At 39.4% G+C, this 72,089-nt stretch overlaps 1 protein-coding gene and 1 long non-coding RNA gene across 2 annotated transcripts in view; one reads left to right on the top strand and one right to left on the bottom strand.

Moving 5' to 3' along the window:
* Nucleotides 1–35,383: 35,383 nt before the first annotated feature.
* On the top strand, nucleotides 35,384–47,452 carry LOC307131345 (uncharacterized protein). The gene is made up of 3 exons (XM_079824944.1): nucleotides 35,384–35,456; nucleotides 38,634–38,853; nucleotides 44,659–47,452. Exons 2-3 carry the CDS (start codon nucleotides 38,691–38,693, stop codon nucleotides 45,405–45,407), a joined length of 912 nt encoding a protein of 303 aa, XP_079681070.1. The 5' UTR covers nucleotides 35,384–35,456; nucleotides 38,634–38,690; the 3' UTR covers nucleotides 45,408–47,452.
* Nucleotides 47,453–66,656: 19,204 nt separating this feature from the next.
* The window catches only part of LOC307124350, an 11,355-nt gene continuing 5,922 nt past the window's right edge, over nucleotides 66,657–72,089 (bottom strand). The window contains exons 3-4 of the long non-coding RNA XR_013816256.1: nucleotides 68,327–69,008; nucleotides 66,657–68,159 (exon numbers count right to left, since the gene is read on the bottom strand). This is a non-coding gene — a long non-coding RNA (uncharacterized lncRNA). The remainder of the gene's footprint in view (nucleotides 68,160–68,326; nucleotides 69,009–72,089) is intronic.

Below are 72,089 nucleotides of genomic sequence, written 5' to 3'. Positions count from 1 at the left end.
CCTGTCTGATACCTCTTCTTACATTAATAGGGATACTTAACCCACCACCCATTTTAATCATACATGTTGCTTTGGTATAAAGAAGTTTGATCATTGAAATAAAATTTTTCCCAAAACCAAAAGCATTAAGGGTATCAAACAAAAAAACATGATCAACCCTATCAAAAGCCTTTTCTTGATCTAAAGACAAAAGACCCAGATTAAGATCATTACAATTGGCATAATCAAAAACATCTCTAATTAAATGAAGATTATCTGTAATTAACCGATTTTTTACACAATATGACTGATCTTTATGTACAATTTCATGCAAAACTTTGTTTAACCTATTTGCTAAAACCTTTGAAAATATTTTATAATCTGTACACAAGATTGCAACAGGTCTCCAATTCTTTAGGAGTGTTAAATCACCCTTTTTCGGGAGCAAAGACAAAACCGCTCTTTGACAGCTGGTTGGAAGAAGTCCTTCATGACAACATTTCTGAAACACTTTAAAAAAGTCCTGACCTACAATTGGCCAAAAAGTCTTGTAAAACTCCGCTGGTAGTCCATCCATTCCCGGACAACGGCCTGAAGATAGACCCATCACAGCTCGAGAGACTTCCTCAAAAGTGATATCATTCTCTAAAGACAGCTTTTTTTCTTCAGATAAAACAGGTAAATCTCTTAACAGTTCAGTCCTGGAATATTCATCTGAGCTTTCAGCAGTGTACAATTTAGAATAAAAATCAACAGCAATTCTTCGCATCTCCAGTGGTTCTGATGTGACATGTCCATTATTGTCCTTCAGTAAAATCATTTGTTTCTGTTGACCCACTTTACGCTCTAGGTTAAAAAAAAAAGAAGTGGGAGCGTCCATGTCCTTCAAATGTACATAGCGGCTTCTTATAAGAGCCCCTTTAACTTTTTCATCCAGTATTGAACTTAAAACATTTTTCTTTTCAGTCCACAAGTCTTTTAAATTAGCATCATCATTAACAGTCATATTTGTTTCAATGACAGCAATTTCTGATTCCAGCTGTTTTAATGTATTTTTCAACCGTACAGAGGAGTGTGCAGTATATTTTTGAGAGAAGTCTCTTATATGGGCTTTGCCAACCTCCCACCACTGAATAATATCTTCAAAATTACTCTGTTCTATTTTCCATTTCTCCCAAAAAACCTCAAAATCTTCAAAAAAAGACTTATCTTCTAAGAGTTTAGTATTCAGATGCCAATAATAGCTCTTAGGTACACTTTTAGACAAGATAAACCCGACAGTAATAAGCTTATGATCAGAAAGAATATTGGGGATAATTTCTGTGTTAGCAACTCTATTTTTCAGGTTAGAAGATATATAAAAACGGTCCAAACGTGCAGCATGAATCCTCTCATTATTTACTTTCACCCATGTATATTGTTTTATAGAAGGGTTATTCACTCTCCACACATCTGAGAGACTGAGCTTTTTTAAAACACTAGCCAAACAGGAGGCTGACTGTGCGTGTGGTTCTTCCCCATTTCTGTCTAGAACAAAATCTATGGTGCAGTTCCAGTCCCCTCCCACGACAATAAAAAAATCATCACTTTCCTCTTTGATTATGCTTTCTAATTTGGCAAAGAATAACTTTCTTTCCGCTCCAACAGTAGAAGCATAAATATTTACAAAAAGAAAATTTAAATGACTGATTTCAGCCTTAACAATTAAAAACCTTCCTGGTACTACTTCTTGTTTTGATAAAATTTTTACATTAAAAGTAGGAGAAAAAAGGACAGCTACACCAGCACTTAAATTAGTACCATGGCTAAGAATATAGTCTCCCTTCCACCATAGGCCCCATTCAACTTCATTCTTGCAATTGCTATGAGTTTCTTGCAAAAAAGTAACACTCAAGCCTTTCAATCTAATCATTTCTGAAAGTAGTTCATTCTTTTTTCCATCCCTCATCCCATTAATATTAAGAGATCCCACCCTCAGAGTCTCCATAGAGAGAAGAGAAGAAAAGAAAAAACAAAAGAAAAGTAAGGAAACCTTTACAGCCATAGTGATTATCTAAATTTTCCCCTCGCTTTTCCTAGCTTTTTCCCTAAGTTTGTTACATGCTTTTTAAGGCGGTATCTTTTTTGCATAGAAAGTTCCTCATAACTGCTAACCTTCCTTGCCCTCATTGCAGAAACTATGAATTTCTCCGTGTCCGGGAAGTAATCACTTATCTCAACCCCTGTTTTACCTTTTGTTTGATCTAAAAAGGAACTGATTTGTTCAACACTGTACAAATTCTCCTCAGCCTCCTTAGTCATCTCAGACCACTCATCATCTTTCATCCCATCGTCAGTGCACTGTGATAAACACTCAAACTCATCATCCATTTGCTCCTGAGAGCCAGCTACCTGTACAACTTCACTGCTCATACCTTTATCCTCAGCATCACCCACATTGTCAACACTAGCGCTCACATCTTTATCAGGTAAATGACTACCTCCAGGTTGTTCCACACATCCAGCATTATTAACATTAGAATCACTCACCTCTTGCTGTCCCTCCACTTCCTCTGTAGTACCATTATCTTGTTCTTCATATCTCGGAGTTTCGACGATATCTACATGATGTTCTCTGTTATTACCGTCAGCGCGCGATGTGGAAGCGCGCACTTCCGGTTTTTTCGGACATGAAAAACGCTTATGGCCCAAGTCTCCACACTCAAAGCATCTCAAACTCTCCGAGCTAGCATAAACCATGAAAGAGCTCTCTCCGTGAGTTACACGGAAAGAAGCCTCCAGTGTCCTCTCCGGAGAGCTAAGAAACATATAAACCATACGTCTAAAGGAAAGCACGTGCTTTAAAGCGGCGTCTTTACATCCCAGAGGTACCGCTTTAATAGGGCTCGCAATCTTACCGAATCTTAACAGTTCTTTAACAATGGCTTCGTTTGAAATGAACGGAGGTGCGTTAGAGACTATAACTTTAGTTGCTGGAGCGGATAGCGGGGTTACTGGTACAAACGTCTCTTTAACCCATATTCCACTCACAGTCAACTCGTTAACAAGTGCTTCTGTTTTTAAAAACACAACCACCGCTTTATTCATCCTTGAGGCCGAAACGATGTTATCAAACCCTAGTTTATCACCAATAATCAACTATATTTCCTCCACGGTCACCCCGGGCTCAGGCACACACCTGCAGCCATTCCTGAGGGACAGGTTAGACGTGCCCTGCGTGTTGGCAGTCGCCATGCCAGCGGCTACCAACCACGCACGCACACAGAAAAAACTTTCTGCCTCCCTACCCTATAGCGGACAAATCTAGCAAGGGGAAAAGAAAAAAGAGAAAAAAAAAAAAGAAAAAAAAAAACAGAAAGAAAAATAATAATAATAATTGAAACAGAAAAAAAAAAAAAAAAATAAGAAAAGCAAATGCTCTCAACAACAGCGCTCAACTCGCTCCACACGATCACCCCCAACAACCACACCGAGAGAGAGAGAGAGAGAGAGAGAGAGAGAGAGAGAGAGAGAGAGAGAGAGAGAGAGAGAGAGAGAGAGGTCTTAGCCATTAGTTGATTTACTTGTTTTTGTGTAGGTAAAACGTTGTCAAATATGTTTAAACTTAAATAGACACCTATATAAGTAGTTATGTCTCTTTGTATTCATTTGTCCTGTTATTGACGTAATGCGCGTCATTGATAAAATGGGCAACCAGATGTTCGAATATTCATGCTTTTTTTAGAGGGAATATTCAAACGTCATTTTTGAGCAATTTTGACAGCCCTAGTGACTAGTGACTGTGTTGCACGCCACAGCTGAAATAACTTGTTCGTTCGTCTTTGGCTCAAGCTTCACGTTATTATTTCCCAGATGTAGTGTTGGTATTGAGGTAAAAGTCCACTTGCCTTGCGTTCGCAAATCTTCGCAGATTTGAAGTGTTTCCCCCTATTACAGCATTTTTCATCCGGCATGTTCTGCAGACAGGGTAACCAGAGCATCTTCGATTAAGTTTCCCTCAGGACTTTTGTAAAAGCCAAAATATGACCACACCTCAGATTTGGTCCTTTTAGAGGCTGAACAATCTCCCGGCGCTGTCACTGCCTTCTGCCATTTCTTCTCATTCAAAAAACAGCGTTGCGTACTGCGTCTGCACCAGACTGACGCTGACTGGACAGAATTTACCGCGAGTTTTCAAAATCGTGATAATCACACACGGTTTTAATGATAATTAAATTTTAAGCGATATTACTAACCGTCAGTACATTTTATCATGAAACCGGTAATCGTTTAATGCCTAGTTTTGAATGAGAGGAAATGTCAGAAGGCAGTGACAGTGCCGGGAGATTTCTCAGCCGTCTAAAAGGACCAAATCTGAGGTGTGGTCATATTTTGGCTTTTACAAAAGTACTGAGGGAAACTTAATCGAAGATGGCCACCCTGTCTGCAGAACATGCCAGAAGAAAGTCGCTGTAAAAGGGGGAAACGCTTCAAATCTGCGAACGCAAGGCAAGTGGACTTTGACCTCAATACTAAAACTATGCGTGAAGCTTGAGCCAAAGACGAACAAACAAGTTCAGACAAGACTAGGGTGACATTTAAGGGATAATAATGTATATTCATTGAACACTTATTACACAGATTTTCTTTACCACATAAATAATTACGGGGACAAATCGAATTGAGATTAATCTTTTAAATCTTACCTGTTTATAATCCATTTTGTGTAGTGTACATAATCTTCCAGACAAGATGATCACAAGAAGTTATAGTAATAATTATAGTACTATTAATAGTAAAGTCCTGATTTAATTTCAAATATAATCAAAAACAGAGACGCAAGTAGCATTTGAATGAAACGAGAGAGCGCTTTGCATTGTGATGCAGGGATGTGCGCTGTTATAATGCGTTGCTATTGACGACGGTCAGTATAAGGAAGGAAATTCCACAGAATAGAATCTTCCTTAAAGTGCCAAGAGCTGCTTGATTTATTTGTTGATCAAATATAAGACTTGTGTAATTGGTTTCAGTGTGTGCATCTGTTCTTTTTGAACACATTCATCTCATTTGAACAAAACCATGATAATATTGATAATCGTGATAATTTGAGTCATTATAATCGTGATATGAAATTTTTATACCGTTTCATCCCTAATGGCATTATTAAGGAATGAAATTATCTAGGAATATACAAATAGGATTGCTGTGAATTAATAAATGAAATATGAAATGTCCTTTTTCAAAAACATTTTACACACTTGTTGACACTGATTAACAATAATTAATTTCTGCAGAGATCTATGTTTTCTATATAATCCATACATCGTGATTTTCATCTCATTCATTCATCTCATTTGAACAAAACCATGATAATATTGATAATCGTGATAATTTGAGTCATTATAATCGTGATATGAAATTTTCATACCGTTTCATCCCTAATGGCATTATTAAGGAATTAAATTATCTAGGAATATACAAATAGGATTGCTGTGAAATAATAAATGAAATATGAAATGTCATTTTTCAAAAACATTTTACACACTTGTTGACACTTATTAACAATAATTAATTTCTGCAGAGATCTATGTTTTCTATATAATCCATACATCGTGATTTCAGGGCAGACAATCATGAAACTATTGTGTTGAAAATGTCTGTGGTGGAATGAAATCTCACCTGAGTGGGAATCCAAAGCGCTCCACAGATTCTGAGAAAAAGGCCAAAGTGGTGGCTGACAGGTTATTTGATGCAGCTCCCAGGTACATTATCTACATCAACAATAGACATCAGTACAACATCAAAACCAAGGGATATCATCCGACATAATTGTGAACAACAATAGGTTGTAAATAATAGGCTGCTATTTGCAGAAGACCATTAAATATATTTTAATGTGTACAAAAATATATAATTTCCCTGACAGGGCTTGTGTAGGCCTACTCCTATTCCCAATATTATACAAAAGTTGAATGGTTTTATGACACACTGTTAGCTTTGTGATCTGGTCATCAGGCTAAGATGCACAGACTCAGACCAACATGGAAACTATACCGTGCAAATAGTGATGTATATTAAATGTCTACCTTTCGAGAAAAGCCATCAATCCCTCCAAAGATGACAATGTTGTACCTGCGGATAAAACCATTTATTATATTCCAAATAAATGGTAACAGGTCCACTATATCTTTCACAAGTTCATACATAATTGCACTTACATAGTTACAATAACCGTTATATGTACACATTTATTCCAAGAAAAATCACTAGTAAAATAAGACGTACCGGATAAGATTGTGGTTTGTGTCTATGTGGACCAGGTACCTGGGACAGGGCACAGAGTAGGTCCGTCTAACAACACAGCCCAACTGCGTCATCCGAGACAACACCCCCATCGTATCCACACGGTGCATAGATGCCCTCACCCGGTTCCACTGCACCCGATGTCCCTCTGCTAACAAAGTCCCTTTGACTATACGGTAACCGGCATGAGGCATCCTTGATTTAATCTCAGACACCATTTCATCCAGTGCTTCATCCGTCAATGTACTGTACAGTCCTCTCACAGAAATAGAGTTTTCTTGCATCCTTCTGCACACTGTTCTACGGGACACCCCCGCTAGCTTGGCGATGCATGGAACTGGCAATCCAATTTCAATCAGATGAATGAGAAACTCTTCTGATAAAAGAAGTTTTGGACGGCCAGCAAAAGGTCCTTTTACCACCTGTACCACTCTTGGCGGCTGTTGATGATCTTGTTGGTGCATCCCTATCAGGTCGCTAAGCTCCGTCAACACATTCATTAACTCCTGGGCCATTTCAATGTGCCTAGATAGGGCACTGATGAAAACCATTTCTTGGGTGCAGATGAAATCTAGGTAGTCCATGTCCAGCGGTCTCTGTTCTAAGACATGCGTAAGGCGTGAATGCAGACGCTCGAAGATGTGTTGCTTTAACAGTTGCTGTAGAAAAGAAACACATGTTGATCTAGGCCTTTGATATGACATGTGCTATGTTTTAATTGGTGTCAGACAAAACAGTTGATTTCTGTCTTTAACCACAATAAAAAATAATACCAATGCACACATTAGTAGGGATGTCCTGATCCGATAAACAATTCTGATCAAGGCCGATCAAGGCCTTGGTTTTAACTGAGCATAAACATAAGCCTGATCTTGTGTGTTGCTTTAGATTTCATACAAGTCTCAGAAACGGAGAGCAATTTCTGGCCAGATGCAGCTAAAATGTCTGCAGTGTGGAAATATTTTTAAGTTGAAAAACAAAAGCAGTCCAACAGCTTTTTGTAATGTCTGCAATACAAGCATTTTGCAAGCAGTAAAAACATATTGAAATTATTTTTGGTGACAAATCCACATGTATCGCGGCTTTTCACAGTGCGTGTGTAGAGGAATGTGCAAAGCACAGGTCTGCTGTTAGCCAAAGGAGTTGCTCTGATATTACTTATTATCTGACTGTCCTGTTCTATTTTTCTTTCTTTCACTAACGGTACCTCATTTCAACTTCCAGTTTTTTTTTGTATAAAATTTCATATTTCAAATTATTAGCAATGTATTTAATTTACCATAGGCATAATTTACGGGTGGGACATGTCCCCACCACTTTTTGCCAGGCTCGATATTGTCCCCACCACTTTTTAAAAGTAATTGAAAAATAGATTGCGGAAGGTGTGTATTAAAGCAAAAGCACAATCTACAAATCGTAATTCATTCATTTAACACATTTTTCCGCCGGTCAGAAGCTTTTTTTTTCCATTACAGATTTGCACAAAACTTTTGGCATATTTCCTAGTCGATAAAAAAAATATTGCGAAATGACAGCGTTTCCATTAACTGATGTTATTCGACTAAAACAATTTTTTTCCTCACGTGATAAGTCATTCCAAATATTATGCCACGTATGTTGTTAGGTTTACGTGTATCCCAGCCACCGCACGCCATTATTATTAATGGAAGGAGAAGCGTGTGTTATTCAAGCACTGATGGCAAGGAAAGCACCTTATACTTGAGCGGCATGAGGTGTTTCTGGGTGTTTCTCTCTCTTATCTGCTTCAAGGTCTTGATAAATTGTGGCATTTTATATTCTATTGTTTTTTATGAGTTTAATAAAGAACTCGTCTTCTGTCCAAACATACCGCGCCATCTGTAAAGAATGATCGACTGTTACATACGCAGGTTATTGTGACGCATTGCTGCCAGCCTGCCACATACAGAGACGAGCGAAATGTTTGAATTTGCATGGTGGTAACTCAAAGTTTTACCACTTCGTTACGAGTAACAGGTGCCATGGACCGCTCATGTTAACATCAGTGGCATAACTTTAACTTAGAAATTACGGACCCCGGTGCACAAATATCATAACAGGCCTACTGTAATGTATGCTATACTGTAATACATATATTCTAGAAATGTATTAAAAACAAAGACGCTTTCAGCATTAGGCTACTCAAAGGCTGCGGAAACAGGCCAGTGGGTTTGTTTAGCACGTCAATCTATTCCCGGCGTTCTTATTTTGCTAATGTATTAAATATAGTACGGGCAATTCGTTTATGAAACCTTGATCAAAATTAAAATACAATTTATAGAAAACGAAATTCACTTTAAAGAAATGATTTCTGCAAAACAACACTCAATAGAAATCATGTCTGACCCCACTCCATGTCTCCAGACATATTGCGCGTCTTATAGCCTATACTCATGCCGACGAAAGCGCCTGCGAATTCTTTAATATTTTTCATTTTTCCTGGGGTTTTTTTACCACTTCTTATTTTGGCTCGGAATTTCGTTTGTTGGAAATATGAACTGAATTTAGGAATTAAATTTGAAATTAAAAACTTTGCGTTTGATAAAAAAAATATATTTTTGAAGCGTTTGGAGTGGAGAAGGCTACATGCAAAACGTAACCTATTTAGATTCATAGTTAGGCTATATGTTTAAATATTAGCCTATTATATTATTGTTTTAATTTTTATATGTTGATGATGAAAAGTGAATTGTATTTTAATTTTGATCAAGGTTTCATAAACGAATTGCCTGTATATTTAATTCATCGGAAGCAAAATAAGAACGCCGGGAATGGATTGAACCCATGGCCTGTTTCCGTGGCCGTTGAGTAAGGCTGAAAGCTTCTTTCTTTTTAATACATAGAATGCAGGCCCGGATTGGCCATTGGGAGAATCGGGAGAATTCCCGGTGGGCCGCTCTGTCAGCTCATAAATTGGGCCGGCAGACTCGGCTGCTTTCTCTTTGTTTTCTTGCCAATATTATAATTTTATTTATCAAATTGATACGGATATATAAATAAAAATTATAGTGCAAAAATTATATTTCTTACTGCAATACTGCATTTTTGTTTGAATGCAAACCATTTTTTAGGTTGGTCTTGGGCATAGACTCCCGGGCTGTTGTGGTGCCCTACGCAGCGCGTGATGCGCATAATGGGAGCGGCGGCACTGTCCCCACCACTTTTCAAAGCAAAGTTACACCACTGGGTGAGTATTTATTGTTTCCCACATTAATTGCACACATGTCTAGTACAATTATGTGGTTTTGTTTCATTAATACAGTGTATACTTTTTTCTTGATTTACCCCGAAAGAATGGAAGTGAAATGTGACAACATGCCCCCTAGGTGGGGTACATTGTAACATGACCAAATAACAGCTTAAAATGTTACCTGATATAATCAAAAAAATATACAAGACAAACTAATTTAATTTAAATCCAACATGCACATTATATTGTTGGGGTAACAGCTTAGGACCCAGGACCAGTAGTGAAAAATGAAGACCAGGAGTCAGGAGTCAGATTAATTAAAGAAAATTTTACTGAAGAATAGTTTGCAGTTTCATCAGCAGAAGCCAGCTCAAGAGGAGTTCGTAGGCCGCACTCCCTCTAACAGTCTCCCCGCCTCCGTCTAACGTACATACAATTTTCTGAACAGTTATACTGTTTTCAAGGTCTAGACACGTCATTACTGCCATGTGGAATGATTCTGATTGGTTCTAACAACATGCAATGTAAGCAACTTTCCACACGTAGACAGATAGGAGCATATATCACTAAAAATGCGTAGACTTGATGTCGCCCAGGTCCAGATTAGTCCCTAGTGACCTCGGAGGTCATAGAAAAGACGCCTCCAAGTCTAGAATCGTCTGCCGAAAGGACCATCTCCAATACTGGATCTGCACAGAATCATGAGACGCACACACAAAGTTTCCCAGAAAAACAGTTTCCATCAAGGTCGGGACATCTTAACTAACTATCAACAAAGCTTCTCCAAAACATGCTGATACTACATTTAGAACAGAAGTGACTTTATTCTATAAAGAAAGAAAAGTATCAGAGAGGTACATTTCTCCCCAAAAGAGTCCCCAAAGAATCCCATAGATGTTTCAGGGATGACCCCGGGGGGTCACCTCAGGAAGACATATAGTTAACATATGCTGATCTCGTTTGACTCCCTGGAGTGTTATTACTACACCAAGGACATTTGCCTGCCAGCACGTCTTGACACAGACATCAGAGCTGGATTCAAAAGCACAGAGCAACTAAAACACTACAATATTCAAAATCACTCCTTGAATATAGAGAACTGATTTATCAAATGTAGGGAATGGTTATAACTTGATTATCATTCATTCTTATTTTAATATTGAACATAAAATCATTCTTGAAGGATATGTGTCTGATGAAGAGACAAGTGATGTTTGGCTTGACCCTTGACCCTTCATTCCCCCCTTTTAGACCATATGTGGGGGTCCCATACCGCCACGTCTGGTCTACAAGTGAGGTCACTACGGAAGGTCAAGTGGTGACGCATGTTCCCCGTTAGGGTCACAATTGTCTCTTCACCTCATCCCGGACATGCTGGCCACTAAAAAGACCAGTCCCCGTTTTGAGGCTCTTTACCCCTTCCACTCACAAACAGGGCCCCAATGTTCTTCTTTTCTCAAAACTCCTGATCAACAAACTGATAACGTGCTTTCTCTCATTGAGAGGGGAACAGACAATATAGTACAATAGTTTTCATACAATTCTTGAGGGTTTCAGTAAAAGGAAATATAAAATAAAATAAAATAAAATGAAAGACAAATCCATATTTAATCTCTGGAAGCCGGGCTAAATGAGCAATCTCTGTTGCTGCATTCCCATCAAGTTAGAGGTGTGTGATGCTTCTAAAATCTGAACACATGACTGAAATTTGCAAGGTTAAAGTGACCAGAATGATCTCAGCTGACCCTTGAATGCCAATCTTTAAGGTGTTTCCTTGCTCTCAATTATGCGGTATTTGGTGAGCTGTATAGAGGGGCCAATATTAGGGCAGGGGCTGCCGTGTCCAGTCTTGACCTTGGCCCCTACGAAACACAGCTCCCCCCCCCAACAAAGATGCTGCTGGCCTCACAGACATCTGCCTCACCTCTCATACACACCTCACATAAAACCCCCTCCTCCATTTTTTATTTTTTATTTTTTCAGGGGGGTCCGAGATGACTTATCGTGATTTCCCTGGCTTGGGTTGCTCCCCGTCAGGCCGTAGGAAGTCTTACCCGTCATCGGGAACAACCACATCATGCTCAACCTCTCATCGCTTTGAGATCTTTGACCCTAAACAGGATCCGATATTTTCTGGAGCCTTTTGGAAAGTGCATTCAAGAGTCAGCAGAGCCCCGGGTCTGCTTTCAAATGAGTAAAAACATGGAGACAGGTTAATAATAGTTCCTGATCACACAGTTTTCCTGAATGCAGTGTTCTCGTGAGACATCACACACGCCTAGGACAGACCCTTAGTCACCACTCAGAGAGCAAATACAAACTTTAGAAAATATAAAGGAAGAAACAAAATCATACCTAGGGAGGATAATTCAATTCATGATAATAATATAGAAAGATAAATATTGACTAAGTCTCAATAGTGGCCTGAAATAAAAAATAAAAAGTAAATAAATAAAAATAAACAACATAATAGTCCATCCAATTGCATTCAGTCTCATATAGCATGCCCCACCTCAAAAGAATAGAAAATAAAATAAAACATTCATATCATCCATCTCATTATTTCCACTTAAAACATAAACTTGTTCCTAATTTTTACTCAAGAACCCTTTTGCTAAATTTACTTTTTCCAACAGACTCATTTTCTCCCCTCATAGCCCACATAACTGTTGATGGACTTATCCATAAAAAGAAAATCGTTAATGTTAAAACCTTTTCATCAAAATGACTTAATTATCAATTCGCATTCCATTCAATAAGTTTGTTCACTCATCTTTATCTTGTTGACATTATGCTTAATCATACTAAATACCAAATTATTAGTCACCATGTTATTAGTAAAACATTTAAGATCATTCATCAGGGTTTTCCTTAAAGTACCCTTTTTTAATTTTCTTTTATTCTCAATGTCTTGTCCATTAAAACTCTTCAGGTGTAAGCTCCAAATGACCAAAATATTAAACCTCTTAATTCATGTCACTTGGTAGTGATACTTCATCAAATCCTCACTAGCCTTATCTTGCCACTTACACCCAAACGTGTCATAACTTTACAAAGAACTTACAGATTTCATAATTTCCCATATTACTTTAAATTTGGACTATAAGTCATCATCAATTTCTTTAAAGCTGTTTTTCCATTTAACTTTACGGGTGTTCCTAAATTCTATTTCACAACATTAATCTTTGGGCTATTTCTCATTATTGTTCTATCAATCTGCAGATGCCACACAATATGATCATTATGGTTTCTTATCTCTACTGCTCTGCAGAAACCAAAATATTATATTCCTCTTATCTCAATCCCAGTCACACAGAAAGACTTAAAGTCACTTGCTTCTTTAACATTAATTGTGGTTCTCTATATAAATCAAAATATTATAAAAAAAAATAAAAATAAAGTAAAAATAAAACTTTTCATTTTTATAAGTTAACTCTTTGGTCGCCCTCCGGCCTTTCAGAATTTTGAGGGGGTCTCTGGATAATTTAGATAGTGACTTCAGCCAATTTGTCACTTTGTCTCTGCCGTCAAGTCTATAACATTTACGCCTACCATTTTTAATCAATTGACATTATTAAATTTAAGCCCTCAGTTGAATTTAGACAATGGTTTTTAACCCATGATGGACGGCAATCTTTAACTTTATAATTCCACTTGAACTAATCCAGAGAGTAATTCAAATCAACATCATAAATGACAAAAGTCGTCATAACAGACAGAGCTGGATAACAATCCATTTAAAGCTCGTCCCGTGTTCTGGATCATCTTTTCACCAGATTCCTTCAAAATTATCAGTTTCTCTAAAGGTTGTCGTTTACCTTAACCCATCTGTAATGGTCAAACACTCATTCCAGAGGTTAATGACACCCAATTAGGACAGAACAGTTCTAGGAACACATACAACACATACAAAACATAAAGAGCAGTCACACCCACACACACATTAAACATGAATTGCTCATTCGCAAATTCTACTTTTAGTGTTTACTCAAATTATTATTTAAACTGAGCTTTTACGTCTGCTTATTATTAATTTGTCTCTACAAAAGTCAGCTGGATTGTTTTGGTTCTGATATCATTTCTTTGTTTTGTTTCAGCTTTAGCAGGGCGATAACAGATTGCACCATCCCTGTTCCCACAAGCAGTCTCTCTCTCTCTCCCTCTCTGATAACCTTTTCAAAAGTCGTCTAAGACTTTAACTTTAATGTTAAATTCATTCTCATTTAAGGTCTATGTGTAAAAACATCTCATACCTTTTTAAACACTATGTTTTCCCTAAAACATGTCTTATTATTTTCAAGTGATGCCCTGTGCTTTTACTCTGTGGCACAGGCTCAGATATCAGCCTTGAGCTGGTTTCGAAAGAGAGAGAGACTTCTATGCATTCTTTTAACTTGTCACTCTAGCACAGCATAAGACTTGGCTAGAGATCACATTTATCTTCCAATAAACATCAGACTTCACACTAGCTCAGCGTAAGACCTGGCTAGAAATTAAAATTGTTTTCAAATAAGCGACAGACATTTTCCTTTTAACTCTATCTTTTGCCAGAATTGACGGTTCCAAATAACCATTTTATATTTGTCTTTTGTCCAAACAATAAATTTAAACTTCAAACATCCAAATTGAGTCTTAGTTACTCTTCCAATTTTAGCCACAGCACCAGAAATGACATGGTGGGGCAGATTCAGATAAGCGAATTGTTTTATTACAGCTCTGCATGAGCTTATCTTTTGAAAACAAAACATCAGCTTCTAGGGTTTTTAGCTTTTAACACTATTTACACATTTAACACAATTCTCCTACAGTGTTTTTACCAACATCCAGTCAAATAAACTTTATCAGAATTTTTCACGAATCATTTTAACATTTTTATCATTTAAACTCTCTATGTCTCTAATTATATAGTTATGTCGTTATTCTTTTAACCATAATTTATTTTAAAATGATCATAGATCTTTCCTTTTAAAAGGAATTCCTTAAGGCTTCAATTTATTGAACTTATTCCTTATTTCCTTATTTTCAATCTGTGCACTCTGTTTAATATCCCTCCGTGACTATATCTGCTTTTTCCTTTTCCTTTTCAAAAACAACTTCAAGTCCTTTTACTCAGACTACACAGACCAAATCCTACGTAATTTTCAGTGATTTCTGCCAATTTATCTCACAAACAGTTAGGAATTAAAATTTTTCCAGTCTTTTAGCTTTTAGCCAGTCAAGTTTCTGATTAACTTTTCCAATTAGAATTAAAACTTTTGCTGCCCATTTACTTGATAATTCTTTCAAATTTCTTTGACGTCAGGGCTTTAGAGCAGCGCTGCTTACAGCGTTTGCTGTCTTTCATCTCAAAATCTTTATCTGGACTGATCATGTCACTCAAATTTTTAGCCATCATTTTAGTCAAAGTTCATACTCACCTGAAATTATACCAGCAGAGATGGAGGCGGCGATCTTTAACCAACACAGCTGTGGCTTCTGCGTGATGAAACTGCAAAGTACACTTATACGAAAAAGTCACTTACTGGTCCATTCCAATTTGGGTCATACCTTAAATTTTTACTCGGGATCGTTCCTGATGCATCCCTGGCAAACAACCCTGAATCTATTTTTATTTTGTTTAACTAATAACTTAATCCCTAACTGTCAATAGTCCTAAATTCGGGGATCCCCTATCTGAGTTGGAAGAGACGGAGAAGGTTTGCGGTGATGCACTGGCCCCCTTTGTCCAGTGCCGCATGCCCCTTTTAGGAGTGGTATCCTTACCTTAGCCCTTAATCAGCTCTCTCCCCTTTAAGCATGCCTACGTTGCACCCCGTTTCCAAATTATTGGCCTACTGGAGCGACTTCTTATACCCCTTGTGTGTTTCTCAAAAAGCTCTCGACTTACTCAGAGTAGCCGAAACACAATCCTTAGTATAATTATTCCCTATTTCCCATTGAAATAAAGCTCTCCCGTTCCCCTAACCCAGTCTCTTCCAGTCAGACAAGTCTAATAATAAAAATATACTACCTTATCTACTTGTTTGCCAGAGGTGTACCAAGGAATGATTGCTCGCCAAATCTCCACCATAAACTGTTGGGGTAACAGCTTAGGACCCAGGACCAGTAGTGAAAAATGAAGACCAGGAGTCAGGAGTCAGATTAATTAAAGAAAATTTTACTGAAGAATAGTTTGCAGTTTCATCAGCAGAAGCCAGCTCAAGAGGAGTTCGTAGGCCACACTCCCTCTAACAGTCTCCCCGCCTCCGTCTAACGTACATACAATTTTCTGAACAGTTATACTGTTTTCAAGGTCTAGACACGTCATTACTGCCATGTGGAATGATTCTGATTGGTTCTAACAACATGCAATGTAAGCAACTTTCCACACGTAGACAGATAGGAGCATATATCACTAAAAATGCGTAGACTTGATGTCGCCCAGGCCCAGATTAGTCCCTAGTGACCTCGGAGGTCATAGAAAAGACGCCTCCAAGTCTAGAATCGTCTGCCGAAAGGACCATCTCCAATACTGGATCTGCACAGAATCATGAGACACACACACAAAGTTCCCCAGAAAAACAGTTTCCATCAAGGTCGGGACATCTTAACTAACTATCAACAAAGCTTCTCCAAAACATGCTGATACTACATTTAGTACAGAAGTGACTTTATTCTATAAAGAAAGAAAAGTATCAGAGAGGTACATTTCTCCCCAAAAGAGTCCCCAAAGAATCCCATAGATGTTTCAGGGATGACCCCGGGGGGTCACCTCAGGAAGACATATAGTTAACATATGCTGATCTCGTTTGACTCCCTGGAGTGTTATTACTACACCAAGGACATTTGCCTGCCAGCACGTCTTGACACAGACATCAGAGCTGGATTCAAAAGCACAGAGCAACTAAAACACTACAATATTCAAAATCACTCCTTGAATATAGAGAACTGATTTATCAAATGTAGGGAATGGCTATAACTTGATTATCATTCATTCTTATTTTAATATTGAACATAAAATCATTCTTGAAGGATATGTGTCTGATGAAGAGACAAGTGATGTTTGGCTTGACCCTTGACCCTTCAATATAAAAATATTTTTTTTTTTTTTTTTATAAAATAATGGCATTTTTTAATCATTAAAAATATAAGCATTTTTGAGTTTGACTACAAACACATCGCTAAATACAGCTAAACAGCATAGTTCAAAACATAATAATAATTAATAATTTCTGAATATTAACTCAGTCATTATTCACCCTTTTCTCATGGTTTTTCAAAAGAATTCATAAAAATATAGAATATAATGTCATATTTCTAATAGGGGCTCATTGTAATGCAGTGTTACAACACACCCCATCTGCGCAACTGGGATTTAAATCGTGGCTCGTGTCTTCTGCTGTCAGATCAGCATTAAAGAACCATCTCAACTGTTAAATAACAGATATAAGATTAAAATAATATCGGATTTGTCTTATTTTAAATAAACACAAAAAAACAGAGATTAAAACTAAACTTAAGTAAGAAATTTACTTTTGCTATGGTTAAATACATGTTCAGTAATATCTTCCAGAGATTTTTAAATTTTTGGCGCTATTTTTTCTCTAAATAATGTTGATATGGCAACTAGTAAATACACCAAGTTTCGTCATTCTGGCATGTGCAGAAAGGGTTAAAACTAACCCCGCGTTAGGTTGTGGCCCGCGCTCCCCTAGTTAAGGTGATTGAGTGCTTTATTTCAGTGTTTTACTTCTTTGTGTATATATATTTTAATAAAGACCCTGTTATTCTAAGTCCTTCATATAGCCCGTGAGTTTTTTTTTTTTAGGGTGGGGAGTTGGTAGGGGAGTGCCCTTTTTTTAGGTCAGAGCAACTGCCCCTCAAAATTCCTGTGCACGTCCCTGTTCTAAAGGGCCCCAAAACAGCTCAGACTCCTAGGGGTTAACAAGATACAAAGGTCCAAGTGTCCAGGGTTGTAGATCATGAGGTCATTGAACAATGTTCTTCCAGTGAAACTCACAGATAAGGGTATAGCTTGCACCTGTGTCGGCAATGGCTTTCCCCTTCCATGAGACAACACTGAGAGGCACAATTACCTGTTGAGGCACGCTGACAGGATTGGTAGGAGTGGATGATGCACTTCTAGGTGGCGGCAGTGGCTCAGTGGTTCATGTAGGTTGTCTACAAACCGGAAGGTTGGTGGTTCGATCCCCGGTTCCACCTGACCAAGTGCCGAGGTGTCCATGAGCAAGACACCTAACCCCAGCTGCTCCCGACGAGCTGGATGGCGCCTTGCATGGCTGACACCGCCGTCGGTGTGTGAATGAGTGTATGAATGGGTGAATGTGAGGCAAAATGTAAAGCGCTTTGGATGGCCGTAGGTCTGTTAAAAGCGCTATATAAATGCAGTCCATTCTAGCTGTAAGGGTAGAAATTGGTTTACTTGGGGGTGTTAGAGAATTCTTAGTTGCAGAAGACATTGAATTGTTGGAGGGTTGGCCAGGCGGCTTGGGTAAGTGGAAATTCTGTTTGTTACTAGCTGGCTGATAACCTGAAGACTGGGGTGATTGAGCTGGAGAAGTAAAGTGAGGACATGTACCTGGTGCGTGAAGTCCTCTACATCGCCAACATTGTACAGAAGGTTGGCTAGGAGTATTTCCTCTGGGTGATGCTACAAGAGTTTTGGAACCAGCTTTGCTATCACATTGCTTCTGTTGTTCATGGTCTTTCTCCAGTTGGTGACCCAGTCGAACCAACTCTTCCACGGTAGTTACATGGCTACGAAGATGACTAGTGAGGTAAGGTTTGAAGATTAAGATTGCAAGTTGTTTTGTTTTTCAACCACGATATGTGTATTCAATAATGTTTTTTTCTCTTCCTCTTTTGTTTTATGAAAAGTTTGGCATGTATGTGGACACACGAATCTGCCAATGTGGACACCCAGTTACAGTTGAGTCCTATCAGCTGGGATTTCGCCTGTAGTGTTATTTGATGTGAACTGTGATTATTGAACTGTTACATTAAGATCTATAAATATATATAATTTTTATTAATTGTTTTTTTATTATTATTTGAATTAAACAACTACCCTTTTTGAATATATTTATGGACAAAGAAATAAATTCCATTGAAATTGAAGCTTGTTTGGTAATCTTTATTTTTTGTGTAATCAGTGGTTTTCTTTGCTATCCGGGGTTGTTACATTTTTGTCAGTTTAAAAAAACTGTCTGGTGCCCGAAGTTTGCATAAAAGAGAACTTATTTAATTTAAGGGCAGCTACCACCACTGTTACACCAGGTTCTTGGTCATAAAACTAGATTTCACAGTTGAGGGAACAGAATCTGCTCCGGTTTCAAAAATGAACATGTCCTCCAAAGTAGCATCTAGCTCGTTATCTATATAAACAGAAAAATAAAAATGTTACATTAACCTAATCTTGATTAAACACCATATTGCAACATTTGCATAATGCATTTTACACAAATGATTACTTACTTTCAATTGACATCAATCACCACTCCCAAAGAAAGATGGTGTCCTCCTCCTGATCTCTTTTGTTGCTGCCTTGCGGACTCCATTTAATGTCGAAGTTCTTGCATATCATTCCTTGAGAGGTTTTTAGTTGGATGTGTGAATAGTGGTGCAAAGATTTCCCAGTTTCTCTGGACAACTTGCCACATCTGGCCACAAGCTCGCTGGAAACCCTAAAATGAAAACAATGAAAGGTGTTGGTATTTCATTGCATTTCAAACATCTTTTGACTTTCCTGTAACTCAAACAGTAGAGTGTGGCGCTAGCAACGCCAAGTTCATAGGTTCGATTCCCAGGGAAAGCAAGAACTGACAAAATGTAAAATGTGTACCTTGAATGCAACGTAGGTCACTTTGGATAAAAGTGTCTGCCAAATGCATAGAATCAGAATCAGAATCAGAAAGAGCTTTATTGCCAAGTGTGCTTTCACACACAAGGAATTTTTCTTGGTGCTGAAGCTTCCAGTGCACATAAACACTGCCAAATGCATAGATGTAAATGTAAATCTTTTTGTGATCATACCTGAATATGTATGTGCTTATAAAATTGTGTTATGGTTAAAATTAAATGATTAATGACATTTGAAGAACTCTTGCCAGTGACCAGAAGTTTTCAAAATGCTAAACTGGTACTTGTTAATACTTGTTACAAAAGGATATGTACGTTATTAACATTTTAAAATTTCACATTTAAAGAAATCTAGTTTGATCATATCTAAATATTTATTAAAATGCAAAAATGCAATACTTTTTTGAGCAAATAGATTAGATACATGTATATTGATTATAGAGCCATAAAGGCCTATAGTGGGTAATGGCATTACAAATGGAAATTATTATTTTTCGAGCCACAAAATGACTCTAATTTGCCTCTTTGAATAAGAATTCTCTAATTTAACCTTAATTACTATACTAATTGTAATATAAAAAAAAATTAGAAGAAAAATATTTTAAGTGGTCATTAATGGACCATAATTATTGCACAAATAGTATTTAGTACCAAAATATCTCAAAATATTCAATAAATATTATTGAACTAAAATATAGAACATTTATTCAATTGAAAAATAGTTAATGTGGATGGTCACATTTGACAATCAATGAATATAAATGTGACCAATTAGTAAGGAATACCTGAGGGCTAAATACAAGAAAAAACATTACCATTAATGTTAACAATGTTGCATCTCCATCACTCTCCATTATAAAACGATCCTGTATGGTTGATGTAATAATCAATGCACACTATGCTGTACTGTTTACCAAAACTTGCTGCAAATACCTGTAAAGTGGAGCTGTTGTGTATCAAGCCATTCAAATGTATTGACACAGCGCTAGAAGTATTGAGAGCTGATTAGTTTCCATGCATGTCGCAACTCCGTTTTTCAACACTCTGGCTTTAACTGTTATGCCATATTAGCGCCAAAACGCTATTTATTGTTTGAATTTCGCATTAAAACTTAAAAAAAATGTAAAAAGCTTAGACTTTGTTTAATATCAAAAGCAGGTTTGGCAATTTGGCGTGAGATTAAGTTGGGCAGCGTGAGAGCGTGAGACAGAGCCTGAAAACGTGAGTATCACGCCAAATGCGTGAGAGTTGGCAACCCTGTAAGATGATGGAGGTAAACAGTGTTTATTGATGAAACCAGGTAGAGAGCGGATCAGGTGAGTCTCAGCTGAGAGAGTTCAGATGATGGAAGATGATAACTGGCTAATACAATACTCTTGTTTACAGATGATGATGGCGTTTAGGCAGAAGGAGCGATGATGGAGACAGGAGACAGGACGAGGAGACACACTGGAGACTTAGTAAGTAACAGGTAAGTATCATAGAGGAGTAAGCAGTAGCATAAGCTTGTGGCGAACAAGACCGGACAGTGAATGGCTGTGAGCGTGGTGCTTAAGTGCAGGCAGTGATTACGGTGATGATGATGCGCATGTGCGTGTGATCAGTACTCTGGTGATGGAGTGCGCTGTGACTGGGAGAGGGTGGAGCCTGGCGTGCTTGTGACAATACTTAGCCAATCATATATTTTGTTTATTTAGGCCAGAAATGGACAATTACAATTTACGAATTCCCAAGAATCTCCGTTCACACGTTTTCTCAGAAATTATAAAGGAGTGTTAAAATTGATGAATACAAGTGAACTATGTATGGCTGATTTGCTAACAGAACGATGCAGAAGAGAACATGACAGACATCGTCGGAGAGAATAAAAGAAAGACAAAGACAAACGGACATTCAAGGCCATCCGAAAGGATGGAGTCACTCAAAGCAGGACGAGCTTCCAGACGGAAACAATTAACTAGGTTAATTAGGCAGATGGAGAAAATGAACAAACGTATGATGGATGATATTAAACATATTGTGTTTGATAGTGACTTTGAATGCTCACATTGTGAAATGGTTAAATTACGAGAGAAGTTTGGATCTCTGTACACCCAGGACCATCCAAACTTGCCTCGTAAGTAAAATAAAACATGCTATTATTATTTCTCTTTAGATCTTAGAAGTGGATATATTTTAATAAAGAAATTATTATATTTCTTTGAATTTTAGAAGTGTATTTTTGCTTAGAGGATGAGGTCAAATGCAGGGTAGCCTGTTTAACAGTTAAACTATTTTTAGACATGAGGGAGAGGGTTGGCTGAAGTTAAAGGTGTTAATCAGAGATAAGGCCATGACACGGGCAGATGTAAACCACACGAAGCTGCGGTTTCTATCAGCAACCTCTAAACTCTGAAAGACCTCACGCCTATACTATATGTATGTACTAAAATATAATCTTATTCTTGGACAAATATATCAAGTGTGTGCAAACTGTCCAGGGATCATGCTTACCATATTAGGAATTGCTTTATGATTGTAACCGCCCCACGCAAACGGAGGATAAAGCAGGGTGCTGAGAGAAGATTGGGGCGTACCCCAGGTGAAGATTTTTACGCTGTTATTTCTTTTTGTTGGAACTTTGTTAATTTTTGAGTTTATTGTACTTTGTATTATTTTGAAACTTTCATTAAGTAAAATGAGGAAACCAGTGTGGTGAACCTTATTAATCTTTGACCTGACTCAGAGTATTCATTTTTCCTATTTTCTAAGTATTTGTATATCTATCCATGATAAATCAATAGAATAAATATACATTGAAAAGAATATTAGTAACCTGTCTAGTGCAACGGAATCCGAGGCTGAGTGAGCTCAGGACACCGCCGAGGACCCTTTGATACTACATCTGATATGCCCAGTAAACAGGTGAGATCGCCCTCTTATTAATATATGAAATAAAGGGCTTATGGGGTGTAGAGTATTAGGGAGTTACAGCGGTATAAAAATACAACAATTTACATAAATAATCAAAATTCACAAGTCCAAAGAATATGCACATGACATTATATTAAAATGCCCAACCTGTGGTACATGTAGTGGGTTATTCCTTGTTGGTAAATAGCAGGAAGGTCAGCAAGAGGTGCAGAATATATGTTGGGGATCCCACATTCTGCAATCCAGTCCCCCAGTTCTGTTTTGACCTCCAACATTTCCGCTGTGGTCTTGCATTGTAAAATCTAATTTTTTTTAAATTGATAAACACAGTATTAAAATGCATAATTATGACAAAACATTCATGATGTAATCACTGTGCATATGAACGTGTGTTTTACACAAAGCAGATTAGACTACACATGTTTTACTATTATTTATTAATACCTTTTCCAGTCGTTGTTGTACATCTGTGTCGTGGAAAGTTTCTAGGTTAAACTTGCTTAGGTCTACGGTCCTACCACACATCATTTGGAAAAGGTGCTGATTAAGGCATTTAATCCCAGGTCCATTGTGAAGAATGGACCATGCAGTCAGCTTTCCTGCAGTGTAGTATTTGTTCTGCTGTAGTGCATCCAGATTATATGCAAAGAGTAAGTTTTCAGGTTTCCCCTCAAAAATGCCAAGGGATGTCTGCACTTCGCTCATGAGAATTATTTTTTTTAAAAGATCAAGATGCCACACTTAATAAAAACACATACATCCTTAAACGCTGAAAGTAACATTACTTTTTTTGGGTGTAAAAACTTAAAAGTAATCAGTAATCACCTGAAAAACTCTCTACGTGGTCCTCCATAATCTTGTGCCATCTCACCAACAAATTCAATGTTTGGTACTTTATGCCATTCAAAGTAGGATTTATGAAGAGCAACTCATGCACTATGCAATACTCTACTTCTGCGGGCCACAACAGTGACATGGGTGGTCAGGTCTAAATTGCCCCTCCTGAATTCCTCCAAAACATCCACAAGGTCTTTTTGCAGCTGTACAAATGGAAAGGATAAAATAAGAAAAAAATTTGTTGCTTTACATTCTTGAAGGTACGAGTTACACGTACATTAGGACTGTAGGGTCTTGGAGGTGAAGCCAGCATGCCATTCTCTAAATCCTCAGAATCACTGTCAGTCTCCAGTGTTAAATGAACACCAGAGCATAAATGTGTGCACCTTACCTACAGGTGTTTAAAACACTAAACTAGTTTAAAATATATGCATTGTATCATTAAATGATGAATTGTTCATCCAGTAAATTAAAATTAGGTTTACATAATAGGTGATAATTGTCCATTAATGATAACACTTGCTGTTCATGAACTGTTTATACACTTGATAAAGCAAGCACAAAAACAATACATCAGGGGTGGGCGATCCTGGTACTGGCTGGTTGGAGCTAAACTTTGCAGGACAGTGGCCCTCTAGGACCAGGATTCCACAGTGTATATTCAATACATGTGATTATCCTTTCCAAAGCAAATTACAAAAGCAGACTGGTTAAGTAGTGTTATCTTACGGCCTAAGATAATTAATAATTTGAAAGCATTTGCGCAACCTTGATTCCTCGAAAATACGGCCATGTCCTTGTTGATAATGCTGCAAAACAAAAGGTAGTTTGCAAAACAAAAGGTTGTTATTTCTGATCTAACAGACAAAGAAATAAAATCATAATCTCATATTTTACACTAACATCAACTTCAGTGGGGCTTTGAGCGGGTGAATACATGTTATGTACTGTTGTGGAAGTAGGTGGAGATGAATCAGTTGCCTTCGTATTTGAATGACTATGGGCATCTGAAATGGTTTGGCTTGGAATGTCCTAACAACCACAAAAAAGGGCAAACAATATTTCAGCACACAAGCTAAAACTATGGTTGTTTATGACTATAACATATATTTTCAGCACTTACAGAAATATGAACGGGAACATGTACAAATCTGTTTGTAAAGTAAGGGTAAAAATGTTGTCTACCAGTGGTCTAATGTATAGAGCTGACCGCCCCAGCACATTGCGTACTTTAATTTTAGCTGGGCACAAGACCCTTGAACCTTTCGGTCTCTGGCTACTTTGCAAAATTTGAATCTGTCTGGGTCAGGGAATTTTGTTTTATTTTAATAGAATCATTCTGAAAGTCACATTGTGTGTTTGCGGGACTTGTCTTCTCCTTCGTCTGCGGGTAGGTCCAGCACTATTCCTGCTACTTCTAAACATTTGGAATCTACAGAATATAAGTGATGTTATAATAATATAATAACAATATTGTACTTATATGTAATAATTATAATATAATAATTTACTAATATTTTTCATCACTATATATATATAATCTCACATTGTCCCAAATATAAGATATAACCCTGATTATCCTTTTCAAATGGCATACCATATATAACCTGCATTTCATTTGGCTTTTTAAAAACAATTAGGCTATCCATCTCATTGTAAAAATAAATAAATAACAGTAGACAGAAAATAGAGAAAAATAACAGACTTGATTGCATAACAGTGTAATTGACAGTAATTTACCAGGTTGCTTCAGTCCAGGGGAACTAGTTTAGCTGTGTTTGGCGCCACCTACTGGCGAGAGTATTATTTGACATGGAAAAGGCTAGGGCTCGATTATGAGATCGATAAGAAATATTGTCTTATATTCGGGACAATATGGTAGATATATATATATATATATATATATATATATATATATATATATATATACACTCACCTAAAGGATTATTAGGAACACCATACTACTACTGTGTTTGACCCCCTTTCGCCTTCAGAACTGCCTTAATTCTATGTGGCATTGATTCAACAAGGTGCTGAAAGCATTCTTTAGAAATGTTGGCCCATATTGATAGGATAGCATCTTGCAGTTGATGGAGATTTGTGGGATGCACATCCAGGGCACGAAGCTCCCGTTCCACCACATCCCAAAGATGCTCTATTGGGTTGAGATCTGGTGACTGTGAGGGCCATTTTAGTACAGTGATCTTGTTCAAGAAACCAATTTGAAATGATTGGAGCTTTGTGACATGGTGCATTATCCTGCTAGAAGTAGCCATCAGAGGATGGGTACATGGTGGTCATAAAGGGATGTGCATGGTCAGAAACAATATTCAGGTAGGCCGTGGCATTTAAACAATTCCCAATTGGCACTAAGGGGCCTAAAGTGTGCCAAGAAAACATCCCCCACACCATTACACCAAGGCATGATGGATCCATGTTCTCATTCTGTTTACGCCGAATTCTGACTCTACCATCTGAATGTCTCAACAGAAATCGAGACTCATCAGACCAGGCAACATTTTTCCAGTCTTCAACTGTCCAATTTTGGTGAGCTTGTGCAAATTGTAGCCTCTTTTTCCTATTTGTAGTGGAGATGAGTGGTACCCGGTGGGGTCTTCTGCTGTTGTAGCCCATCCGCCTCAAGGTTGTGCGTGTTGTGGCTTCACAAATGCTTTGCTACATACCTCGGTTGTAACGAGTGGTTATTTCAGTCAAAGTTGCTCTTCTATCAGCTTGAATCAGTCGGCCCATTCTCCTCTCACCTCTAGCATCAACAAGGCATTTACGCCCACAGGACTGCCGCATACTGGATGTTTTTCTCTTTTCACACCATTCTTTGTAAACCCTAGAAATGGTTGTGCGTGAAAATCCCAGTAACTGAGCAGATTGTGAAATACTCAAGACCGGCCCATCTGGCACCAACAAATGCCACGCTAAAAATTGCTTTAATCACCTTTCTTTCCCATTCTGACATTCAGTTTGGAGTTCAGGAGATTGTCTTGACCAGGACCACACCCCTAAATGCATTGAAGCAAATGCCATGTGATTGGTTGATTAGATAATTGCATTAATGAGAAATTTAACAGGTGTTCCTAATAATCCTTTAGGTGAGTGTATATATATATATATATATATATATATATATATATATATATATATATATATATATATATATATATATATATATATATATATATATATATATATATATTAGTGGTGGGCATAACATTTTTTTAATCTAGATTAATCTCACTGTAATCTTGGAATTAATCTAGATTAAAATGGCTCATTTGAATTCTGCCGAAGGCATTCAGAATATGTGTGCTACCCAAATAATGACTAAAAGTAAGTCTTTGCGAATGGGTTTCTCAAGTCAGGTGGCGCATTAGACCAGGGCCTCATCTCCTGTTTCCAAAATGCATCACAAACTGCTTGAGAAAGCTGTTCTACTATGATAATTGGTGATTCCGCATGTATGTGTACGCCGAAACGAACCATCATCTCCACGTGTATGTCTACGCCGTGTGATTCCGCGTGTATGTCAACGGCGTGTGATTCCGCGTGAATGTCTACGCCGTGTGATTCCGCGTGTATGTCTACGCCGTGTGATTCCGTGTGTATGTCTACGCCGTGTGATTCCGCGTGTATGTCAACGGCGTGTGATTCCGTGTGTATGTCTACGCCGTTTGATTCCGCGTGTATGTCTACGCCGTGTGATTCCGCGTGAACGTGTACGCCGTGTGATTCCGCGTGTATGTCAACGGCGTGTGATTCCGCGTGTATGTGTACGGCGTGTGATTCCGCGTGTATGTCTACGCCGTGTGATTCCGCGTGTATGTCAACGGCGTGTGATTCCTTGTGTATGTCTACGCCGTGTGATTCCGCGTGTATGTCTACGCCGTGTGATTCCGCGTGAATGTCAACGCCGTGTGATTCCGCGTGTATGTCTACGCCGTGTGATTCCGTGTGTATGTCTACGCCGTTTGATTCCGCGTGTATGTCTACGCCGTGTGATTCCGCGTGAACGTGTACGCCGTGTGATTCCGCGTGTATGTCTACGGTGTGTGATTCCGAGTGTATGTGTACGGCGTGTGATTCCGCGTGTATGTCAACGGCGTGTGATTCCGCGTGTATGTGTACGGCGTGTGATTCCGCGTGTATGTCTACGCCGTGTGATTCCGCGTGTATGGCAACGGCGTCTGATTCCGCGTGTATGTCTACGCCGTGTGATTCCGCGTGTATGTGTACGCCGAAACGAACCATCATCTCCGCGTGTATGTGTACGCCGTGTGATTCCGCGTGTATGTGTACGCCGTGTGATTCCGCGTGTATGTGTACGCCGTGTGATTCCGCGTGTATGTCAACGCCGTGTGATTCCGCGTGTATGTCTACGGCGTGTGATTCCGCGTGTATGTCAACGGCGTGTGATTCCGCGTGTATGTCTACGGCGTGTGATTCCGCGTGTATGTGTACGCTGTGTGATTCCGCGTGTATGTCAACGGCGTGTGATTCCGCGTGTATGTCTACGGCGTGTGATTCCGCGTGTATGTGTACGCCGTGTGATTCCGCGTGTATGTGTACGCCGTGTGATTCTGCTTGTATGTCTACGCCGTGTGATTCTGCGTGTATGTGTACGTCATGTGATTCCGCGTGTATGTCAACGCTGTGTCATTCCGCATGTATGTGTACGCCGAAACGAACCATCATCTCCGCGTGTATGTCTATGTGGCGAGGTGGAAGAGCGAGAGACATGGGAGGAGCGAGCGAGATCGGTGTGCGTGATTGAGAATGAACGTCACCTGCGAGGCACACCGGTCTCGAGTCCTCTCATGAGGGAGCACGGAGACATAAAAGGACGAGCGACTCCAGTGAAGGACGAGAGAGGACCAGGCCTGGACTTTAAGTTGTATTTTTATTTATGTTTTGTTTATGTATGTGTGCGGCAGTCGTCCGTGAGGGGCTGCCGCTTTTACTTTCATTTTGTGTTCATTTATTTTATTAAAAGTATGTTGAACGTTTGCCGGTTCCCGCCTCCTTCTTCCCACACGAACAAACATTACTACATTCTACGCCGTGTGATTCCGTGTGTATGTCAACGCTGTGTCATTCCGCATGTATGTGTATGCCGAAACTAACCATCATCTCCGCGTGTATTTCACGAGTTCACACTTACATCAAATTAAACGGAGTAAAGATTATGCGTATTTGGCGTGCTGTCCGGGGGAGGGCTCCGGGCTCGGAATTTTGGCCCGAACCCAGAGTATCCCCCCCTGTGATAAGATAGTCTAGAACTAGACTGTATTTTATTATGGATTGTGTTGACGTCTAATGAGAGTTTATTAAATCAAAGTGAGGAGATGGGGTGGTGGAGGGATGCTAAAAATAAAAACGGTCAACGAAAGAAGGTAAATATGCTGTATATATACACCTCTTATTGTTGATTAAATGGCATCAGGTGAGTGGGTCCTATCGGTCAACGGTACGGTGAAAGAGATGTGAAACACCCGGCAGGAGAGCTCTCACAGCATCCGACGGGAGATCAATACTCACTGCAATCAGATGGGTAGGGCTCGCTGGCAGACGGGTGGAAGGTAAACGTAGAGGTTTGTCCAGGAGAGCCCTCGCTGGACAGGAAAAGAGGAAAGATAAGCATTTGACCAGGAGAGCTCTTGCAGCATCCGAAAGGAGAACAAGACTCACGGTTTCGGACAAGTAAGCCCCGCTGGGTGAGAAAAAGAAAAAGTTGGATAGTGACCGGGAGGGCCCTCGTGGCATCTGAAGGGAGATCAATACTCACTGCAATCGGAAAAGGAAACCTCGTCGGACAGAGAAAGAAAAGATGGATAGTGACCGGGAGGGCCCTCGCGGCATCTGAAGGGAGATCAATACTCACTGCAATCGGAAAAGGAAACCTCGCCGGACAGAGAAAGAAAAGATGGATAGTGACCGGGATGGTTGATCCTCGCCAGATGGAAGAAAGGGTTAAAATATATAAGTCTAGGGTTATAAAATAAGGGTTTGATGAGCTTTCCTGATGTAGCTTTGAAAAGCGTCTGACGACCATCTTCCAAGAGCTTGGATCTGCTGCTGGGAGAGGCCATTTTTTTATTTTTTATTTTTTATTTTTTATTAATGCCGCTTGGGTAGCATTTGATGGACCCAACTTGGAGGCCCTTAACGGTATTAAGATAGGAAACGAGTTGATTGAAAGGAGAGAAAATTTGAAGATGTGCATGTTATAAGAGAAATGGAATGCTTTAAACATCTCCAAGCGGTCACGTAGGATTGGAAGGTTCTGGGAGGGAAAATCACTGCTGCGGCAGTGGAGAAATTAGCCAGAGAAACTGAGCTCCTGCGAGAGCAGAGGGAACAGCTTTGCTGCGGCAGTGGAAAAAATATCAAGAGAAACTCGGCTCCTGCGGGAGCGGCGGGAGAAGCACTGCTGTGCCAGTGGAGAAATTAGCCAGAGAAACTCAGCTCCTGCGGGAGCAGAGGGAAAAGCACTGCTGTGGCAGTGGAGAAATTAGCCAGAGAAACTCGGCTCCTGCGGGAGCAGAGGCAGAAGCACTGCTGTGGCAGTGGAGAAATTAGCCAGAGAAACTCGGCTCCTGCGGGAGCAGAGGGAAAAGCACTGCTGTGGCAGAGGAGAAATTAGCCAGAGAAACTCAGCTCCTGCAGGAGCAGAGGGAAAAGCACTGCTGTGGCAGTGGAGAAATTAGCCAGAGAAACTCGGCTCCTGCGGGAGCAGAGGGAGAAGCACTGCTGTGGCAGTGGAGAAATTAGCCAGAGAAACTCAGCTCCTGTGGGACCAGAGGGAGAAGCACTGCTGTGGCAGTGGAGAAATTAGCCAGAGAAACTCGGCTCCTGCGGGAGCAGAGGGAGAAGCACTGCTGTGGCAGTGGAGAAATTAGCCAGAGAAACTCAGCTCCTGCGGGAGCGGCGGGAGAAGCACTGCTGTGCCAGTGGAGAAATTAGCCAGAGAAACTCAGCTCCTGCGGGAGCAGAGGGAAAAGCACTGCTGTGGCAGTGGAGAAATTAGCCAGAGAAACTCGGCTCCTGCGGGAGCAGAGGGAGAAGCACTGCTGTGGCAGTGGAGAAATTAGCCAGAGAAACTCAGCTCCTGTGGGACCAGAGGGAGAAGCACTGCTGTGGCAGTGGAGAAATTAGCCAGAGAAACTCGGCTCCTGCGGGAGCAGAGGGAGAAGCACTGCTGTGGCAGTGGAGAAATTAGCCAGAGAAACTCGGCTCCTGCAGGAGCAGAGGGAAAAGCACTGCTGTGGCAGTGGAGAAATTAGCCAGAGAAACTCAGCTCCTGCGGGAGCAGAGGGAAAAGCACTGCTGTGGCAGTGGAGAAATTAGCCAGAGAAACTCGGCTCCTGCGGGAGCAGAGGGAGAAGCACTGCTGTGGCAGTGGAGAAATTAGCCAGAGAAACTCAGCTCCTGTGGGACCAGAGGGAGAAGCACTGCTGTGGCAGTGGAGAAATTAGCCAGAGAAACTCGGCTCCTGCGGGAGCAGAGGGAAAAGCACTGCTGTGGCAGTGGAGAAATTAGCCAGAGAAACTCGGCTCCTGCAGGAGCAGAGGGAAAAGCACTGCTGTGGCAGTGGAGAAATTAGCCAGAGAAACTCGGCTCCTGCGGGAGCAGAGGCAGAAGCACTGCTGTGGCAGTGGAGAAATTAGCCAGAGAAACTCAGCTCCTGCGGGAGCAGAGGGAAAAGCACTGCTGTGGCAGTGGAGAAATTAGCCAGAGAAACTCGGCTCCTGCGGGAGCAGAGGGAACAGCACTGCTGTGGCAGTGGAGAAATTAGCCAGAGAAACTCAGCTCCTGCGAGATCAGAGGGAGAAGCACTGCTGTGGCAGTGGAGAAATTAGCCAGAGAAACTCGGCTCCTGCGGGAGCAGAGGGAGAAGCACTGCTGTGGCAGTGGAGAAATTAGCCAGAGAAACTCGGCTCCTGCGGGAGCAGAGGGAGAAGCACTGCTGTGGCAGAGGAGAAATTAGCCAGAGAAACTCGGCTCCTGCGGGAGCAGAGGGAGAAGCACTGCTGTGGCAGTGGAGAAATTAGCCAGAGAAACTCAGCTCCTGCGGGAGCAGAGGCAGAAGCACTGCTGTGGCAGTGGAGAAATTAGCCAGAGAAACTCAGCTCCTGCGGGAGCAGAGGCAGAAGCACTGCTGTGGCAGTGGAGAAATTAGCCAGAGAAACTCGGCTCCTGCGGGAGCAGAGGGAGAAGCACTGCTGTGGCAGTGGAGAAATTAGCCAGAGAAACTCGGCTCCTGCGGGAGCAGAGGGAGAAGCACTGCTGTGGCAGAGGAGAAATTAGCCAGAGAAACTCGGCTCCTGCGGGAGCAGAGGGAGAAGCACTGCTGTGGCAGTGGAGAAATTAGCCAGAGAAACTCAGCTCCTGCGGGAGCAGAGGCAGAAGCACTGCTGTGGCAGTGGAGAAATTAGCCAGAGAAACTCAGCTCCTGCGGGAGCAGAGGCAGAAGCACTGCTGTGGCAGTGGAGAAATTAGCCAGAGAAACTCGGCTCCTGCGGGAGCAGAGGGAGAAGCACTGCTGTGGCAGTGGAGAAATTAGCCAGAGAAACTCGGCTCCTGCGGGAGCAGAGGGAGAAGCACTGCTGTGGCAGTGGAGAAATTAGCCAGAGAAACTCAGCTCCTGCGGGAGCAGAGGGAAAAGCACTGCTGTGGCAGTGGAGAAATTAGCCAGAGAAACTTGGCTCCTGCGGGAGCAGAGGGAGAAGCACTGCTGTGGCAGTGGAGAAAAGGTTAGACGGACAAATGGAGAACCACATTCGTATTAGGGAAACAGCTATGACATTTAAATCTAGCATATTTTGTGTATGAGCCCATACAGTAGCCTAGTGAAATAATTGTCCATATTTTCATGTAATTTGACAGTTTATTTTATTAAATCTAAAAATAAAAATCTAAAAAAGGTGTGCATCAACCTGACACCTAGATGAACACTTTACAGTTGGTTTTATGACTAAGCCATTCTCTTCAAATGCTATTGAAGTTAGAAACATGTATACCAATGTTGTAACTTTAGAGACAGTCCCTAAAACCGTGGATATCGAATGTCCAATGTCAAGCCAGCTTTACTCCAGTTATTTTCACCTGTAGTAGGTCAGTCTGGCCAGTAGGAATTTACAATCTTTGGATCAAGGAAGCCAAATAATTTCGCCCGCTAGGCATTTACCATGGCCCTGTAAAAATGAATTTGAATGGTTTGTTGTGATTCGATTTGCACTGTGTGGTGAATTTGCAGACGGTCCCTAAAGCAGCCTAGGCGGATACTTTACCTCGCTGAATACTGCTCCTTTAAGGCGGAACACATTCTCTCTCACTCACTCGCTGATGAGTGGGCAGTCCGTAGATGGAGCGCAAGCTGTGAACGTTGCATGCGTTCAAATTTTCTGTTGCTCTTGCTGTTTATTTTCTGTTCAGTAACGCAGTTGTCAGTGGAGTGTATGCGAACTGCCCCATGTGTGCGTAGGATCGACGCGGATAATAAACCCCATGGAATGTCAGATACGTGAGATTGCTTACACTTAGCAACGACCATTCAGGCCAGCTCTCCGGCCTCTCTGTGTGAAGAGCTATATTCAGCCCTGCTCCTGGGGACCCACTGTCCTGGAAAGTTTATTTCCAACCTGCTTCAGCACACCTGCCTGTGTATTTTCAACAAGTGATCCTGAAGAGCTTGATTAGCTTCTCCTGTCTTTAATTAGGGTTGGAGCTAAACTCTGCAGGACAGTGGGTCCCCAGGAGCAGGGTTGAAGACATCTGGTCTAAAGAAATTATGAAATATCAGGTTTTAAATCATGTAAATCAAATCAAACTCAAATATTCTCTGTTTATGTAATCCGTTCAAAAAGAGAGAGTCGTTCGCATGCTGCCTCATCTGCTAATGGCCCACGCCCACGGAGTGCACGCTCTATCCAAAGGCTAATTCTGAGGAGATTAGGGCTGAAACGATTCCTCAAGTTACTCGAATTCAAAAAATCATCTGTTTAGTCCATTTAACTACACGGTCATGTTGCTGAAAGACATGATTGACATAATTAAAACAAAATTTTAAATAAATAATATAAAAATAATATAAAAACATAATTGTTGAACCCCAGTTACTTCATATGGTCGAGAACATCTTCTCGATGCTGAACCGCCATCTGCTCCGATTGAGCGAAAAATCCACCAATCGTTGCTATAATTAAGCACATGAATGCCCTGTAGTAGTAGTGGAGCCAGAACTGCATCCACACACTTCGTGAATGTACGGGGTGATAAAGCTAGAACAAATGGAAGAACCCAATATTGGTACACTTCACCCCCGAAAGCGAACCTCAGGAACTTCCTGTGTTGTGGTAGGATGGAGAAATGCGTCCTTGAGATCTATCAAGACAAACCAGTCCTCGGACTTGATTTATAACACGATTTGCTTTAGCGTGAGCATCTTGAACTTGAGATTGTCACAGTGAGATGTAGAAGTCAAAGATTAAAAATTGGACATAACCCCCCATCCTTGAATGTATTATTGAAATACATTTAATAACACAATGGTCATTTACATTTCTTTAACATTGCAAGGACACATGGTAACCTGATAAAAACAAATACATTTCTACAATGTTGTGAAAAAAAACTAAATATGTGTAAAAAAAAAAACACAAACAAACATTTTAGTTTTTATCACATTTGTCACTGTTTTAAGTTCAATATATGGATTATCTGGTAAAACTAGTAGACAGACATTTCTCTTGGTGTGGTGATGTGACGTCATAAAGAAATAATTTTTTAGTAATAAGGAGTAAGAGACAAACAAAAATTGTTATCAACTTTTTGCACTGGACTGGATTATAAGGATATAATCTAATAATCTATGAATTCTTTAAATGAACTGAGGAGGGCAGCAATACGTCACTGATGCGTCTAGTCTGCAGCAAATAAAGAAGAAGAAGACATAAAGCTGCACTCCTGCATCTGTTGTGATTCGGCTGGAGTTTTTTTTTTAAAGAATTTAATCTGTTTAAATCGTTGAAATCAGTTTATTCACTATTGAATATAACTGTACATGCACACATGCATATGGAGCGGAATGTGAAGTCAAAAACCTTTATGGCCATTGAATAAATACAGCAGCTGTTTCAGCAACGCACCGGTGTGGCGGTATTTAAAAAATACATGTCGGTTTTGTTCAATGTTCAGAAAATGTCCTTGTTTACAACCTTGTTTCATTCCAGTGTTGTGCCGAATTCTGTGACCTACAGATCATGTGACCCTACAGATCATGTGACCCTACCCTCATTACTGGGGTCACAGAATTAAGAAAGCCCCTCGCTGCCACCTACTGGCATCACAATGTAACCTGCTGAGAAAGTTTCTCAAAATGAGGTCTGCCAATATTATAAAATATGATTTATTGACCAATAATAGCCATTATAAACTTTACATATGTAATATATATGAATTAATAAGTTCTACATTGTATTTTGGATGCCTTATCTGTCATTTGTGTTTGGAAAAAAACATCTTAAAAATATAAGCATTAGTTTTAGTGCAAACAAATAATTAGATTGCAATATAATTATTATAATAATTACAATAAAATGATTTGATTGTAGTCCTTGAATTTCTTTTCTTTTTTAAGTCCTTGAAAGTCCTGGAATTTCATTTGACATTATTTCACCGAACAATGAAAAAGCTGTTATCGTTGAACACTTTTTTTGTTATTTCAAACTTATATGACTTTGTTAGACGTTGGGCGAACAGCAGATATTAAGCATAATGTTCTTATTCACTGTTCACCTTTGAACCAAAGAAAGTCTAACATTAACACCTCCCTTTGTGTTCAACAGAGGAAAGAAAGTCATACAGGTTTAGATTGGAATAATGTGAGGATGAGGAAATGACAGATTTGTCTTTTTTGTGACTAAATGTGTGTGTATTGTCAATTATTAGGACTACATATGATAATGTAGTCTTATAAAATGGGCAACAACCAGAGGTCAGCAATAATTATTCTTGTGTTTGCCACTTTATAAATCAATCTTAAAATATACTTTCAGGGAAACATGTTAATACAATACAAAATGAATAAATAATTATTTATTTGTGTGTAATTTATAAACAGGACATTTATTGAACTGGCAGATTTTATAATATAAACTATTTTTAACATGTTTTTTTATCACATTTGTCACTGTTTTAAGTTTAATATAGGGATTATCTGATTTAAAAAAAAACAGTACATACATTTCTATGCACTTTTGTGATTGTAGACAGCAGAGTGTGAACGGGACTTTTATTTTGGTGCGGTGGAGTGACGTCATAAGGCTGCGCTGCGCTCCTGCATCTGTTGTGATTCGGCTGAAGAAAGGTTTGTTTTAAGCATTTAATATGTTTAAATCGATATAACCCGTTCATAGTTTATTCACTATTGAATATAACATTGCAATGGTTTTTTAAAGAATGATATTTTGTGTGAGTAAGTCGCATCCACATCAGTAACAGAAAAGCTTCGTCTCATTTCTCTCCCTCTATCGTGAATCAGTTCATCATAAACACGAGTTCAGTCTCTGGCGTCTCATTTCTCTCCCTCTATCGTGAATCAGTTCATCATAAACACGAGTTCAGTCTCTGGCGTCTCATTTCTCTCCCTCTATCGTGAATCAGTTCATCATAAACACGAGTTCAGTCTCTGGCGAGTAGAGATGGAGAAACTTACACTTTTTGAATCTCCGAGTCAATTGAATCAAATACTTTGCTAAATGATTAATTGATTCGAATCGGGACTCGTGCTGCTTAAACAGTGTAAATGAACGAAACATAAACACTAACATGTGTCCTGACGACTTTAACAAACTGCTTATGTTTTCATGAAAGTGTAAAATGCCATGGTGTGTCTATAGGCTATAGTAATCTGTATCTGTAAAACATTACACTGCAAAAATGCTCTTTTTACTTAGTTGTTTTGTCTTGTTTCTAGTCTAAATATCTAAAAATTCTTACATCCAGATGCATTTACTAGAGAAGTAAAATGACATAAGATATTTTTTCTTGTTTTCTTGAAAATAAAATCAAAATGAAGTGAGTTTTTGCTTAAAGCAATCAAAATTATCTGCCAATGAGGTGAGAAAAATAATCTTGTTTTTGAATTTTTTTGAAAGGGACAAAGCACATCAATCAGCATTTTTTTGTTTACACTCAAAATGTAAATGCGCCAGAGTTAGCTATAAAGCTAATTTTCATCTGTAGTCCCTTGGCAGGTCAACACAGCATCATAGTACAAAAAGAATACATGAAAAAACAGAAAACACATCACATTAAGAGAATAGATAGATAATAATAATAAGTACAATACAAAGAAGGCAGTACCTAAGATAGGCTAAACCAACTATAGATGATTGCAGTTTTGAGTGTTTTTAATCCATTTCTTAAGTGTAAATTTAAATGCTAAATAGCTGGTGCTCTCTCTAAGTTCAGCAGGGAGACAGTTCCAATAATTTGAAGCCCGTACTGAGAAGACAGTTTGGCCAAACTTACTACGTCTATACGGTACAACACAGTCTCCCCTGGCAGCTGCCCTAGTTGCCCTTCCACTACTGCTCTTCTGTTGTATAAATTCACCCAGTGGTGGTGGCGCAAGCCCATGTAAAATTTTGAAAATGAGACAAGCATCTAAAAAATTTAAGAAATTGTCAAAACTGAATAAATTATATTTAGTAATAATATTGCAATGGTGATAACTGATCGGTTTTTGATCTAATATTTTTAACGTTTGCTTATAAAGGGTTTCTATTGGTTTAAGAGTTGTCACATTTACTTGGGACCAGCTTGTAAAACAATATGATATGTGGGAAAAAATCATGGCATCCATAAAAAGTTTTGCTGCCTCTGTGGTTAAATATGGCCTTATGTGTCTGAAGTTAGCCAGATTATATCTGATGGTATTAGCCACCTGTTTAACATGCTTTTTAAAAGTTAAATTAGAATCTAAAATAATACCAAGGTATTTAAAATCTGACACAACCATGAGTTTTTCTCCTTCAATCAATACATCAGCCTGCTGTACAAGTGAGGACCTCTTCGAAAAGAACATACAGACTGTTTTGTTAATGTTAAGATGCAGATCTGACATTTTTAGCCATTCAGAAACATGCACCAATGCTTCGGTTAATTTAGTTGCAGCCTGTTGTTTGTTCTTGGTATGCAAATAAAGAACTGTATCATCTGCATACATTTGTACATTAACAGATTGACAGACTGAAGGCAAGTCATTAATATACAGGCTAAACAAGATAGGGCCCAACACTGACCCCTGGGGTACGCCAATATTACAGTCAAGGTATGTAGAATAAGAATTACCAATGTGTACACTCTGTTTCCTGTTAGCTAAATATGACTCCATCCATTTCATGACCTCTTCTGAGAAATTAAAAAAAGATAATTTGGATAATAGTTTCTGGTGATTCTCAGTGTCAAAAGCCTTTTTGAGGTCCAGAAACACTGCACCTACTATACCACCCTCATCTAATGTTGACTTGATGTTTTCAAGGAGGAAACCGTTTGCTGTCTCTGTAGAGTGGTTTGTGCGAAATCCTAATTGCATTGGGTGCAAAGGGGTGTGACCCAAGTTTAGATGGTTTTTCAGCTGCTCTGCTACCCATTTTTCTGTCACCTTGGATATCACTGATAAAATACTAATGGGTCTATAATTTGACACCATAATAATTTGTGGTGACTATTATTTGGATTGAAATCTTGTTTCTTGTCTCTATCCCAAAGAGAAATAAGATTATTTTTCTCACCCCATTGGCAGATCATTTTGCTTTGCTTGCTTTAAGCAAAAACTCACTTCATTTAGATTTTTTTTTCTCAAGAAAACAAGAAAAAAAATCTTATGTCATTTTACTTATCTAGTGAAAGCATCTGGATTTAAGAGTTTTTTGATATTTGGACTGGAAACAAGAAAAAAATACTACGGTAGAAGAGCATTTTTTGCAGTGTACTGGGATAGTTCACCCAAAAATGAATATTAGCCCATGATTTACTCACCCTCAAGCCATCCCAGGTGTGTATGATATTCTTCTTTCAAACATTTTTTCCCGTAAGTTGAATACGGAAGGCGATTCACCAGAAGATAATTTACTTTATAAAGTTTTAAATATGGATATTTTTCTTACACAAACATATCGATTCAGAAGGCCTTTATTAACCCCCCAGAGCCGTGTGGAGCAGTTATATGATGTATAGATGCACTTTTATGGACTTCAAAAAGGACCCAACAGTCACTACCATTATAAAGCTGGGAACAGCCAGGACTTTTTAAATATAACTCTGATTGTATTCGTCTGAAAGAATAATGTCATACACACCTAGGATGACTTGAGGGGGAGTAAATCATGGGATAATATTCATTTTGGGGTGAATTAACCCTTTAATTCTCTCTGACTCTCTTACCAGAGACTGAACTACTGAACTAGAGCTGATTGAGACACTCTCAGATTTGGTTTTGAGTGTTTTTCTTTCTGTTAATTATTCTCATCTTAAACAGGACAAACACAGAAAAACTCCTGCTAAAGCTCCTAGAGATCCACGTGACACTATTATAATGATGGCGTTTATTAAAGAGGAGAGTGAAGACATAAAGATTGAGGAAAAATTCAGTATGAAACATGAAGAAACTGAGGAACAAACAGAGAAAGAGGAGAGTGAAGACGTGAAGATTGAAGAAACATTGAGAGTGAAACATGAAGAAACTGAGGAACAAACAGGTTGGTTTCATTCTCAAAGCTGAACTCAGTCATTTGATCTTTATTAAAATCTCCAGCTCTACAGTAATGGTTGATATTTTTTAAGGATGTCATATGAGTGTCTGTCCTCATGTGGACAGACATGTTGAGATCACATGACCAGACAAACAATAATGCTGCCTTCAAGTGAACCTGTGAAGATCTGACATCCCTTCATTATAACGACACACAAAAAGAATTCAGTAATAATAGTCTTTTATAATTACTTGTGTGACATTAAACCCAAAATCTACTTCTGATTTGAAAACCATTAATTTATGTCACTTAATTACACTAGATAACAGTATCTAACAAAATCTGTGTTTTGCATAAAGCAAAGCATGAAATGTGACTGATCAGAATCAGAAAGAGCTTTATTGCCAAGTGTGCTTGCACACACAAGGAATTTTTCTTGGTGCTGAAGCTTCCAGTGCACATATACAAAACAAACACAACAAGAACATAGTAATACAAATTCTAAGAATAAAAATATGAAAAATAGTATTAAAAAAATATAAGGTCACAGTTACGTTTAGTCAGACTAAACATTTACAGATTATGAACATATTTACAGTATTTGAGTATATGAATGTATCAGCTTTACATTTGTTATCTATAAGGGATTTTTTTCTCATCCTCAGAAGCGCTCTCTCTGTTTAGCTGACATGTTGTACTATAGAAGATTGTGCTCATATTTCACAATGTCATTGGAGATTGAAATGGGCATTGATTTGGGGATTATGTGTGTAATCTGGAGGAAAGTTAGCGAGGGAAGTGTGTAAACATTTGAAGTAAAACAGAGTCCTGCACGTGGGAAAGCGAACCATTAAATAATTTTACGAAGTTTTATATTAAAGCTACACTGTGTGATATTTTCCCCCATCTAGCGGTGAAAAGGTATATGACCATCCAGTGAATATTAATTTCTGTTCCTCTCAATTCCGATTTCGTTTTACCTCCTACGATGGCCGATTTAGTCCAACATTAACATGGCTTCCAGTTCGACCTCGTCCACATTGGACACGGTGCCATTGAGTGTTAAAACGCCAAAGGCGAAGCTTGAATTTACGGGTATGTCCCTCTTTGGCTAATGTACTTTCAAGATGGAGGGGCAACATGGTGACCTTCATTCGAACCCCTACCCGTATGTATTTTCAATGACATATTATAAACTTACGAGAATACTTTATTACTTGAAAGAAGTAAATGTACATTAATGAGCACATATATTTTTGAAAGAACTAAGTGTTTTTAGCTAAGAATAAACAAAAAAAGTTACACAGTGTAGCTTTAAACTAACAAATGAAATTAGCAGCAAACATTAAAATAATCTCATTAACATAAAAAAAGGCACCGTGTGGCCATGAGAGATAAACGTTTAGTCAACATTTAACGTAATGTAAGAACATTACAACTATTCTAAGAATGGGCATTTCTGTCATTTGAGGGGAGAGGAGGGAAGTTGTATGCCCACCATGAAGATAATAAAGCAATTTGGTAACACTTTACTATAAGGTTCATTAGTTAACATGAACTAATAATGAACTGCACTTATAAAGCATTTATTTATCTTTGTTAATGTTAATCTCAACATTTACTAAATGCACTGTGTTAGTAAATGCACTGTGAACTGAAATGAACATGAACAGCTGGATTTTCATGAACTAATGTTACCAAAGATTTCATACTGTTATTATTAATGTATCATCAGTTTTTTTGAAAAAGAAAAATCTAATAGGAATATGATGCCTGACATTGACTGTGTGCAGCCTACTGCAGAGTTATATGTTACCATAACATCGCAAATTTTGTGCCGATCGAGTGTGGATACACAAATCAGAGAAAATCATGGGTGCGGGTGGACTTATCCAGCAGAGTTCACAGAGCCGAGGCGTCGCTCATTCAGTGGCCACAGCTGGTGGGAGGGAACATATACTTTCAGGGGCAGGGGCTCAAATGTAAAAAAGGGGCAATATGTAAATATATATATGTATATATATATATATATATATATATATATATATATATATATATATATATATATATATATATATATATATATATATATATATATACATATACATTATATATATATATATACATTATATATATATATATATATATATATATATATATACATATATACATACATATATACATACATACATACATATACATATACATTATATATATATATATATATATATATACATATATACATACATATATACATACATACATACATACATACATATACATATATATATATATATATATATATATATATATATATATATATATATATATATATATATATATATATATATATATATCCTTACGCTCATCAAGCCTGCATTTATTTAATCAAAAATACAGAAAAAACAGTAGCCTATATTGTGAAATATTATTACATTGTGTTCTTTTTAACTTTTTATTAATCAAAGAATCTTTAAAAGAGTATCACAGTTTCCATCATTGACATTAAATCCTCATATTAGAATGATTTCTGAATGATCATGTGACACTGAAGAGTGGAGCAATGATGCTGGAAATCCAGCTGTGATCACAGGAATAAATTATATTTTAAATTATTTTAAAATAGAAAACCATTATTTAATATATTTCGCAATATTGCTGTTTTTTATCAAATAAATGCAGGCTTGATGAACATAAGAGACTTATTTCATAATGCTGCATAATATTCAAAAATGGTAATATAATAAAGTCCTTTCATGTAACCATTTCGCCACACTTCACTTAATAGGCCTGTAGGTGCCGGTGGCACTTGGGTTTTGTTAACTTTGATAGTTTCATGAAATAGTAAACGATGTATCAATATAGGCTACATAAACACAAGTGAATTTAACACTACTTACCATTAATGCGACTTTTGCTGCTGTGCTTTTGTGCAGAGATTTGTTTGTTGTCTGTTAAAATCCATTTTGTCAGTGATACAATTTATAAAATGAGCCAAACCGCAGGAAATTGTTCCACAAACGTTAGTTCGTCTGTCCATGTAATTTTCAGCCGATTTATGAATAAGAACAGAAAAAAATGACCGCTTCACATCGCCCAATGGAATTTGAACTTGCTTTGCCAGATCACGATTGGTTGGTGTATAGCCTATACATGACAAACGGGCATTGGTGAATTGTGTAATACTTTAAAATAAATAGCTCATATATAGCTTTGTAATTAAATCAACACATTAGCTCTGATTATGGATGAAAAAAAAAATATTGGTTTACTTTTTTCCCGTGAGGCCACACACTCTCTGAAAGGACCATATTTGGCTCGAGAGCCGCTTCCGAACAGTGGAAAATCAGCTGTCAATCAAAACGCACGCAACCCATAGCAACGCGTTAAGGCAACGCCTCAACAGAAATTGTCCGACTTGAGCCGTTCGTTACTATTGTATGCATTGTCATGTTATAATAATCACATTTATTTAGTTTTATTGACCACAATATTATCATTGATATTTGTCTGAGAGGGGCACTTTTGATTCATTTTGAAAAAGGGCAGGGGCTCGAGCACCCAAAGCCCCCCCCCCCCTCTGCACGTGCCTGTATACTTTTAGGAGTGAGTTGAGGTCTGGAGGTGGCGTTCCAGGGGCAGTCCTGAAAGCCGCGGCTAAACCTTACATTTAATTCTGAATGCAACTGGGAGCCAGTGGGGTGAGATCAGGATGGGTGTGATGGGGGTTCTCTTTGGCTGATCAAAGACCACAAAACCCAAATTAGATGACTTTCCCATATGGTCCCATATTGTCAAAACACTCCTGGCTTTTTTCATGATAACTCAGGTGTAGGGGCTATGTAACTACCATATAAGATCTATGGCTAAATCTGTCAGGAATAAATGAGAAGGATAAAAGGGTTATTTTAGACACACCGCTTTCCCCTCCTGGTCTGTTCGGCAATGCAGTTACATCAGACAGGTTTCAGGAGGAATTGAAACAGACGGCGGCCTTAAAAAAAATGTATTCAACTCCCTCTCTCTGTGGCTGCTGGGCGGGAGCAGCCCTGGACGTCTACAAGCTCCTCACACAGAGTGAAACCTAAACAGCGTCGCTTCCCCGCAGAAAGACTTAGGGCCAGGGCGACTCTCGGAGATTGGAGGATTGTCATTATCTCTAGGAATGCTTTGGCGAAGAAGTCCCGACGCCACTGGTGTGTGAAGGTAGAGTTAACACCTCATTATACGGCCCACACTTCCCCTTGTTGCACTCAGGGGTTCGTTCTGCCTACTCTGCTACCTTGTTTGCTTTGGAGTGCAGCGGTTTCCAGCGATCCTCTGCGGAAGGTCCCAGAGCAGTCTGTTAGGTTGTTTCCTACCTGTGCGGTAGGAACCAGAGGCCAGTCTCGAGAGACTGGTACCCTCAGTAGAATTTCTGGTAGTGTGTAAACTACTGCCAAATATTTAATCAATATAAATAATATTTCAATGGGTCCTGCTGACAATAGAAAAGGGTCTCACATGTCCAGATTCAATGGCTTTATACCCACAGTGGTGACCCAGGGTAGGCTCTGGTTATGGAGCAAGAAGTAAAAGCTCTGCTGGACAAAGGGACCATAGAAAATGAGCCAGTACTTTAATGTACTGGGGGGTTAAATCCAATTTTTCAAAATGCTCACGCTAAAACAAATTGTGTCACAAATCAAGTCAGAGGACTGGTTTGTCTTGATAGATTTCAAGGACGCATTTCTACCTCAACATAGGAAGTTCCTGAGGTTCGGTTTCGGGGGTAAAGTGTAGCAATCTCGGGTTCTTCCATTTGGTCTAGCTTTATCACTTTATCATTTTGGTCTTAGTCTGGCTCCACTACTACTACAGGGAATTCATGTGCTCAATCGGAGCAGATGGCGGTTCCACATCGAGATGTTCTCGACCATATGAAGGAACTGGGGTTCAACAATTGTTTAAAAAAAAAAAAAATGTTTTAATTATGTCAATCATGTCTTTCTGCAACATGACCGTGTAGTTAAATGGACTAAACGGATACTTTTTTTAATTCGAGTTACTTCTGAATTGTTTCAGCCCTAATCTCCTCAGAATTAGCCTTTGAATAGAGCGTGCACTCCGTGGGCGTGGTCTATTAGCAAATGAGGCAGTATGCGAACGATGACATCTCTCTCTTTTCAAACAATACATAAACAGGGAATATTTTAGTTTGATTTGATTTACATTATTTAAAACCTTATATTTCATAATTTCTTTAGACTAGATGTCTTCAACCCTGCTCCTGGGGACCCACTGCCCTGCAGAGTTTAGCTCCAACCCTAATTAAAGACAGGAGAAGCTAATCAAGCTCTTCAGGATCACTTGTTGAAAATACACAGGCAGGTGTGCTGAAGCAGGTTGGAAATAAACTTTCCAGGACAGTGGGTCCCCAGGAGCAGGGTTGAAGACCTCTGCTTAAGACTTATGTCTCATGTTTGTGTGACAAGTATTCATTAAGTTGCAGTTCATTTTCTGAAGAGTATCAGAATGGACTTCATTGAGAGAGAGGTGGCAGATTGCACATTTGTTTGTTACGCAAATAGCACAACAATTAGTTTTTATTGTGAGTGCACAAAAATAAAAGTAGAAACGTAACAGATTATAATGATGTATAACACTTGCCTGTATGACTAAAATCAATGGAGTATTTTGAGTCTCTTTCACACTAAGAAAAAAAGTGAGTTGGTCATGCTGGACCTCTAGGGGTTAATGCTTTACATGTATAAATGTTGTTTTGCCTGTTGTGTTGTGCTATTAGGTTAACTTTGGTCTTTTTTTCCTTAGACCTGATGCCGTTGAAAGAGGAGTGTGAAGTACTAAAGGAAATGGAAGAAAATGATCAATATGAGAATGATCATGATTTCATAACTGAAGAAAAATATTTTAGGTGCTCACAGACTGAAAAGACTTTTAAAAAAAGCAGAGAAAAAGCTGGAAAGAAAGAAACTATACGTTATTTCACCCGCTTTCAGGGTAGAAAGAGTTTCAAACAAGGAAATCTTACAGACCACATGAAAGTTCACACTGGAGAGAAACCCTACACGTGCCCTCAGTGTGGAAAGAGTTTCAATCAAAAAAGAAACTTGCAAGAACACATGAGAATCCACACTGGAGAGAAGACTTTCACCTGTCAACAGTGTGGAAAGAGTTTCAACCGAAAAGAAACTCTTAGCATACACATGAGAGTTCACACTGGAGAGAAACCTTACATCTGCCAACAGTGTGGAAAAGATTTCAACCAAAAAGGAAGTCTTTATCGTCACATGAGAGTTCACACTGGAGAGAAACCTTACATCTGCCAACAGTGTGGAATGAGTTTCAACAGAAAAGGAATCCTTAACATGCACATGAGAGTTCACACTGGAGAGAAGCCTTACATCTGCCAACACTGTGGAAAAGATTTCAGCCATAAAGGAAGCCTTAATGCCCACATGAGAACTCACACTGGAGAGAAGCCGTTCATTTGTGATCTCTGTGGAGAGAGTTTCAGATATAGAGAAACCTTTAAGCGCCACATGAAGATTCACTTATGAGAGAATGGTTTTATGTCATAAAATTAAATGTACTGACGGTTAGTATTATCGTTTAAAATGTAATTATCATTAAACCCGTGTTTGATTATCATGATTTTGAAAACCTTTGGTAAATCCTGTCCAGTCAGCGTCAGTCTGGTGCAGGCGCAGTGTGTGATGTTGTTTTTTGAATGAGAAGAAATGGCAGAAGGTATTGTTCAGTCTTCTAAAAGGACTAAATCTGAGGTGTGGTCATATTTTGGCTTTTAATCAAACACCTGTCACCTGACAGTCACCTGTCTGCAGAACATGCAAAAAGAAAGTCGCTGTAATAGGGGGAGACACTTCAAATCTGCGAATGCAAGTCAAGTGGACTTTGACCTCAATACTAAAACTACGTCTGGGAAATAATAACGTGCAGCTTGAGCCAAAGACGAACGTACAAGTTCAGACAAGACTATTGTGAAATTTAAGGGATAATAATGTGTATTCATTGTACACTTAGTACACAGATTTTCTTTACCACATAAATAACTACTGGGACAAATTGAATTGAGATTAATGTTTTAAATCTTACCTGATTTTACAAAACAATCATCCAGACAAGATGATCACAAGAAGTTATAGTAATAACTAGATAAAAAAGTTTGTATACAAACTTTAAGTTGGCTTGAAAAAGCTAGACCAGAAAGTTTGAAATAGTTTGAAGTTTAAAGTTTAAAAAAATTTGAAAAGTTTAAAATTTTAAAAGTTTGAAATAGTTTTAGTTAGTGGTATAGATAGATAGATAGATAGATAGATAGATAGATAGATAGATAGATAGATAGATAGATAGTAGGGGTGGCACGGTACATGGAAAAAAACCGAACCGTTCGGTTCGCTTGTCTCGGTTCGGAGTGTGTGCGTCGCACGGTTCGCGCATGCGCAATGTATCCTCGTGCCCCTATGTTACCTCAGACAGTGGGTGTGCTTTTCGCGCGATATAAGAGGTGTGTGTGGACATACAGTAAAGTAAAAGTGGAGTGCTGCAGGTCACGTCACATGTAGAAATGAAAGTGGGAGAGATAAGGAAGGCTGCCCAGAGTTGGAGGATGCACTAGCAGTGCAGGAGGAGAGCGGGAGCCGCGCCGCGCGTGCCCGTTGCGCATACACACACTCTCGCGAGTCGCGCAGCTGAACCTCGGCTCGTGGATTGCAAATACAGGCAAATATAGTCCATTCTGTCACATTTTCCGGTGTTCTCCTCCGACCCCTGTCTGTCTCGTGCTTTGATGTCTCATACACACATGCATATGTTGTATATAAGTTCACATGATAAATGTAACATTTAAGATATGCTTCTAGTTCTAATAATTTAAACATGCCTTTTAAGTTTGGGCAGAAACTTCTGGCAGTGTTGTGTTTTCGTGTATTTTATGTTATTTTTTCACAGCGCTGGATGTCATATGGTGATTGTGAAACACATGGGACACTTCATGGTGAAATGTGTTCATCAGGTCAGCTGAATTAAAGCCACAGTGTATGGTTCTGATCAAAATTGAAATGATTAACATGAAAAATGTTACGCCAATGTGTCAGACTAGGTAGACAGCCAGTTAGGAAACAACTTGATATAACAATTTTTAAAACTGTATCCTAAATTGTGGATGATTAAGCCATATATACCATATGCTGAAGTACATTTCTGGAGTGTTAACGATTAAAAAACAACAACAACAAGAACCGTACAGAACCGAAAACCGTGACCCTAAAACCGTGATACGAACCGAACCGTGGGTTTTGTGAACCGTGCCACCCCTAATAGATAGATAGATAGATATTGTCCTAATCCGTCCAAAATGGAGAAAGAAAATGCTTATTCAAGACAAGGGTTGAAGGACTGTCACAATTGAAATGAAATGTGAAAATAAATGTAAAGTGTTGCAACATTTCAGTAACAGTCATACATGCTCACATGATTTTATACTATTTTTATACATGATTTTATATATATAAATTTTTTTCAGCGTTGAGCTTTACAACAAATCTCTGTTGATGCAATAACCAATCATATGAGTTTAGATTAGTGCCCGGTAAAAAAAAAAAAAAAAAACTACTGATATCGCGGGAGTTTTTGCCGCTTTTGCACCATGCCTATGCCATGTGCTCAACTCAATCAGTGTGTGACGCAGGACTTTCTGAGGGGGAAATTTCAGTCAGTGTGTGACCCACTCTGAGTACTGCGTGTGGGAATACGATGCAAGTAATATATTAATTTATAATCCTTGTGTTTTTTTATGCTACTACAATAACAATGTCTTTTTTTTTCTAGTGTGTAAAAGGTAATTAACTAATTCATAAACGGTTCTTCTCTGTGTGGCATAGCCTACAAGAATGAACTTTTCCACTCCACACAAAAACGCTTGACATTATTACAATATCACGAGTGAAATCACGACACTAATCATGTTTTTCAGTTATAAGGCAAAAAGTTGCTGTCATGCATGATGCAAGATGCTGTACGCATAATATTTTGTCAAATTCTTACATTTAATCAATAAATTAAATGAGTAACGAGACGAATTCAGTATCAAAATTCATCTTTGCAATGCTGAGGAAATAGATGCAGCATCTGAAATAACATTGTTTAATGCAGCTCACGTGGGATCAACAATAACTTAATTATTGATTGATAAATTAAATTAATAATGCTTTGTTTTGAACTCAAAACGTTGAATATTTATTTTAAATTCTAAATTGAAACTATACTTGAAATGTGAAATTCAAACCACCACTAGGTGGCAGCAAGTCACTTTTATTGAGTGAGTCATTAATATTCAACAGATTAATTCGGCTTGTTCATTCAGGAACGAAGCATTATAATGTACAGCGAATTATTAAATCATTCATCAACCAATTCGTTCAAACCATGATTGATTCATTAGCGAAACACCGCCATGGGGTGCTCAGAACTGTTCTGTAGCTTTGTTTGGAGCTATTTTTGGATAAAAGGCCATAATATAGGAATAGTACAATGGTTAACTTAATTTTTCATTTACTTATATTATTATTGCGCACACACACATGCAACATTTTTTATACTGATATACTTTATTACACAAATAATGAACAAAATAAAAGATTTAAACATCACAAAAAACATGAACGAACAGAGTTGTTTTAAGCTGATGAATTAACCTAATAAATAAATAATATGAATTAATAATAAAATTAAGTAATAACAATAAATAAACAAATGTAACCATAATATAACAAACTACCTATTTATCTATCTAACTATAAACTATAAATACATACAACATGTGATTTATATTTAAATAATGAACTAACTAACTTTATTATAACATTTTATTGTTTGTAGGGTCAGTTATTTTTTCAATAGACCTCCGTCTATGCATCACAATCAAATTAAGAGGGAGTTCACTGATGAGCTCCTCAACGCTCTTCTCGAGGAGATCGAGGGGTGCTGTGTATTCTGTGAAGTCCTCGGTCAGGATGGCCAGTTCCCCATTGGCTTCGGAGAGGCCAACTACCTTTATCTCCTCCACCACTGGTCCTTGCTCCATGACCTGAGTTGAGAAAAAAAAGGCACATTAAGAGTAAGTGATATTGAACCTTTTCCTTTATTTTGTAATTAAAATTGCATTTGCAACTTGTCTGCTTGTCACTCATAGCACGCTGCTTTTAGCTAGGAAATGATAGTCTGTCTGTGATCGAGTGATTGTGCACGCTTGTCGGCTGTTAATGCAACTGAAATCCATGTCGAAAATGAAAGTATAATGAGGGTTATATCAAACATGTTTTCTATTGTTATCAATGAAGCCATACCATCAATAAATACTGCATTACTGCATTACTGTCGGTCACTGAAGCCCTGCGGATAGCTAAAGCTGAGTCCAAATCATCAGTCCTCGTCCTCCTTGATCTATCTGCTGCCTTTGACACGGTAAATCATCAAATCCTTCTGTCCACCCTCTCATCACTGGGCATCACAGGGACTCCGCTCCTTTGGTTTGAATCTTATCTCACAGGTAGGTCCTTCAAGGTTGCCTGGAGAGGAGAGGAATCCCAAGCCCATCAACTGACCACGGGGGTTCCTCAGGGCTCAGTGCTTGGACCTCTCCTCTTCTCCATTTACACTACTTCATTAGGTCCCATCATACAGGCACATGGCTTCTCATATCACTGCTATGCTGATGACACTCAGCTCTACCTTTCATTCCAACCAGACGACCCCACAGTAGCTGCACGAATCTCCAGCTGTCTGGCTGACATCTCTGCATGGATGAGTAAAAATCACCTACAGCTCAACCTGGCAAAGACTGAGTTCCTCATCTTTCCCGCCAATCCCACTATGCAACATGACTTCACCATCCAGCTAGGTACATCCCTGATCTCCCCTTCAAAATCAGTCAGAAATCTTGGAGTTACATTTGATGACCGGTTGTCCTTCAGAGATCACATTGCTAAGACAGCTCGCTCTTGCAGGTTTGCGCTCTACAACATCAGGAAGATTAGACCGTTCCTAACAGAACACGCAACACAGCTTCTTGTCCAGGCCCTGGTTATTTCTAGACTTGACTACTGCAATGCGCTTCTGGCTGGACTCCCCTCTTGTGCGATCCAAACACTTCGAATGATCAAGAATGCAGCGGCACGTCTGGTCTTCAACGAGCCCAAAAGGACCCACGTCACACCACTCTTCATCTCTCTGCACTGGCTACCACTCGCTGCTCGCATCAAGTTTAAGTCGCTGACGCTTGCCTACAGAGCCACCACGCACTCAGCTCCTGCATACTTTGACTCGATTCTACGACGCCACACCCCCACCAGAAGCCTTCGTTCAACCAAGGAGCGAAGGCTTGTGGTACCTTCACAGAGAGGCAAAAAATCCCTTTCCAGAAAATTTTCATTCAACGTTCCCAGCTGGTGGAACGATCTGCCCACCGCCATCCGAAATGCTGATTCATTGACAACATTCAAAAGTCAACTAAAAACTCATCTCTTCCGTGAGCACTTAACGTCTTAAAAAAAAACAAAAAACTTTCCTTTCCTCTTTTCCTCCTCTTTCCCGCCCTACTCTAGCCTGTGCTACACTGAGAAATGTACACGGACCAAGTATTTCAGGCACTTGTTGCGCTCACTCGACTCTCCAATCGCTTATTGTACCCCCAAGTTGTAAGTCGCTTTGGATAAAAGCGTCTGCTAAATGCATAAATGTAAATGTAATGTAAATGTAAATATCAATACTGTTTTATCTCTCAGGGTTAGTTTCTGTGCACAAATATAACAATAAGACACACTTGAGAAAACTTTTGTTTTTCTTGAAACTTACAAGCAGGGGCCGGTTGCATAAACCGTTAAGACTAGTCTTACAAGTTAGACATCCATTTTTTTCTTTAAGACTGTTCATCATTTTTTTAAATCAGTTACATAAAAACATAGACTGGCCTAATTTGATACGAAAAGTAAGACTGAATGCCACTTGCCTAAATGCTAGTGGCTCATACTAGATCTTAAGACACTGTATTAAAGGGGTGGTAAAACACATTCTTTTGAAGGCTTGATTGTGTTTGTGGGGTGCACTGTAACATGTGTTCATGCTTCGTTTAAAAAAAAAATAATTATTTTTCATATATTTTACCTTTATTCTACACTGCTCTGTCCCTCCTTGTAAAACGGTCTGATGCTTTCCGGGTTGTATGAAGCCGGTCCCTCAAAAATACGCGATGGGCTCAGATTGGTTAGCTGGCCCAGTTTGTTGTGATTCGCTAACCACCTAGTGCACGTTTGTCGGAAACGTCACGCCCCTTACCTGGAGGCTGTGCTTTGGTCAAGTATTAGAAACAGTGGCGTCAATAAAACCATACCAATCTGAGCCCGAATCAGACCCAGAACATTTTAGTGAAGATGATCGAGCAGAACCTGTTCATTCCTCAAGAGTAAAGACTGCGGGTCTATAGTGATCGCTACTGAATGGCACTTTTACTTTTGTATTTTTAGAACGATTATAGCCAAATATCTGTCGCAAGAACTAACCCAAAACGAACACTAAACACTGGCTTTACTAGTAAGTTAGCCAAATCAAACACAGAACCACGTTTAGCATGCCTGTAGATAAACAATACATACAAGCTCTAATCAAAGAATCATTTACACGAATGCCAAGTTCGCTGTTGAGATTTTAACGTTAGGTGTTTGTAACGTTAGGTGTTCGTCGGATAACGTTAAGTATGAATGAGCATTTAACAGACTGGTTTGCAGAACAGTGTTGTCATCTGTTTACTTCCTTGCTACAACCTATTACAGGAAAACACATCGATGAAATATAAATCAGACTTACAGGTTGTGGCCCGTAAACAGCTTCTGTTTGTAAATCCAGCTTTCAGGACAAGCCGTGGTGCATATCCTGCATTGAACTCGCGAAGATGGTGGAAGTTTTCCTCCGTGAAATGTGTAGCGCGCGCGTCGTGCATCCACGCACTGGCAGTGTTTGTCTTACGCAGCTGACGTTGTTCAAATCCGGCATTGAACTCGCGAAGATGGTGGAAGTTTTCCTCCGTGAGATGTGCTGCGGGAGCCCTGTTTCCCTCCGTCTCAAACACACATGTGCATAACATGCTGTATGTTAAACGCTCTGCAACGCACCCCCGTCCCACAAGGAAGGCTGAACAGAGCAAGTACCCCAGACCTGCAATCCGGATGAAAATAACAGCGTTTCCTTGGAATCGCGGCCACACCACTCCAGCCTAACTATACCACAACAGCGCCGCGATACAAAATGGCCTCACCCCCCTTATTTAATATTCTCGGAGGAGGGGTTTATGTAAATATTGAGCCTGGTGATGTCACCAACCCTGGAGGAATGTCTGTAGTCGCCTACTGGCCGTTTGTTGTAGTCCTTAGAAAGTGATTTCTTTAAAAGCAAATATCTCCCTTTGCTTTAAACTTTGAACGTTGTAACTTTGCAGATGTTGTTTATGCTCAAGCAGCAACATTACACGTTAGCTAAAGTTAGAATAGTGAAACCTGTAAGTGTAATTTTTAATTGGTCATTGAGGTGGATCGTGCTCAGGGCCTGATCTCGCCACAGGGACACGTCCAGGCGTTTCGGACCACTTTGAATGGCCATGTCAAAGATGGAGACTTCCATGCCCGTAACAGTGGTCATCCTCGGAACCTGCAGCTATAAAATAATGGTACATTAAAGGGTTAGTTCACCCAAAAATGAAAATTATGTCATTAATTACTCACCCTCATGTCGTTCGACACCCGTAAGACCTCCGTTCATCTTCGGAACACAAATGAAGATATTTTTGTTGAAAGCTGTTGACTGAGAAAGGCTTCAGATAGGCCTCCATTGGCATTCAGTACATTTACACTCCCAAGACGCATGAAAGGCACTTAAAACGTCGTTACAAAGTCCATCTCACCACAGTGACTCTACAATAATTTTACGATGCTTCCAGGAACCCTGATCATCAGCAAATACATTATAATTATGTACATAAGGTTTATTTAACCCCTAGGAAGCTTCATATGATGAAGGTTATCGACGATCCTACATGTACTTTATGTTCTTTCAAAGTGATTGGCAGTAACTTCCACATGTTTTGGGAATGTACCCCAGTGGCCGATTTTTGGAAGATGATTACCTCTAACCTCTCTAGGTTGTTTAAGATTAGATTGCCCTGTACGCTTGCTACACTCATTTTGAATGATCTTTCAAGGTTGGGTTTGACATTGGATAAGAGAAGAGCATTGCTCGCTGGACTTACGGCTGAAAAAAAACGAATTGCCACACGTTGGAAACCTCCACACTCTCTTTTCGACCCTGGGTTTTAACATATATGGATATTGTTTACTTGGAGTTGTCGACAGCTAGAGTCCACGGTGCAAAAGAGTCAGCCATAGAGGCTTGGCATTCACTGCTAACCACTCTTCGTGGGCTTCAGATTTAATTTGTAACTGAGATTGGGAGATCTGGATCCAGGGTGTGGGTGGGTTATACCTGGGGTTTTATTTTTTTATATTTATTTTAATTAAAATGTTTCTATTTTAATTTTCTATTTTATTTATCATTATTATATATATATATATATATATATATATATATATATATATATATTTATATATTTTTTTATTCTTATATTTTCTTAATCATATGCTCTATTATATATGCTTATGTATAGGTATGTATGTGAATATATATATTTATACTCTAATTTTGTGGCTTGTATATACCTGTATGTATTGTTTCTCTAAAAGATCTTGATCACAATAAAAGAAAATAGAGATCTTCGCGGAGCCCCCGAGACCCGTGGACCCGACCCGGGACCCATACGGGTTCGGGTCTATATTTCAAATGGTCAGCCGGGTCCAGGTCCGGTCCCAATCTAATACTTCGGGTCCCGGTCTGTTTAACATTTGTGTTTAATACCAGAGTCGATCCGGACTCGGAGAACACTGCCCGTGATCAGAGTGAGTCTGCTTGTGTGTTTTTTGTAACTTGCAATTTGTAAAATTAGGATAAGAAAAGTGTGAGCCGGGAAATAAGGTTTAAAAAAAGAAAGCAACGAGCGATCTCTCTCTCTCTCTCTCTCTTAGCCATTGCAAGCGCACGGTAATAATGTATACCTTCATGAGTGATGTGCGAAAAAAGCTAAGAAACAACGAACATAAAGAAGTTAAACCCACGGGCACCTCTTCTGTCTGGGCATCCTTTGTGCATTTTGTGGACAAGCATGAGAAAAAAGTGCTGTCAAGTGTATTACGTGTGACACACTGTTGAAGTTTGATTTGAACTTATATTTAAATAATATATTTCAAATCAGCAACAAAATCTCAGGTGAACTGTCACAAATGTTTTCTATGATGCTCAAATTGCGTAAAAAAGCTCATATTTCAGGTTGCTCCAGCTAACGCATGTGCAGTCTCAAGCGCGTGTCATGTTTCTATGGCAACCCGAGCTTCCGCAGTGACAGGCTCACAGAGATAATAGCAAATAAATAATGCTGACGTCAGCGGCCACCGAACGAGCAATCGTTATTATAGTTCAAAAAGGCAAACAGTCAAAGTTATTAACTCGAGTCGAAATGCAAATCTGCATTTGTCATCCGTCACCGTGACATAAAGTGGACTTTTACAGCTTAAATGATGAGTGAATTAAGCATGCTTGGAATAACGAGAGGAATAACATGGATTTAACTTTTGGCAAGGATGTAATGCATCACAATCAAGTAACGTTACAAGGAAGGGAGACGACGGCTAGGTAAGACAAAAAGTTATATTTTTCATATCTTGTTTATTGACTTGTTAATATCAGTTTATTGACTTGTTAATATCAGTTTATTGACTTGTTAATATCAGTTTATTGACTTGTTAATATCAGTTTATTGTGGAATATGTGACAATCGGGTCCAGTCGGGTCTGTGTCTTCGCGCCGGGTTCGGTTCCAGCTTTTAAATAATAGACGGGTCCAGGTTGGTTCCGGGTACTAAATTGTTGGCATTTCTCGGATCTGCACGGGTCGGGTCCAGCTTTTGAAATAATAGACGGGTCCGGGTCGGTTCCGTTTAGACCATTACGGGTCTCTTCGGGTTGGGGTATGAATTTTTGGACCCGTGAAGACCTCTAGTGTGAACGCAGCATAAGGTAATTGAATACCGTAACAATAATCAGCACATTATACAGTCTCCCAAACATGAGGCATTTCCTGTCTGTGAAATTAATTCCACAATGATGACATAAAACCAGTTATCTCATACATGAATACTCATGTGGCACTCCAGGGCTTTTTTATAACTAACATTTTTCCCACAGTGTCCACATGTGTACGGCTTCTCTCCAGTGTGAACTCTCATGTGCCTGTTAAGGCTTTTTTTTTCGGGTGAAACTCTTTCCACACTGAGGGCAGGTGTAGGATTTCTCTCCAGTGTGAATTCCCATGTGCCTGTTAAGGCTTACTTTTCTAGCAAAACTCTTTCCACACTGTTGGCAGGTGTAAGGCTTCTCTCCAGTGTGAATTCGCATGTGCCTGTTAAGGCTTCCATTTTCAGCAAAACTCTTTCCACACTGAGGGCAGATGTAAGGCTTCTCCCCAGAGTGAAATCTCATGTGTCTGTTAAGGTTTACTTTTCTAGCGAAACTCTTTCCACAGTGTTGGCAGGTGTAAGGCTTCTCTCCAGTGTGAACTCTTGTCACAGGTCGGGGCGGGCCAAACCAGACTGCACCCACCCCTGAAAAACCCGGGAACCACCTCGAGGAACGTGTCAAAGACCAGACAGACAAGGGAATAAAATAATACAGTTTATTTATTATATTAAAAGGTCAATGAATTGGATAAGTCCTAATTAAAATCTTCTTCTTGCCACCAGGACAGTTCAAGAGTCTACAGACCGCCTGGGACGGGAGGGGAGAGACGCTCGTGGCGGACCGGAGGCTCGTCGGAGGGGAATCAGGGGGGAATCCCCGCGCCGTCCAGGTAGGTCACTGGGTAAGTACTCCTCTACGGGACTCAAGAGGGGAGGCCGTGGTCATACGAACCCCATTCAGACTGGAACCAGGTAAGTATGCCAATGCGAGGGCGAAGCGAGTCATTGGGGTTACTCTGGAGGGAGGTACTCAGAGGTGGGGGCAAGCGAGCCACTCTCTTCTTCTTCTGAGCAGGGTAAAGGCTTCCAAATAGGGCGTGTGGGGACCACCAGGCGGGGGGACACTTTGAGCGGGGCGCTCACGTCAGCTGAACACTGGGACAGACGCAGCACAGTTTCGACGGTTCCACAGTATGTGAAGCTTTTCAACTGATATACCTTCTCTCCTTTCGAACAGGGTCAAGGCTTCCAATAGGAGCGTGTGGAGACCACCAGGCGGGAAGGACACTTTAGGCGGAACACTCCACTTCAGCTGAGCACTGGAACAGTATAGCAAGGTCTCAACGGTTCAACAGTATGTGAAGCTTTTCAACTGATATACCTTCTCTCCTTTCGAACAGGGTCAAGGCTTCCAATAGGAGCGTGTGGAGACCACCAGGCGGGAAGGACACTTTAGGCGGAACACTCCACTTCAGCTGAGCACTGGAACAGTATAGCAAGGTCTCAACGGTTCAACAGTATGTGAAGCTTTGTAACCGATATACCTTCTCTCCTTTGAACAGGATCAAGGCTTCCAATAGGGCGTGTGGAGACCACCAGGCGGGGAGGACACTTAGAGCGGGGCGCTCACGTCGGCTGAACACTGGGAGAGACACAGCACAGTTTCAACGGTTCAACAGTACATGAAGCTTGCAACTGATATACCTTTTCTTCTTCTGAACAGGGTAAAGGCTTCCAATAGGGGCGTGTGGAGACCACCAGGCGGGGAGGACACTTTGAGCGGGACGCTCACTTCGGCTGAGCACTAGAACAGACACAGCACAGTTTCAACAGTACATGATATATGAAGCACTCAGCATTAACAGGGCCGGGTCTTTTCAAAGCAGGAAGTTGGGCGGTTGCTTTATCAAGACCCTTCGTTAGAGACAGCGGGTGGAAGACTGTAGGAGAGGAGTGCACGGCAGACTTCTATTACTTCTCCACACACAAATTTCACTTCACAGCACAAACCGTGTAAATCTTCACTTCAGGCACTGCAATTCCACTCGCACACCGTGCATTCGGGCCAGCACTCACCCACCGGTCTTTTCTCCCACCCGATCGGATCTCGTCCTCGATCAGGGCTTGACTTTGCTCCGGGAAAGCAGAAGGACGATGCAGCGATCACCACATTCGGCAAGGAGAGGACAGAAGTTGGAGACAGATCATTAATTCACTCGGTGTAATAGTTCACTCGTGCCAAACGTTTTCCAAACTCTCCACACCACTTCAGTGTTAGTGCATATAAACAACGGATCAAATACTCATCACTTGCGTCTTTCTCACTACGGACGATATTCCTCAAGTCTTCGCTGACAAATACTCCACTCCACAGCCCAGCCTCAATAAAAAGAGCAACCCGCTGACAAACACAGCATCATACGGGAGGAGAACCACCCCAACAGTCTGTTTTCTCTCTGTTTTTAAAGCCTCATCTCAATAGGTGTCCCTCTCACAGCGTTCTCTATAATTGCCCCACACCTGCTGTCACTCAGGCAATCAGCCCCGCTGCCATGGCAACAGATTCACAGGGCATAGACCGGATGTTCACTGGAAAATCCTGAACAACTGCATTCACCAGGATCTTAGTCCCGTTAGTTTTGTTTTGTCACCCCGTGACACTCTCATGTGTCTTTTAAGGCTTGCTCCTGGAGCGAAACTCTTTCCACAGTGTTGGCAGGTGAAATTACTTCTAGTTCTCTTATTTTTAGCCTTTTTTTGTGACAAAGTATTTTCAGGCTGTGAGCAACTAAAAGGTATTTCTCCAGTTATTAAATCATGATTCTTAAATTGATCTTTCTCTTCTATTTCATTCAGTTCTTCACTCTCCTCTTTCAGCACCATCAGGTCTAAGGTGAAAAGAGACAAATGCAAATTAACACCAGTTTAATGGTACAAAGCAACAAACAAAACATTTAGACATGTAAAGTATCAAAAACAACATACAACTAGATCCTATTCACATGGGCATCACACCAGGGTGTGGGTGGTGGTGTGGGGTTGGGGAGATAGCACACACATTGCTAGTGCGGAGGGCCCAGAAGTTTATGGAGGGACATTGATATAGAGTACACACGTTTTCTTAAGCCGATCATGAAATTACTGACATAATCTAACACATTTGTTTTCTGACACCGTGTCCTAACTACACGCGCCGCGACACGCGATAAACACGCGATCTTTTCCATGTTAATTAGAGTTTTTCTCTTAACCAGCCGCGACGGCGACACGCAATGAATCTATTTTAGAAACGGTTTCTATTTGTCTGCGACGTCGCGGCTGGAATAACAACACAAAACATGGCAATGATAATCTCAGGTAGTGTATATGTGTTTTATTTAATGTCAAAAGCATGTAATGTGACTTTGAATATCATTAAGTACGCCCAGCTTTGTTAGTCGTACTAAAAGCAACAAGGGATAATTCACCTCAGATCTTGAAATTAAACAAACTGTGAACAAACAAGTATATTCTATGACAAAGATTGTTTTAGTAACTCAGTAAGTATTTTAGTAATGTTTAAATGGTGTAATATTTGTGAATTTGATTATGTACTTATCCATTTCCTTGCGAGTGCCGTCAAGATTAATCTCTGGTGCCGTGCACTTGCCGCGAGAGCCAGCCCACACGCTGTCTGATTGGCTGTGGTTTTTGATTGATTTATTGCATCTCGCAGTCGCGTCTGGTGTGGACAGACATGTTGCTTATCGCTGGAATCTTATCGCTTTGTGTGTAGTTAGGACACGGTGTTCGAGTCCTCAATGCCGAAGATTCTCTCTTTCAGTGGTCCTCTCACAGTATGGCCAAAGACCAGCTCTGATGGGCTGAACTTCAGATACTCCTGCACCGTTTCACGGATTGAGAATAAAAGCAAAGGAACTCCTTCATCCCACTCAGACCATGTCTCGATGCAGTATTTCCTAAGCATTGCTTTTAAGGTCTGATGGAACCTTTCAACTGACCCCTGTCTCTCTGGGTGATAAGCACTGGATATACAACGTGTAATATTGAGCGATTTAAAGACTTGAGCACACAATTAAGATACATGGAACAGTGCTCTAGAGACAAACTTCCAATACACAAGGTCATTGACTCACAATCAGTCTGTCCCAACTACTATTTCTCCTGCATTTTATGCATATCCTTTTATATTAGCCTAGTTATGATTCTTTAGTTATGTTAGTGCAACTTCAAATACTGATATCCAAAGATGATATATCATTGATTTAATGTCTTCAAATCCCCATCTTGCTTGGTATCAAAAGAAACCTTTAATTTTTGATTAAAATGTATCATAATATTTCTGCCATACCTTTGTGTAAAAACTGCACAAATTCTCCATGCCACAATAAACATGCAGATAGGGATAAGATAGAACAAGACAGACTTTCTGCTGGTCATCTTTGATTGGTCACCTCACCAAATGGGTGTAAACTGATGGGGCCTTTAAAGGAACAACTTTCTGGGACTTTGGTATGTATGGACTTATCTAACTCTGGCTTATTAACTGTATTCCCCATTCTCATCTCTGTGCGTGCCATAACTCTGTCTGACGTACCCACCGTTAGCCTAGCTATTGCAGTTGTTCCCGTGCTCCATGTATCCCCTGTAATGTTAGTATTGTGTTGTCACGAACACACTCTGACTGTCACAGTAACAAATGAGCGGTGCCAGAGGTAATTCGGCGTCTTGTCTATCAGCTTCCAAAGTTTGTAACTCCTTGTCTGTGTATTCTGGCTCAAAACGATATGGTTCTGGATTTTGGTTTGATACAAAGTAAAAATCCTCTGACAATTCCTCAAAGTCAGCCATGAAACGTTCGCTACTATCTTCCTAGTCACGTTGGTTTTGTTGACAGACGTAACAGCAGGGCTTCTCCGGTCCTGCGAGCAAATCACTCCGCCCTCCGCAGAAGTAGAGCAGTGCTGCGCCTTCTGAGAATATAGTCCCCAGTGTGTATACGTTTATAAGATGGCTGTGTCTCATGTAACCTTGTTATTTGTACACGCTATGACTATACACATCACAACATGTAAATAGGAAATTGTTGGCGTTATTTTGTCACTTATTGAGCAGTAGGCTAGCTAGAGCCATATACCTCCAGTCTTTGTGCTAAGCTAGGCTAGCGGTGGGTGCGTCAGACAGAGTTATGGGATGTACGGAGATGAGAATGGTATGTATGGACTTATCTAACTCTGGGGGATACAGTGAATAAGCTAAAGTCCCAAAAAAGTGGAGTGTTCCTTTAACAAAAGAAGAGATGGTGCTGGACCAACAAACAAATATCCTGAGACTGCTGCAACATCGGGAGGTCCAGGTGCAGCCTTTGGATATTGAGGAAGGTTTACTGCCACTGCGAGACCTTACCCAACTGCTCAGTCTGAGGCAAAGGATGCAGCTCAACCCAGACTACAAGCAAACATTGGTGAGATTTTCTTTCTTTATTTCTAGTTCTTATTTATTTTATAATTCCTAGGACATTCAATGCTTGGGTCACTTTTTCCAAACCTCTTCATACAGTTCTCCTTACCAGCTTGGCACACCAATAAAGTTAGAGTTTTGATGCCTGTAGTTAGAGTTTTGGTCATGTCAAGAGAAAATAATTCATATAATTTGAAAGATGTAGTCATTGAAATTGTGCCAAAGTAATGATAAATTATCCACAGTTTAGCCCACATAGACCGTTGTTGTGTTCACTGTGAAGAGGTTTGAGAAAACTGTAAATAATTACTTGCAAAATTACACAGATATTGAAAGTATGCAAAATGACACACGCATGTATCAAAAGTGGTGTTGCATGTTTGGGTTTGAGGAAACAACTATGACCTTTGGTGGAGGAGAAAACATGGAAAACAGGGCAGGTTTACTACCAGAGTAGACCGAGGCGCTGATACAGGGGACGAGGCAATACATACGACCTGCTTGTCTCAATTAGAGCAGCTGATTCTTTGGTTGGTTTCAAAAAACTGCTGAAGACAGCTTTTCCGTCAGCATCTGACCAAATAATACTAGCACTTACCTATTCTGTTCTATTTGTCTTATTCTGAAAAAAAAAAAAAAAAAAAAAAAAAAAAACCTGTACTGTGCTAAACTAACTGAGACTTGTTACAGAACTTGTATACTGTTGCTCTCTTGTTGGATTGATTACTTCTATTGTTCTCATTTGTAAGTCGCTTTGGATAAAAGCATCTGCTAAATGATTAAATGTAAAATGTAAATGTATTCATCATTTTTATATTATTGTTTTTTTAAATTGGTTTCAGGTAAACTGGTTTGGGCTTATTGGTGGGGCGGATGTGCGTGACTGCACCTGGCACATAATGAAGAGGGCAGAGGTGGAAAGAGTAACAACATTTTCTACTCAAGTAAAAGTACTATAACTTCAATAACATTTTACTTAAGTACAAGTAAAAGTACCGGTCTAAATATTTACTCAAGAAAAAGTAAAAAGTAGTTCATTTTAAATGATACTTTTTTTAACAGCGGGGTGGGGGACTCTCCTGTGTAGGGTTGTAATAGAAGGAGATTTTCACGATATGAAAACATCAGTTTCTCAGCATCACGGTATTAATTATTTAATAAATAAACTGTATTATTAAATTATGGTTATTATAGTTAAATTAATGAAAACTTTTTTTGGGGGGTTGAACAAATGCTATTTAACAAAACTTGAAACCATTTGTTTGTTTTGTTTAAAATTTTGCCAAATTAACAAAATTGAATACATTATTATGAATTAGATTGACAACTTTAAGAATAATAGAGTCCTATGAAATTTTTTCTTTTTATGATTTAATACAAATACATTACCAAAACGGTGGTAATCAAATAAAATGTAACGAACTTTTATCCTTTCATTTTTATCCTTTCAGTTTTACTAAATTAAACCATGGATTTAAAAATATATTCTTAAATAATGTTTAAATTATGTGTTATTATTAATGTTGTTATTATTATAAAAAAAAATTTGACAAGTATTCTATTGTAGGCCTACAATAGTAATATATTTCTGTCACAATTTCATAGTTACACCAAACGTTTATTTTGACGGGTTTATTTTGACCTATTTTCAGAGTGTATTTGACAATGGTTTTTAATCTAATAAAATGATGAAAATGTTCATTAGGGGGTCTCAGATCAGCTCTGGAAATGTTCATGTCCAAATATGGTTTGTGGGACGTTAAAAACACCTCGAGCATCACGCGTACTTGAGTATGTAGGCTAGCAGACGAAACGGCGCTGCTCATTCACACAGAGAGAGAACAAGCAGATCATATATTTAAATAGCAGTGTTTTGAGCTTTAATATTCACAGACCATGTCGCGATTTGATTTATTGTACAGCTCTACTTTCGATGTATTCATCCATCAGTTTGCGTGTTTTACGTGACATCTGCGTTATACTGTAAATTAAATTGTCATGTCTGGATTCCCTCTGCATCACAGTAATCATTCGGCCTTAAGTTATAAACGTACCTTCATCTGCACAGAGGGTGTTCCCGAACATGTTCTGCTAATTTGATATCCTCCAGGACAACACCCGGCTATTTAAGTATTTCCATACTATCCAGGAGTTCACGACGGCGTTTCGCTTTCAGCTGGGTCTGACGTCTGTCTTGTCCTCCTCCATCTTTTTGTGATTTTTGCGTGTTGTTCTCCCGCCCTTCAATTCAATGCAGTCGTTTCCGGATCGCGATTTTCCCCCATTTGTATTATTTATTTTTACTCAGTAACGGGTGTGGTTTAAAATGTAGCGAAGTACAATACTTCAAACAAAACATACTTAAGTAAAAGTAAAATTACAGATTTTAAAAACTTCTTAAAAAAGTAGAACAGACACAGAAAAATTACTCAATTACAGTAACACGAGTAAATGTAATTCGTTACTTTCCAACTCTGCTATCAAGGCAGACCAATATCTGAAAATGGGTTACGATTTCAAGCCATCTAAATACTCGCCTCTCACTTTTCTTTCTTTTACTTAAGTTTATTTTCTTTCATTTGAGTCTTGTGTTTTCACTGAAAAGCTTCAGATTCTCCAGCACAGCGCGCTTCAACTTCAAATGCCCACGAGACTCCCCATCCAGCCTCCAACACGCCACGTGATTGGCTTCCCAAGACCCCGATCAAACGACACGACAAGACCTTCAGCGAATCAAAGACCCGGGAAAATCCCTGCAGCCAGGAAAAGGGAATTCCCCATGCAAAGATGACACAAGACACAAACGCAAGTAACCTCCAGATTATAAACTGAACTGGTGAAATTGAGATCAAATTCAACCCCGCCTAAAACAGTGTTAATTTTGACAGCATATTTTGATTTAGTTTTAGTCATAGTCTTTTGACTAAAATGCCATTTAGTTTTAGTCATATTTTAGTCACCTGAATTGTTTTTAGTTTTAGTCTAGTTTTAGTCGACTAAATATCATAAGATTTTAGTCGACTAAATATCATAAGCTTTTAGTCGACTAAATCTACAGTAGAGTTAGTCTCCTAAAATCTAATGAGTTTAGTTAAATTGTAATACATTAAGCATTTATTACAGTATTACATAACCGACTGTCACTTGAACTGACATTTTGACATAATTTTGTTTTTAACATTAAAAATTCACAAAAGAGAGCTCAATTCACTTTTTTGTTTGTTTTTAAAAACATCTATATAGTTTGTATCTAAAACAGAAAAATTTTGTATTTCTGTTTTAGTTAGTAGCCTATATCATGTTAAGCTAAAGATTCAAATAACTTTTTTTATTTATTTTTTTTAATTTCAGTTAACATTTATTTAATTTTAAGTAACAAAGTTTTTTTTATGGTTTTAGTGAACTATTATAACCCTGATACTTTATTGAATATGTGTTAAATACTGGTCTTTCCTCCTGACTATGAATTAAATGGGAATGAAACTAAATACAGTTTATTGTGTAAGCAAAAACGAATATATAATGCGTGACTTTTAATTATAAACCAACTGGAAATACACCGGGACTCTTATTTTGAAATGTCTGAGCCTCTATTGTAGTTGTAGGAGCTCATTCAAGTTCAGATGATGGCGATAAAATATGCTACAACCGTCTAAAACACATTACTATATAAACATCGTAAAGTAAACATTGTCCTTATTCATCAGCATTAGTTCATAAACAATTGCCTGGCATAAATGTGTGTTATAGGGCTCGGGCGCTGCGTTGCATTCTGGGACGTGGCGGCCATGTTGATGGCCTCGCGAATGTAAACATACAGCAAATCGAACGAGGAGAAGCAGAGTTGGGAGAAAGAAAAACTATGTTAAAATCCCGAAAAGGATGTGGAATTTACCGGGATACGTTAAATAGGGAAGCCAGGGACCGGTATATGGACAAAATTGGAACTATTAACGGTTTGGATTCATATGAAATTTGCAGTTCACAAATGGATGGGTTCAGGAGCTGCAGACCATGAAGCCTATGTAACGTTAACCTTTTACCTTGAAGCATTCTGCACCGTTCTGTGTTCTCGGGTTGCACTACTTGCAAATAAACACTGAAAAATATCTGATTGTGTGACACTTCTTGCTTTTGCACATTATACGGTTATTGCGATTGTGTGACACTTCTTGCTTTTGCACATTATACTGTTATTGCGATTGTGTGACACTTCTTGCTTTTGCACATTATATTGATTTAAGTATATTTATTTTGAAGATTGTGGGTATGGATGCAACAGACACTTATGGCTGTATTTAATGCACATTTATTTTATTTCAACGCTAGGGCTCATGTTTGTCAGAGCACAACATACATACACAATCTTATAGAGGAATGTCATGTCTTCGTCCTTGCTTGGCAACACCATGTGAATCGGTACTTTATCTGACAAAATAGTGTACTTGTTACGGACGGTTACAATCACCCTTTCCACGTGAATTCGGAGGTGGGCATTTTTTCTTGTGCTCCCCACATCTCTTGCATCAGCTGACAGCGTTCTTTTGTGAAAGCAGGGATCTTTACCTCGGCACACATAAGTCCCACACTGTCCTTTATGTCAAAGCCGCGATCAGCCAACACCATATCCCCAGGTAACAGTTTGTCTTACAAGCGAGCCGACGACTCAGTTAATCCATTTTCGAACTTTTTCCCATGGCGATTATGTGATCTAGTGTTACACCCCACAATGCAGCAACGGTTTACCATGGTTTCCAATAATAACGCCAAATTAAGACACACGACTGAGAGGGAGCACGTCTATAAACAGTGCGCAGTAGTCCGAGTAGCAGCAAATGAGGCCATCAACATGGCCGCCACGCAAAGTAATGACGTCATACGCCCGAGCCCTATTCATTGATTGTGAGCCGCTCTGGAGCGCTGGATTGGGGATGCTTGCGTGAGCCTGTAGAGCGTGCAACAGCGCCGTGTTCTCCAGCGGTTAGATCAGCACGTCCAAATCAAATGTGCGCGGACATCAGTTCTGACTGGATCTCTTCCCTAATCGTCCCTCCCTAACATTTTCGTCTCGTTTTTATTTGTTGACGAAAATGAGAGTTGATTTTCGTTATAGTTTTAGTCATCTAACACTATTTTTTATTTAGTTATCGTCTCGTTTTCGTCAGGGAAAAAAGGTCGTTGACGAAAATTATGACGAAAATTATTCGTCAACGAAATTAACACTGGCCTAAAAAAAACGAAAGGAGGGTTAAATTAATGATCAATGGCTCATTCAGGTCATATGTGTCATAAATGCATATATTGCTAGAACTTGGGATTTCATCATTTCTCTCTGTTCAAACTCATTCTTTCTTCACTTCCTTCCTTTCTGCAACGCGTGTGAATGTGTGGCATGTGTTTGTGTTATATATTAGTTTTATGTGTTTGAGTAATCAATAAAGTTTTGTTTGTATTCAAAGATAAGTGTTCTTGTGTTATGTGCTTACGAATTTAATGTCTTGAACTGCCGATCTATGTTACCTGGCTATTTAAAGCGTGTTTCACTATTGTTCGGATATTAATATCCGCTGCAGAGTTGATAGACGGCCCGTTCAAATGATTCATTTGCTCGGCCATAAAATAGACTCTCTCTCTCAAAATTACCTATGAATTAATTCATTCATTCATTTGAGCTAAATACAACTGTTTCCCTTTAACAGAGTCCCCTTTAAGCCAGGGGTGTCCAAAGTCCGGCCCGCGGGCCAAATGCGGCCCGGGGATGAATTTCAAACGGCCCGCAGCTTGTCTATTAAAATATATTATATGTGGCCCGCCTCGGATCATTTACAAATCGTGCAGTTTCACGATGTCACCGCAAAGGTAGCAGTACTAGATTTTAGGCCAGGGAAACAGTGCCAAAAGCGGAACGAAACAGCGCTGCTTGTGCTCTGCGCAACTCGTGAGCTCGGACTCTGAACCTCTATGCTCTTAGTAAATAGGCTTGTTTGAGAAGCGCCTCGCCTGCAGTTCAGCCGAGACTAGGCGGCTGCTGTGAGGGGAGGAGTGAAAAAAGCGCAGGCAAGCCGGACAGTTCTCTCTTCTCGTAGTGGATCAGACACCTGCGAGATCAAAGGCGGATATCGCGGTATTCACACTTGTGCGCTTTGTTGCTGATAAACTGGATGTAATTTAAGTTCTGATACTTTTATATGAAAATAAATATTATGAACAAGACACCCAAAGTTTTTGTTATTTATTTCCATTCGAAAGACGTGTTTATCAATCATTTTGACTTTAATTAGGCCTACATACATGTTTTTATATATATATATATTCAATTTTAAAAAAGAGTTTTAAAATCAAACATTTTAAAAAAGAACCATACATCACGGTTGTTTAAACCAATAAGCATTAAGCTGTGTTGTCAGCAAGTCGTTTCCCATCATGCTTTTGCTCAGCTCAACTGCAAAATCCGACACATCCGCCTTTCACTCGCGAGAGTTTTTTGACATACGTCAACATGGCATCAGAGCAAGGCGGACCGCCCTCGGACACTTTTCTAACCGGAATGCAGAATAGAAAATACATTTCTCTAAGAATAGAGAATAGAGAAAGAATATTCAAACTCAGTAATAATATTTAATTTTCACCCATTAAAACTTTTTGGTTGATGAAAGTTTTACAGATATTGTTAAATATCTATACATTTCCTGTGTCCTATCTCAAGCTACTCTACTGTCAGCTCAAGCTTTTGTCAAATCTGTCATGTTTCCAAGAAACACAACATATACATATATACATAGAAAAGGGACCGGCCCCCGGCCTCCACAACATCGAATCTGGCCCCCTTTTAAAAAAACACCCCTGCCTTTAAGTTCTTACCAGTGGCGGCTGGTCAGTAGAGGGCGCTGGGGCGCCAGCCCCGTCAAAATTCCAGAAATATACATGTATACAAAAATGATATAAAAGTGAAAAACAAAAATTAAATAGTTTACTCATATGATGTGCTGGCTGTTAGTAAGAGCCTCAGCATTTAATACAAACTGGCTTTGATCGGTTAACTATTTTATATGTTTTTCAATATGTTTCATGGGCGATGGATGCCGGACAAATGGATGTCTATCTAGGTCTAAAAATCTATGGGCAGCATGTGACCTGAAGCTGGTCTCTAATTGGTTCTTAAAGATCCTCCTCCGGAGGCAGGTCACTGTGTCCCTGGCGAATCAGAATTGGATGCGTGTTATTTTATCCAATCTGATTGGTTCTTGTCATCTGTCATTTAACTTTCCGTTCTTGGCCACTAAAGCGAAAGTGCGCGGGCGACATCGTCACTCCGACTCCGCCAAAACCTTGTTAGGATGATCACTTTCGTAGAGATGGCTGCAGTTAAACCAAATTCTTTCACAACGCGTTCGTTGCAAGAAAAAATAGGATAAAGGATCCCGGACCAACGCGATCTACAAATCCAGCAGCAGGCCAGTGACAGAGGACGCAGCTGCACTCTGAGCTTCTATCCAGTGTGAACTCTCATGTGCCGATTAAGGTGTCCTTTGTCAGCAAAACTCTGTCCACACTGTTGACATGTGTAAGGCTTCTCTCCAGTGTGAATTCGCATGTGCCTGTTAAGGGTTCCTTTCTCAGTAAAACTCTTTCCACACTGTTGGCAGATGAACGGCTTCTCTCCAGTGTGAACTCTCATGTGCTTTTTGAGGTGTCCTTTTAGAGCGAATCCGTTTCCACACTGTTGGCAGATGAACGGCTTCTCTCCAGTGTGAACTCTCATGTGCTTTTTGAGGTGTCCTTTTAGAGCGAATCCGTTTCCACACTGTTGGCAGATGAACGGCTTCTCTCCAGTGTGAACTCTCATGTGCTTTTTGAGGTGTCCTTTTAGAGTGAATCTTTTTCCACACTGTTGGCAGACGAAAGGGCTCTCTCCTGTGTGAATTCTCATGTGGACTTTAAGGTTTCCTTTATAACGAAAACTCTTTCCACACTGAGGGCACGTGTTAGGCTTCTCTCCAGTTTGAACTCTCATGTGTCTTTTAAGGCTTACTCCTGGAGCAAAACTCTTTCCACAATGTTGGCAGGTGTAAGGCTTCTCTCCAGTGTGAATTCGCATGTGCCTGTTAAGGCTTCCATTTTCAGCAAAACTCTTTCCACACTGAGGGCAGATACAAGGCTTCTCCTCAGAGTGAAATCTCATGTGTCTGTTAAGGTTTACTTTTCTAGCAAAACTCTCCACAGTGTTGGCAGGTGTAAGGCTTCTCTCCAGTGTGAACTCTCACGTGTCTTTTAAGGCTTGCTCCTGGAGCGAAACTCTTTCCACAGTGTTGGCAGGTACAACCCTTCTCTCCAGTGTGAATTCTCATGTGCCTGTTAAGGCTTTTTCTTAGAGTAAATCTGTTTCCACACTGTTGACAGGTGAAATTACTTCTAGTTCCCTTATTTTTAGACTTTTTTTGTGACAAAGTCTTTTCAGCCTGTGAGCAACTAAAAGTTTTTTCTCCTGTTATGAAATAATTATTCTTATGTTTAACTTTCTCTTCCATTTGATTCAGTACTTCACTCTCCTCTTTCAGCACCGTCAGGTCTAAGGTGAAAAGAGACAAATGCAAATTAACACCAGTTTAATGGCACAAAGCAACAGACCACAAAATATTTAGACATGTAAAGTATCAAAACCAACATACAACTAGATCCTATTCCCATGGGCACTTGAGAGACTCCTGCACCGTTTCACAGATTGAGAATAAAAGCAAAGGAACACCTTCGTCCCATTCAGACCATGGGTGCGTCTCAATCAGCTCCCTAGTTCAGTAGTCAGGGCACTGATCAGGGAGTCAGCCCATTGACTTATGTCCTGATCAGTGCCCTGACTACTGAACCAGGGAGCTGATTGAGACGCATGCCATGTCTCGATGCAGTATTTCCTAATCATTGCTTTTCAGGTCTGATGGAACCTTTCCAATGACCCCTGGCTCTCTGGGTGATAAGCACTGGATATACGATGTGTAATATTGAGCGATTTAAAAAAAACTTGAGCACACAATTTAGATAGAAAATTAGCCCCCTGATCAGTCTAGACAATTCTTGGTAGACCAAAAGTTTTAAAGACCTTTGTTAAAGCTTTATCAACTGCTCGGGATGTGATTTTTTCGGAGTGGAATTGCTTCTGGGTATCTGGTAGCTGTGCACATAATCGTCAATAAGAACCATGGATTAACAATGATGCTGAAACAGAATGGGTTAACATGTAACAGTGCTCTGTACCAAATGCCCCATTGTCAACACTAGCCTTTATGACACCACAATCGCAGAAAAATATTGAAATAAAAAATGTATGGGTTAAGCAAACTCTGAGATTTTGGACAAGAGTTAAAAAAAAAATCCATGTCTATAGTAGATAACCCTGAGTTTCTACCCTGCAGGTGGGATGGTACTTTTAGATGGACTGAGAAGGGTCTTATCATAATTGATCAGTTATTTAAGGGAAGTACATTGCATTCATTCTCTGATCCTAAAGAAAAATTTATGTTATCATTGAGTAATTTCTTTCGGCATCTGCAAATAAGAAACTATATTACAACTCATAAAGACAAGGACATAATTATGGAAGCCCCAACTGATGCGGAATAGTATTTTACTGATATAGAGAAGCAATGTCTTTTACATAAAAGTCATATCTTGCTCATGTATATCAGAATATTACTTGACTCCACAGATAATACACTCCATATAAAGAAAAAGTGGGAGTCTGAACTAAATTAAATTGAGGATGAGACATGGGGAAGTATATGTGCAGAATGTCATAAGGGAATCAATAGTCACAACTGGAAAGAGTTTGACTAGAAAACAAAAATCAGATTTTTTTAGAACACCATTGGCGAAATCAAAATTTGTTAATGGTCCAGAAGCAGAGAAATGCTGGAGGGTGTGGGAAGTTAGGAGACCACACGCATATATTCTGGGATTGTCTGAAAATATCCACATTTTGGCAACGGGCTGAGGCTGATATCATGAAAATTCTGCATATAGACGTGCCTTCTACTCCCCTGTTTTTCTAGCTTGAAGGGACACCCCAAGATTGGTGAAGTAAAAACAAGAGATATTTTGCATGTACTCTAATTAAGTGCACGAAAAACTATAACAATTAATTGGATGAACCACATTCTCCAACAATGGCCCAGTGGAAAATTGAATATCTGCACGATTTTCAAACTGGTCGGATCACTGCTCTTTCCACTGCATGACTATCTGAGGTATCATTCAGTCACTGCTGTGTTCACACTGACAGATGGATCGGCAACAGGAGGTTTCACACTGCATGACTGTACAAGAGGAACAATCCCCGACAACTCTCTCCGGTGCGCAAACTACATTTCACAAGCAAACACACGCCGGGCTCTCAAGTCTCACGCATTGGGTGTGAGAGATGCGCATTTCAACCTGCTCACATGCCACACCTTGCATTTAATAGGATAACGCCCACCAAGTTGCACCCCTATTAGAGGAATTAAGTGAGTCCCCCATTCAGTTCAGAGGGCCCTGCCACACACAGCCAATCAGAAAATAGCATTGCTGTATCCGGGTAAGATTTACATATTCAGTGGTGGAAATGGCCGAAATTCACTAGGCGGACTCTAGAATGAAAAATTGATTGGCAACAGTCCTATAATGTCTTATTCTAATTTAATTTATCGATCAAATTTAAGCATATACAATGAAAGCTGAAGCATAGCCGATATTCAATAAGATTATGGAAAAATGCCCTTCATAAAAGGTAAAAAATATCACGAATATGCAGATTTAAGTATGTAAAAGCTGATCGAACACTGGTGAGAATATTGCTTCAGAATAAATTGTATTTGCAATACAAAAACAAAAAAAAAAATTTCCACACAAGCAAATGTTTTACTCGGACAAGTACATGGCAGATTTACTTGTCCGAAGAACAAGCATGTGTCCAGCCCTGGACATCTCATCATTGCTGGGGAATATATGTGTCCAGGCAGCTGGTAGGTTAGCTTACAGTTTGACAAAAGTACATGAACTAGCCTAGCTAGCCAGTTGAATCCCTGCTACTTGTAGCAGCTATTCTGACACTTGTTTAGTATTAGTTCTGATACTGAAGGAAATAAAAAGGAAAGAATAGGCTGGGAAAAACTAAAACAAATAATTAAAATTATGCATTATCTGGATAAAATATAATGAAGTAGCCTAGGCCAAAGGTTTTCACATTTCACAGACACACACACACACACACACACACAAAGAAATGCTGAATTAAATTTAAAAAAAAATTATTTGTACGAATTAACGTGTAATTTTTCAGATCAAGTCAAGTTAATTTATATAGCGCTTTTTACAATGTAGATTGTTTCAAATCAGCTTCACAGTGTTAAACAGGAAAATAATGCAACAGAATTTGATTCGGCCGTACAGCCGCTCCGGAGAAAACGGTGATGTCATCAGCTCATTTCAACTATCATACAGTGACAATGCGGCAGATCAGTAATTTAGTTAATATAGTTAATTTAGTAATTACATTTATTTGGATATTTAGTTTAAAATGTAGTGTCCCCAACTGAGCAAGCCAAGCCAGAGGCAACAGTGGCAAGGAAACCAAAACCCCATCAGGTGACCTAATGGAGAAAAATAAACCTTGGGAGAA

The sequence above is a fragment of the Gobio gobio genome (assembly GCF_949357685.1).
Source record: "Gobio gobio genome assembly, chromosome: 1".
Taxonomy (NCBI): Eukaryota; Metazoa; Chordata; class Actinopteri; order Cypriniformes; family Gobionidae; genus Gobio; species Gobio gobio.
This window is presented reverse-complemented; position numbering and strand designations above follow the sequence as displayed.

Excerpts from the sequence above, each read along its gene's own strand:
- LOC307131345 (XM_079824944.1), top strand. The coding sequence starts at position 38,691 with ATGATGGCGTTTATTAAAGAGGAGAGTGAAGACATAAAGATTGAGGAA. Across the intron at positions 38,854-44,658 it reads AGAAACTGAGGAACAAACAG|ACCTGATGCCGTTGAAAGAG; the intron begins GTTGGTTTCATT and ends TTTTTTCCTTAG.